At 42.4% G+C, this 72,089-nt stretch overlaps 3 protein-coding genes across 4 annotated transcripts; 2 read left to right on the top strand and 1 right to left on the bottom strand.

Annotated features, from left to right (window-relative positions):
• Window positions 1-11,736: 11,736 nt before the first annotated feature.
• Window positions 11,737-21,299, top strand: tmtops3a (teleost multiple tissue opsin 3a; the record flags this gene model as incomplete). Its single annotated transcript, XM_080840902.1, has 4 exons — window positions 11,737-12,115; window positions 13,941-14,269; window positions 17,525-17,758; window positions 21,093-21,299. 4 exons carry the CDS (start codon window positions 11,737-11,739, stop codon window positions 21,297-21,299), a joined length of 1,149 nt encoding a protein of 382 aa, XP_080697028.1.
• An 11,177-nt stretch (window positions 21,300-32,476) lies between these two features.
• cd40lg (CD40 ligand) lies at window positions 32,477-34,536 on the top strand (the record flags this gene model as incomplete). Its single annotated transcript, XM_080841282.1, is given in 5 exon segments — window positions 32,477-32,653; window positions 33,466-33,706; window positions 33,709-33,750; window positions 33,851-33,928; window positions 34,127-34,536. Coding segments are annotated over 5 exon segments (948 nt in total).
• A 10,668-nt stretch (window positions 34,537-45,204) lies between these two features.
• On the bottom strand, window positions 45,205-64,528 carry arhgef6 (Rac/Cdc42 guanine nucleotide exchange factor (GEF) 6). 2 transcript variants are annotated; one of them, XM_080841333.1, is made up of 19 exons: window positions 64,412-64,528; window positions 63,909-64,122; window positions 63,307-63,377; window positions 63,094-63,188; window positions 62,708-62,803; window positions 61,425-61,547; window positions 58,448-58,586; window positions 58,236-58,295; window positions 57,047-57,193; window positions 55,614-55,700; window positions 54,143-54,224; window positions 53,498-53,613; window positions 53,119-53,304; window positions 51,208-51,228; window positions 49,088-49,175; window positions 48,805-48,891; window positions 48,574-48,673; window positions 48,343-48,397; window positions 45,205-48,092 (listed from the first exon to the last, which is right to left on the bottom strand). In XM_080841333.1, the coding sequence occupies exons 2-19, from the start codon at window positions 64,117-64,119 to the stop codon at window positions 47,970-47,972; spliced, it is 1,887 nt and encodes a 628-aa protein (XP_080697459.1). In that variant the 5' UTR covers window positions 64,120-64,122; window positions 64,412-64,528; the 3' UTR covers window positions 45,205-47,969. The 2 variants fall into 2 exon arrangements, with proteins under 2 accessions (XP_080697459.1, XP_080697460.1); XM_080841334.1 differs by lacking the exon at window positions 51,208-51,228.
• Between the last annotated feature and the right edge of the window lie 7,561 nt (window positions 64,529-72,089).

Raw genomic sequence — 72,089 nt, 5'->3', positions numbered from 1 at the left:
ACAGGTGGCGCTATAGGTGATATCAGTCAGGCATATGTACAGGCATATGTACAGCGTCCACCCTAAGACATTTTCTCTGGATCAAACAATGTTCGCAAGAGTTATAAGAGACTTTGTGTTTTGTGGCAAGCACTGGCAAGTTGGCAAAGTTTGAGGGTCTGCCACGCCCACACCTTCCGACTAATGAGAAAATCTTCTATATCTTTTAGTCGCCCATGGCTGAAGAGTAACCTGACCACATTTCAAGGCGTTACCATTAAATTTGTCGAAGAAGTTCGATCAGATGCGAGGTGTGCAAACACCGTCAAAACGCATCTTCCACTCAAAATGGCCGACTTCCTGTGGACCTGCCACCATGGCGTTGAGAGACTTTTTGGTGCGTCCAAGCATGATGAAGACGTGTACCGAATTCTGTCAAGCTACGCCAAAATAACCCCAATGGACAGGTTTTTTTGCAATGTTCTAGGGGGCGCTACAGAGCCATTTTGCTCCATCCATGGACAAAAACTCTACCGAAGATGGACGGTTACAGGCTTGATGTCCCTGGCAAATTTGCTTATTTTTCGAGCACTTTGACAATTATGCGATTGAGTTATAAGAGACTTTGTGTTTTGTGGCAAGCACTAACAAGTTGGCAAAGTTTGAGGGTCTGCCACGCCCACACCTTCCGACTAATGAGAAAATCCAATATAACTTTTAGTCGCCCATGGCTGAAGAGTAGCCGGACCACATTTCAAGGCGTTACCATTAAAGCTGTCGGAGGAGTTTGATCAGATGCGAGGTGTGCAAATGCCGTCAAAACGCATCTTCCACTCAAAATGGCCGACTTCCTGTGGACCTGCCATCATCTTTTTGGTGCGTCCAAGCATGATGAAGACGTGTACCGAATTCGGTCAAGCTACGCCAAAATAACCCCAATGCACAGGGGTTTTTGCAATGTTCTAGGGGGCGCTACAGAGCCATTTTGCTTCATCCATGGACAAAAACTCTACCGAAGATGGACGGTTACATGCTTGATGTCCCTGGACAATTTGGTAATTTTCTGAGCACTCTGACATATATTCGATTAAAACACCTCATTTTTTTTTTATTTGTATCTAGGTGGCGCTATACATGTAATGACTGGTTATGGTATGGGTTGACATGGCCCCTTAACACAAACATACAAGAACAATTTGGCCCTCCAAGGCCCTACGGTTCTCGGGATATTCGAAGAAAACTGTGTCGCGCCACCTACAGGCCAGTTGGTGTTTAATCAAATAAATCAATGTATTGCATGCCCCCCCGTGAACGGAATTCCACGAAACTTAACGTGCAGTCAGAAGGTGTCATAATGATTCCACACCTCCGATTTCGTGCAGTTCTGACCTTGTCAACTTACAATTAAAATGTTTTACAACACTCCATTTTTGCTTTTTCATTTGTAACTAGGTGACGCTATACATGAAATAAGTGGTAATGAAATGGTTGACGTGGCCTCTTAAGACCAACATACAAAAAAAATGTGGTCCTCCTAAGCCCTACGGTTTTCGACTTATTCACAGAAAACTGCCCCACCCTCTCTAAAACGGGTCCAGTCCGACGGGGGTGCAACGGATCAAAACGAACTCAATGGTTCCACGCACGCTCATCTAGGGGGGCTACATGCCCACCAAATTTCGTGCACCTTCAGTGTCTCGGGAATCGTTATATCTAAGGCTTCATATGCAAATTCATTCAATATCTTTTATATAATATTCATCGCCCGTCATAATCATTGGTCTCAAGCAGGAAAGTGGTCCCTACAAAATGGCAGCCACGATTTTTCGTGTGGCCTCACTTTGAAACTGTCAGAAACCATGGGATGCGTTATCCAGTTTCTTTTTGAGATCAGTGGTACAGATCAGTGATGTAAAGAAGTCTGTAAGGAGGAAATGGCTCTTTGAAGTGGAAAATCACAGATGGCATTATTCTCCTGTTAATTAATTCATTTGGTGGGACTGGGTGTTGTTTTATGGTGCCCTGTTGGGCTGGTGTTGTGTTGATCTTCCCAGCCCCCTGCAGAGACTCTTATCTCAGATCTCTGTTCCTGTTTGTCTCTGTGTAAATTGCTGAGGTCAAACTAGGAACAGGACAATGAGGATAAGAGGGTCAAACTTAATGTAATATTAGAAAGTGATTTCTGCATGATATTTGGACTCATTTTAATGGTCTCAATCTGAGTGGGAAAATGGTCTCAGTTCTACAGCTGTATATATTAAGGAAAACATAGGTAACAGAGACTTGATCCTTTTGGCCTCTGTGAGAGGGCGAAGATGCCCCTGAATAGAGGGGGAGGGAATTCCCTCCATTTGGTTGTTAATGTGTGAATCTCATCTTGAGAAACATCCTGTTAAGGGGGGTTATCATTAGGTTTAGATGCAGGACGAAAATGGGTATTTAAGGGTAAGACAGACAAAGCTCTTGGAGTCTTCTGTCTTCAGATCTCCCTCACATCCGTGTGAGTAGGCTAGTCATTTCGCAGCAGCCAGGTATGTTCATGTTTCTGGAAGTGTTTTTATGTTTCATGTAGTATTGCAGACTTAGTATCCTTAAATGTAGATATGTTCCTTGGTAGTTAGACTGGTTTATTCACTTAGGATTGTTTTATAACTATTAATGGTAACTTGCTTCTTGTTAAAATAAACTTGGTAAATTCTGACCTACGCTGTCTTCTTCTGAAATCATTAACTGATGTTATGATATAGTGTCCCGCTAATACTAACTAGGGTTAAGTTGCAGACACCAGCATCAAGCTGGGTGTTCCTGGCTATAATCACCTGAGCTAAGACATGCCATAGTGAACTGTTAATGTATAATATAGAGATAGGTAGGTGATCAGCCTCTGTACTGCGTGTGCGTGTTTTAAACTAGGAACGGGCAGCAGTCTGGCGTTCTGTCCCTGAATCACGTGACGCCATCAAGCTGAAAATATACCTTTAGCAGCATTATGAGACCTCTGTGGTTAGCTCAGACTAGATGCATATTATGACGGTGGATTTGTCCACAAGGGAATCGGCCGGCCGAGGCAAGTCCTTCAATGACGCTATTACTGTGTGGAACACGGTTATTAGAAAGTAAGAGAAGGAATTCAAATACAGATGATGAGTGCATAGGGTTGGAGACCAGCTCACGATTTAATATAAATATATACAGTTTAAGAGAGGAACTTAGACTGGGTTCCCAAAAAAGTAGAGTCAGATCTCAGAGATAATGGAGTCAGATTAAATACGAGCATTAAATGTGAGGTTTAATGAATATTACTTTTCCAGCAAAACGCCGACAGCACCGTCCACTCAAAGCCTTCCAGATTAATACACGCATTTCAGACGGCCTTTCCCTCTTTGGTTAGGTATATAAAATTAACGTCTTACAATGGTGAGCCCGAGGTGATTACGTCATCAAAAGGCAACGTGGCCGGCGTGCTATACGTCCAATCCCATCTGAGTGACGTTTTCTCCGCGCAGTTCGAAATCCCGTGTGACATGAGTTTTTCGATTCTTGTTCTCGGCCTACAGCTGTGGTGGTGAGTATACAATTTTTGTTCTTTATTGTATGAAATTGAGGGCAAGTTACTGCATTCATACATATATACACATTGTAGAATGGGTCGACATACCCACTGATATATACCGGAGATCGTAGAAATCCGGTGGGGGAAAACTTAGTGGAAACATGACATTTCAGGGACATGAACATATTGACGGAGAAGTCAGAAAGTTAAAACAACTAAATGACACATTCCGTCGCCTGAGCTCAGAAAGCATTACTTTAACATCGAGTAATGACCCGGAATTAGTATGGTTTGCAATAGAAGGTTGCGAGTTCCGAGACGTTCATGCGTTAATTTACGGATGGGCTGAAGTGTGTGTGCTTTCATTCACATGGACTAATCAATTTAATTATCTGTTTTTAAACTCAGCGAAGTGGTTAGAAAGGCACTTGAGTTTGTTATCTAATGGGTGAAATATAGCATTAATAGTAATACAACATGTGGGGTGTTTATCTCATTAATGGTAAAGCTACGGTATAAAACCAGGAAACGCCCCCTTGTCCGTGCAAAACTACATGTGTGCATCGTATGTGCCGGGCTGGTGAAACAGAGGCAGGCTTGCTATGAGTGTCTATGAGACAGCTGGGTTACTGCTGCCTGGTTTCTCTTTTTAGGCTACATACTAACCTACAGGCTGAGGGTACTTCCAAGTATCTTGGTTGGTTAGAAGCAGCACACAGATAAGGCTAAGACAGTCGTGAGGGAGGGTAGCAACATGTACTTGAGATGAAATTAAAATAAACAGCAAATTATTAAAACAAAGGAAATGACCAGAAGGTTCACCTTGTGAAAAGGAATAGTGAGATTAGTAAATGGGAAATATTTGTCAATCGACAGCGAATGTTCAAACAGCATGATCCAACCCATACATTTAATTCAAAAGTAAGGGTCCATATAGACTACAGCGGCGGGAGCCTGATGAGCAGTTAGAAGAAAAAAGAAAGTCAAGAAGAGGGGAAGAAGGAAAGAGGAGTGAACAAGAGTGGCTCTGGATAAAGAGCTAAAGAGGGAGCGAGGTAGAGAGACTGAGGGTGAGAGAAAGTAGATTGAGAGGGATAGAGAGAAAGACGGAGAGAAGAGGTTCCTTGGATTTGGCTTAGCCAGGTGTCAGTGAAGCACAAGTGCAAGCCAATTTAAAGACCAATGGAAGTCAATGGGAGAAATGTATGTTTTTAAGTAGAATACATGGGAATAAGATAGTTTTGGGAAAAAACATACATGACGGGATAGGAAGTGTTATCTGGGCACATGCTGTTTGATCATTGCGCGTTCTGTCTGATAAAATTAGGCCATTGAATACTGCAGCATTAGGCTGGTTGGTTATTAAGTAAGATGGAAATAGATCGGCTAAATTAACAAAAGTCTTAGACAATCATGTCCAAGAGTGAAAGAAAGCATACACACAACAAGAGAGCCCTCCTAACCTCCATTGTCGCTACGATTTCGCTTTACGCGTAAGCGCGTGAATGGGAGAAGGTGCGTAATTTAGAGAATACATGTTTTGTGGTCTTTTTGCATAGGTAAAAATCACCAGTCAACTAAAGCGATGACCAATGCAGTCAGCAAATTTGCGCAGGATAGTGGTTGAGAACAGCAATAGAGCTCATTGTTTGTTTGTAGGCCATGGGGGTGCATAACAAGCACACGCTGCTGCATGGCCGAATGATGGGCGTCACTGCTAAGAGATCGGTTAGGTAATTAATAGACGTGATAGAGGTCTAGAAATGCAATTCAGGCGCGCAAATCTTCCGTATTCGTTGTAAATGTACGCACTCATATAATCAAAATTCCGAATGAACACGAGCAACGGAACAACAGGGTTGATATAATATTACTACTGATTAAAATGTGCGTTTGATGGCCAGCAACGACCTCAGAGGTACATAGCTGATGCGACTCATGACTTGTCTGTGATTCTGTGAATCAAGACATACCAGGTTGCATCTGATTGCGCACGCCTGAATGACCAGAGAGTCCCGTGGGAGAACCTAGAGATGGATTTCATTGGTCCGCTAGAGTGCCAAGGGGGGTATCGCTATTGTTTCGTGATCATTGATACATTTTGATACATTTTTCATTGATACATTTTTAAAAAATAGTAGAAGGACTTCCTACTCGTAACAATAAAGCGCAAACAGTGGCACGGACGTTAGCGAACCATATTATCCCTCTCTTGGGCGCACCAATTTAAATAAAATCTGTTTAGGTAACCCACTTCACAGGGCAGGTGATGAATGACATGTGTAAAACTTTAAACATTGTGCAGAATTTCCATATCCATGCAGACCTCAAAACTCTGGAATGGTTGAACACAAAAACCAAGCCATCATGGAAAGAAATGGTAAAATATATTGCTCACATAACAACAACTGGTCTGATTCACTGTCTACGGTTATAACCATTGCTGAGGGCAATGGTATTAAAACCCACAGGCATTAGTCCATATGAGCTAATGACAGGGTGGTCATTGATGTACCATTGAGCCCAAACTCTGAAGTCAAATTTGGAGGCGGAGATATGGTGATTGGGGATGTGTGTGTGTGTGTGTGTGTGAAAGAAAGGGCCTGGGCTTCCCAGGTGTCACAAACCATATCGAATCAAAGCAGACTGGAACAGCTGCTTGGCTGTGACCATTGAAGGGAAGCTATAAAGGTACCATATGTTACGATGTGAAAGTTTAAAAATCAGTCAGTCAATAACTGTTTTGTGTTGTGTTGTGTCCAGGTCAGTCACCACCATATCATGGGCACCGACGTCAGGAAAGAGTCGGGCCAACAGCCATAAGTTCCAGTGCGGGAGATGGGTATGGAAATATTCTAAGGGGCCATCCACACGTCATATACAAATTCTATTTTAGCAGATATTAACATGGCCTCCCGGATTAGCACCGGAACCAAATTGTAATAAACGGATTTGCTGTAAATCAGGATCCACCCATCTCCATAGATTAAATATCACTGGACATATGTTTCTTTTAGACTTTAATATACCACAGTCGGGTAACAACTAAAAAGCATTCTGGTTCTGACGTAAGCGTCATGAACATAATTTATTTGCAAGAGAAAAATGGTCTAGATCCTAAAAAGTGTCTCAGCACTAAGGAACTAGTACTGCCCGCGTACTGTCGCATACACATAGTACCACATAATGTCATACATATAGGATACACAAACATAACCTTTGATCTTTCTACTCCAACAGGGGAACGCAATATAAATCTTGTCATGGTACATAACATTTCCAGTGTAATGTCAGGATATGTAGAACTCCATAGGAATGTGGATGATGAGCATATGCACAGCTACAGGAATGCTTTGATGATTTTGTTTCTGATTATAAAAGCAGACGTGCTGTTATATTCAAAGCGGTTAAATATGAGGCGCAGGCGCTTCTAATCGCTAGACACTTAAGAGTCAATCAGACCTGTAATACCGAATGTGCCTTAGCCTTCAGAACATATACACAGGACTTGTTCACCACTGCCAGGCAAGAAGTATCACAAAGTATCTGTGCCTGCGCAAGTCACCTAAACATGCTTAAGGGATCATTGGCATCCTGGATCTGCATAGGTGGTTTGCGTCTGAACAAATCAAAAATATCCAGTATTCAAAAATGGGAACATTAAAGATGTATACAGAAAATGAATGTACGGCTGCATAGGGTTCTTGGCTGCCTTTCCTTTAAGTCACCCTAAAATAAGTCTTTCTAAATTCTACCACCATACGTTTAATAGGCGTAGTGGTAGAAAATCGGGTATTGAAACGAGATCACACAATAGAATAGATGACAGTGAGAAGGACTGAGACCTTGTTTTCCACTCTGACTTATTGCCATGAGATATCATGTATGTTGTATGTACCTGTATTACTTTGCAACCTTTCTCCTTTAATGGTACTTAATGCATGTACAGTCACTCCATGGATATGCTGATGCCATCCAGGTGTCACGCACACAAGAATGTATCCTCCGTGAAATGAACTCCTTTCCCTATGGAGGTCTGACCTGCCCAACAAACCACACTGGTGTCTGGAGGTAACCGAGGACTCCATGGGGCAGTTCAACTTTCTAAAAAGAGTTCCACTGGACATGAATGTTTCTCCCTAGGGGGGAAGACACCTTTTGTGAGGAAGGTATGCAGGCTCTTACTAACACCATGAGTCTGGTGCAACAGGTCAGACAACAGACCAAATACCTCCTGAAACCTGGATCAGGGGTGGTACTCAAACGCTTCATTCATGCCCTGAAAAGGGACACAAAGACATTTTCATTCTCAGACAATTACATACATCAGCAACAACAAGTGAGAATTGGAAGAGCCATCCTGCCACAGGCAAAACTGCCCGAATGACTCCTATGGGGTCATGTTCATATTTGACCCCAATGGGGTCAAGGGGGGTCTGTAAGGAGGAAATGGCTCTTTGAAGTGGAAAATCACAGATGGCATTATTCTCCTGTTAATTAATTCATTTGGTGGGACTGGGTGTTGTTTTATGGTGCCCTGTTGGGCTGGTGTTGTGTTGATCTTCCCAGCCCCCTGCAGAGACTCTTATCTCAGATCTCTGTTCCTGTTTGTCTCTGTGTAAATTGCTGAGGTCAAACTAGGAACAGGACAATGAGGATAAGAGGGTCAAACTTAATGTAATATTAGAAAGTGATTTCTGCATGATATTTGGACTCATTTTAATGGTCTCAATCTGAGTGGGAAAATGGTCTCAGTTCTACAGCTGTATATATTAAGGAAAACATAGGTAACAGAGACTTGATCCTTTTGGCCTCTGTGAGAGGGCGAAGATGCCCCTGAATAGAGGGGGAGGGAATTCCCTCCATTTGGTTGTTAATGTGTGAATCTCATCTTGAGAAACATCCTGTTAAGGGGGGTTATCATTAGGTTTAGATGCAGGACGAAAATGGGTATTTAAGGGTAAGACAGACAAAGCTCTTGGAGTCTTCTGTCTTCAGATCTCCCTCACATCCGTGTGAGTAGGCTAGTCATTTCGCAGCAGCCAGGTATGTTCATGTTTCTGGAAGTGTTTTTATGTTTCATGTAGTATTGCAGACTTAGTATCCTTAAATGTAGATATGTTCCTTGGTAGTTAGACTGGTTTATTCACTTAGGATTGTTTTATAACTATTAATGGTAACTTGCTTCTTGTTAAAATAAACTTGGTAAATTCTGACCTACGCTGTCTTCTTCTGAAATCATTAACTGATGTTATGATATAGTGTCCCGCTAATACTAACTAGGGTTAAGTTGCAGACACCAGCATCAAGCTGGGTGTTCCTGGCTATAATCACCTGAGCTAAGACATGCCATAGTGAACTGTTAATGTATAATATAGAGATAGGTAGGTGATCAGCCTCTGTACTGCGTGTGCGTGTTTTAAACTAGGAACGGGCAGCAGTCTGGCGTTCTGTCCCTGAATCACGTGACGCCATCAAGCTGAAAATATACCTTTAGCAGCATTATGAGACCTCTGTGGTTAGCTCAGACTAGATGCATATTATGACGGTGGATTTGTCCACAAGGGAATCGGCCGGCCGAGGCAAGTCCTTCAATGACGCTATTACTGTGTGGAACACGGTTATTAGAAAGTAAGAGAAGGAATTCAAATACAGATGATGAGTGCATAGGGTTGGAGACCAGCTCACGATTTAATATAAATATATACAGTTTAAGAGAGGAACTTAGACTGGGTTCCCAAAAAAGTAGAGTCAGATCTCAGAGATAATGGAGTCAGATTAAATACGAGCATTAAATGTGAGGTTTAATGAATATTACTTTTCCAGCAAAACGCCGACAGCACCGTCCACTCAAAGCCTTCCAGATTAATACACGCATTTCAGACGGCCTTTCCCTCTTTGGTTAGGTATATAAAATTAACGTCTTACAAGTAGAGGTAGTACAGTAGCATAGTAGAGGTAGTACAGAACAGTGATTTCAGCTAACGATTTTTATCACATGCTGGTGTGTTCCAGTATGTCCCAGATTTTTGCCAGAACTTGCAACCAGACAATGACGGAGGGTAAACTGATATTGCTTCTGGCACCAATACATGGGGTTAAACGATTCTTTCCAAAAAAAACACTTACAATAAGTATGTTCATCTGATTTAGCCAGAAGCTTTTTTTTGGCTTGATCCCACTGGCAGACCAGCAACACAGACATCCACCCCAACTGGCACTTGGCACCAGATTGGGAACATTATTAATATGGTCCAGGAGGTTATGCCAACCTCCTGTGATGGAAACTGACACCTTCAGCTTGAAAGAGACATCTGACAGCAGGCAAGGCAAATCAAAACATATTACACCATGTTGTATCACCTTCTATGAGGAAATGTGAAAAGTGAGGTAATGAGTGCTCTTGTTAATGAGGAAAACGCCACATCCTGTTGCGTCTGGTCAAAACTCACTCCCCCACCAGCTATTTAATCTAGAACTGCAGATGGACTGCAGTCATAACACCATGCTGGCATGTGGGTTATTGTTGTATTTGTACTCATTTTAGTCTCTTCCCATCTGTCGCTTTCAAGCCCATAGGTTTATGAGGAAAAGTACGTAAAAAAGTGGGGTCTAGTGACAAAAAATTATACTGACAGGACAACAAGGCATTTTAGTCACATTAGTCAAGTCAAGTTTTATTTCTAGCACATTTAAAACAACAGGAGGTGAGGCAAGGTCCTTTCCAGCGGAGGCAGATGGATTAACAGTAGAAGGATATATGAGTAAAACTAATGTGTAAGGGAAGAAAGTTGTAAATGAAATAGAAAATACAAATTTAGGAGAAAAAATAAAACCATCAAAAGATTAAAATGCACTAAGAGGATGTTAAAAACATAATAAAAGGTGTGGGCTTGGGGACACTGAGTGGGGGACTGAGGGGAGTTGTTGTTTTGGACGGCCTAAGTGACCTGGTGGCAGAATATGGAATTAGCAGATCAGTGATGCTGTGGAGCTAATCCATTGAGGGCTTTAAAAACAAATTACATTACCTTGGACACCAATGAATGTAGGGAAGAAAGAAATCAGGTGAAAAACCCTCTACAGTCCAAAGCCTTTTAGATTTTTCTAAGTTGTCTTACATGCCTTGATGTTTTTGTACATTTCCCTTAACTAAAAACAAATGGAATATCTGATTACATATTCTAGAAGACCTCAGCAATAATATAATTTAAGTAAAAGGAATGCAGTAAAAAAAGGTTTAATTTAAATCAAATGAAAACATACCCTAGAAAAAAAGAAAAAATCCTGGCCGAGGGATATGGACTTACGACAGTTAAGGTTCAAAGAAAATAATCTGTGCTCTAAAAATATGTTTTTGTGACAATTCCTTCTTTAAAGTGTCCATGCACACAGTAGAATATGATTAGAATACATTTTAAAATAGAATGGTTCGAAATACAATTCCCAGTGTACTGTTTTGAAGCTTTTATTTTCCCTCTTGCTCCAAGTCAGACCAGTAGACAGTGTAGAAATGAGACTGACATAGACATGTACATGAGCTGGTTGACAGGCACAAGTTTCAGAGAGGATAGAATAAGAATTTTGACACAAAACAGGTTGTGAAAAAACATCACATGTTTTGGTGACCGTGGCCTCGAACAATGAACACATGGACAGTGATGTGCTTACAGTCACAGCAGCAAACTATTCTGTCACTAATACAATGATAAAGATATATTTAGAAAGAAAGAAAGCTAACCACTGCAAAGTAGTAGATAGCCACTAATTAGGTGTATGAATATTATAGTACAAAACACCATCACCATGAATCACCATCAACACCTCATTAAAATGTTGTGACATTCACTGCAGGCACGTGAAATAATATGAATATTAAAATTAATATTGTATTGCCTATTAGTAAAGCTTTGTGAAATAATATGAAATAATATGAATATTAAAATTCATATTTAATTGCCTATTAGTAAAATAAGCAATGGGAATGCACTTTTTGATGCTGAGTCCTTCAAGGGTGACTCATTTACAAGACAGTCGCTCCACTGCCAGTGGCCACATCCTGAGGTCATATCATTGGACACAGAGCGCCGAATATGAAGGGGTGTCAGTGAGCCGATAGACATTGTGTTGTCTGAGTGAGACACAACAATCCCGTCTCCCTGTCACTGTGCTAACGCTTCTCCCAGTAACACGCTGAAGCAGCTATGTTAGTCCACATTTGGAGTGTGAATTTGAGCATTTCAGAGAGTTTCAGTTTAAACCAAAGCTTTAATGATAGCACAGAGGATCCTCTGTTCCCACAAGACGCAACTGGTCTGAGTAGGACCGGCCACACAATAGTAGCAATATTCCTCGGAATTATCCTATTTTTCGGATTCTTCAACAATCTTCTGGTTCTGTTGGTATTCGCAAAGTTTCGCTCTCTCTGGACACCCATCAACATCATCCTGCTGAACATCAGCGTCAGTGACATACTTGTGTGCATTTTTGGCACGCCATTCAGTTTTGCTGCAAATGTGTACGGGAGGTGGCTCATCGGGGACCATGGTTGCCAGTGGTATGGTTTTGCCAATTCGCTTTTCGGTGAGTTTAGTTTTCAGTTTAATAGTGAGGGCATTTGCCTCCTATATTTTAGACTGTGTATACACAAATAGCTTTTAGTTAGTTTTTTCAAGTTTTGGCTGCTCAATTGATGCGTTTTGACAGAAACAAGTAACAGGTGTTTGCGATCGGTGATTTTCGATCTAGATGGTGGCATTTTGATAACACTACATCTTACAGAAAAACCCTTATCCACACTATTTTCGTTTTTATCCATGCATGGTTGTTGCCGTAACTGTTACTTTAACGTTACCCCTTCAAAAAAGGCATGCTTCAATTGTCCTCGCCGATGTTGAAACTGTCCCCAACACTGGGACCGTTGTAACAAAGGCTCTCACTGCATTTGTATGAAAACTACATAAAAATGTAGGCATATCCATGTGCTTGAAGTAGAAATATAGAGACGAATGAAGTATGTTGCATACATGTTGAAATGAAATGTGAAACGATAAAAAGTAGACTAAAGTACAACAAGACAAGACAAAAAGTACAACTGTAACTGAATTTTACAGGCGAGACAAACCTAAGGATAACCAACACACTTCCAAAACAGCCTTTACATAGGGAATTTCAGTTTTTGCTGATGTGCGAGCACACCCCTGTGTGTGTGTGTGTGTGTGTGTGTGTGTGTGTGAGAGAGAGAGAGAGCGCGCGCGAGAGAGAGAGAGAGAGAGAGAGAGAGAGAGAGAGAGAGAGAGGAAATGCAACTCATGTTTATAATTATGGGGAAGCCTACATCCAGGCACTCACTGCCACTGTTAAATTGACCTGTGACATTGTGTGTTTGCACCAACATGCTTTGAGGTAACCCCAGCTATGGGGAGCGGTGTGGCACTGCAGGTCCCTTTGAATGGAAGCTGCTGGTGCTGACAGGGGCCACAGGGGCCACGGCTGCTCACATAGTGCAGTCTAGGCTGGCAACGTTTCGTGAGGGAGCGAGGTGGGAGTGCCTGAACATCATCGTTATGCCATCAGGCCATTTTCCTGTCAGTCAAGCATGTAGGAGTTGGGCTGTGATTGCAGGAAAATACAGCTACCTTTGTTTGCAGCCAAGGTGAATCAGGGCAAAATTGATTGCGCTACAGATCTGTCCTTCTTTGTCTGAAGCCATTTTAATTGAATGGCATATTTAATTAACCACATAACCTGCCGATACTTCAGCTGGTGAAAAAAAAAATCAAGACATATTTATCTTTCATCTCCTCCCCTGACAAAGAAAAAAGAGTTCAAGGTTTACATGGCCACCTTATTGACATGTCGTATCCTATTCAGAGCCTCGCCATTGGTTGGGGATGCTGATACATCCAGACCCAGGGACGTTTCACTAAGACACTAACACAATCATACTATTACACACTGTTTTGCCATTAGTGATGGACACAACAACATGACACAAATCATCGTCAATTTAATATTTTTTTTTTGTGATTGACCATTTTTATTTGCTTTTAAACATTTGTCACAGGTCAAAAGCATAAACATGGTATAAATCATCAAATTGCGATTGTTTTTGTTTGCACTGAATTTCAGAAACGCTGTGCTGCTCCATTTTAGATGGTAAAATGGATTCACCCTTTGGTGACCTGAATGACCTTCAGAAGATTACACAGGATCCCCCACAGATCCTCTCCTCTCCTGTGTTCAATTATGTCATATATGCCAAGGCCGAGTTGTATGCCTCTTAATTAAAGTGCAAAGTGTGATTGCTTTTTTCACATCTCCTTAAAGTTGTACAAAGTTCATGTTTTAACCACTCTAAGCATCTCTTTGATCTTTCTGCTCCCCTCTCTCTTAACGTGTCCCCCAGGCATCGTGTCCTTGATGTCCCTGTCCATCTTGTCTTACGAGCGCTACACTACTCTGCTGTGCGCTACCAAGGCTGACCTGTCGAACTTCCGTAAAGCCTGGCTGTGGGTGGCTGGCTCCTGGCTGTACTCGCTGATGTGGACGCTGCCTCCCCTCCTGGGCTGGAGCCGCTACGGGCCGGAGGGTCCTGGCACCTCCTGCTCCGTGGAGTGGCAGCGGCGCTCGGCGGGCAGTGTGTCGTACGTGGTGTGCCTCTTCGTCTTCTGCCTGCTGCTGCCCCTGCTGCTCATGCTGCTGTGCTACAGCAGGATCCTTCTGTTCATCAGGGAGGTGAGTGTGGACAGCTGTGGTCGTGTGAGTGTGGTCTCCGCCGGGGTCAGTTTGGCTTCACACCTCTCCTCTGGAGAGCCTCTTCACCTCCTGCACATTCATGATGGAGCAGTGACGTTCATCAACACTCAACATCATATCACTATGCATGAAATATTTATGTTTTAACTTTAAGACTGAATGGGTGATATGTGAAAGTACATGCTACTGATCAATTTTATTTCATCTTAATCAATTCCTGACAGACAGTCAGGATGTGTAGGTTGTGTTGGACAGGAGGTCTGGGTCAGAGTTGACCTTTCTCTTATGCACACCAAAAACATCGCATACGCTTTGACTTCTAAGAAAAGCACTGCTTTTGCCCACATAAAGAGGCTTTAAAAAGCTCCTTTTTGCAAAGGCCTTCAGGCTACAGCTGATTAGCTCTAATCCTGAAGTGCACAATTGGCAAGCTCCTCGCGGTGCAAACAGATTACAGAGACATTCACTGATGTTGATCCTCGGCTGTAGTGAGTGCAGACCATGGAAATGTGATACTGAGAGGGAATCATTAAACTTGAGCTTCGCTACTGCCAGAGTTTTTGCAATGTGCTGTGCCTCAGTAATAGTAATATGCAGGTTCTATTGCTGCCTCTATACATCACCATGATCTTTGCCTTCCCCCTTTCTTGTGTCACCCAGGAAATGAATAAAACCACCGCTAAATCACTTCTCACTGTGATAGACAGGCTCCAGTTAGCGTCTCATCTCATACCAGAAGCTGGGTGGCTTTACAAAGACTGTAAGAAATCCCTGCCTCGAGATCTATTTTTATGCGCCACTATTGATTCGCTCCCCCGAGGAATGGCAAAAACACAACTCTGGGGGAGTCGAGACGGTCGTGGTTCAGGAGGTCACAAAACCTGCCTGTGTGAGTCATTCATGCTCGCAGGGCATTACATAAACAGCTGAGCCGAGTGCCAGGATATGTAATTAGGGTTTCCGACGGCTGGCGGAGAGCTCATCACTAACACCATTCCACATATGAATCAGCTCGCAGGAGTATTTTTAGTGTCTGGAGCCGGCCCCCGGTTACTATTGGCGATCACCCGTTATGTAACCAGCTCATTTTCTCCAGCGTTTGCTTGGATGGCTGAGAGGGAGCCGTTGCTTGGGCAGATGAATGAAGAGAGAATGGATGGAAAGCTGCTTCAGTGATCTTTCAGATGGCTTCTCCAGCATCTCTTTAAGAAGAAGCATATCTTTAGCTTATCATTAGCAACCCTGAAATTAATTTAATCAGGAAGGATTTTTTTTTTTTAAAGATGACCTGTTGAGAAGCTGGGTGGATGACTAAAGGTGCCTATCAGCCTCCCACTCTCTACATGATGAATATACATGACACATTTCAGTGATCTTTCAGATGGCACTCTGACTTACTGAATGTCAGAGTTAGAGCCCCCAACCAAATCTTGGATATGACTAGAATAGTGAAAATGAAATGAAAATGTCTTTTTCTCAATCAGAGGTGTTATAGTGTCATCGTCACCATAGTCACACAGTGATAGTTCTATTGCTATTCTATCATGTGTTTGAGTAGCCTGAAATAAATTCCATTCGGTAGAGATAGATATTTTGTGATTTATATTAAGCAATGTATGATGAGTTGGCTTATGTTATATAAACTTGAACTTCCCAATGACAGCATAAATGGTAAAATAGTGAAAAACAGTAAATAGTAAAAGAGTGGAAAACAGTAAATAGTAATAGAGTGAAAAACAGTTACTAGTAAAAGGGTGAAAAACAGTGACTAGTAAAAGAGTGAAAAACTAGTAAAAGAGTGAAAAACAGTATCTAGTAAATCAGTAGCCTTTTGGTCAGTCAGTGCACAGAGTGTATGTTCTGACTTGGCTCCTAAAAGTTTTCATTACACGGGTGAGAGAGTGTCAGTTAATGCTGTGACCATGGAAACGACCTGGATGTCTCTCTGCCAGGGCTTATGGAGTGTGTAAAAGGCGGGGGTGATTAAAGGGGTGCCGTAGACAGGACCATCGTAACGGTCATTACACACAACTGGAGGTGTTAAATGTACATCCTTTAAATTGACGTCAGGGAAGTGTGTGGTGTTGTCTTTGAGGAGCCCAGGGGAGCATGAAACCAGCGCTCAGAGATTGGATGCCTGCTGGGCCTCTGATGACGTACAGGCCCAGAGACGCGGAGCGCTAACTCAGTCTACCCACAGCTTAAGGCCCTTGCATGCTTCTAAAGGGAGCATGAATTGCTAGGTGCTTACGCGTTGCGTTGGAGGTGTTGCCAAGCAATTCACACCCAGAACAATAGGCTTGCATAAAATGGCGCAAGTCTAGAAAAAGGGGCCGACGCACGCAAGACGTGAAAAGTCGTGCAAGGGGCACGCAAGGGGCTTGCGCGGCCTCTTGCGCTTGCGCTTACGCTTACGTAACCGAGCATAAATCAGGCTTTAGACACGATCCGTGATCCTGAGGATGTTGTCTGTAGGGATTCAAAAGATACCTCAGGCTCTGGAATTCTTATTCCCAAACTACTGTATCAGCTTGTATCAAGTTGTATCAAAATGAAATGGCAGTTCTTCGCTCCTAAAGGATTTCCATTACACGGGTGAGAGAGTGTCAGTTAATGCTGTGACCATGGAAACGTTCTGAATGTCTCTCTGCCACACTACACACAATGATTGGGTGCTTTTACTAGGCCTGGACGTGAACACACATACACCCCACCTGCGCTAGCCTAGATGACGCGTGTGGACTATGCGTCTAAAGCCAATAGCCAAGACGAAGCGCGGAGTGCTTACTCTGAATCTTGACACAAGCCATTGGACCAAAACTTGACACATGACTATTTGCCTTTTTGTATGCGACTGGGAAGAAATCGATTAGGTCACGGATTACACAGCCACTGCCTTAGGAGTGCAACCTCTGGCTTTTCATTTGTCTGGCCCGACGTGTTTTTTTTATTGGCTGAGATAAAATGGTTGTTTACTTCTTTTTAACACTGAGTATGTATCTTTAGTGTATTCATAACATTTCAGAGCAATGGACAGAACACGTTGTTAACCAATTAAGAATGTACAGGCTTCTGTGAACTGAATAGACAAAATGGCACAAGGCACTGCCTAATGCACCCCTCAGACTGATAACAACACTTTCACTTGCATTGCATTGATGCTTTGACATAAATCTGGACTTGTATCCTCTTGCATCCCCCTGCATGTCATGTTTCTTTGCCTGCCTTTCCCAGATGAGTCGGGTGAACTTCCAATCGGCTCAGCGGCGGCAGAACCACATCCTGGTGATGGTCTTCACCATGGTGTCCTGCTACCTGCTGTGCTGGATGCCCTACGGCCTGGTCGCCCTGGTGGCCACCTTCGGAGAGACTGGTCTGGTCACGCCGGTGGTGAGCGTGGTGCCGGCCGTCCTGGCTAAGAGCAGCACCGTCTTCAACCCCATCATCTATATGCTCTTCAATTACCAGGTTGGCCCGGTAATGTGCTTGTTTGACGTGTGTGTGTGTGTTTTCTGTGTGTGTGCATATGTTGTACTCCCAAGAAAAAAAAACTGAACTGAGGTGAGGGAGTGATTGAAAATACAGTGACTCACTTTGAGTAGATCATGCACTCACAGACTAAAACTAAATATCCGGGCCAACCTGGTCCAAAGCCATTCAGATCAGTCCTTGCTAGAGTTATTATTAGTGCTGTCTTTGCACAGGACGCATCGTCTTCATTAGTACTCTCATGCTATTATAGTAGTCCTCTAGTACAGTTTATAAAAGGAATACGAGTGTATGACATATAACATAATACAAAAATAATATAATAGTACTCTAATAGCCTGTGTTTAGTACGCAGTTTTTTCATAGTTGTATTTTTTTTAAAGCACTTCCATGTTCCCAAATTACTTCTGAAACCTCTTGGTTTGGACTTAAGAGCTTGTCCAGCATCTCATTCAGAAGAAGCATATCTTTACCATATCATTAGCATCCCTGAAATGTATTTAATCAGGGGAAAAAAACTATTAAAAGATGACCTGTTGAAAAGCTGTGTGGATGACTAAAGGTGCCTATTAGCCTCCCACTCTCTACATGATGAATGTACATGACGCACATGATATACAGGATGCATATGGCGGGTAATGGCCTTACTTCTTTGACTACTCTACATGACAGCCCCCCTGTACACATCTCCATCACAATGGACACCCTTCTGAAATAGCCAAGTGTTAATCAAGGCATGGCAAGCTGGATGGAGCCATGTGACTAGCGCTGCATGGTGTCTTGTCTGATGGAGCTAAAGATCATTACCATTGTCCTGTGACACGGCAGCATAACCCGCCATGGCAAATGAGGCATCATCAGCAGCATAGAAGGATGATCAGAAGACACTGAGAAGAATAGAAATGGTGATGGTGCTGGGGATTGATTGTAGACTCGTACTGTCAGACAGCAGGGTTCATTTGAGGCGACTGTAATAAATGTGCTATGAAAAGTCCGGCTGCCTGATGTAAATTATGTATTTAGTTTGAGGGCCATGGACTTTTTATTTTAATTTATTTTCGCATTAGATTTGAAACCCAAGTTCAGAGGTTAAACTCTGGCTTTGAGCAAATACGGTACTGGAAGAACACGGCCACTGTGATGCCTTGAGTGATTCTTGAAGAACATCTTTGACAAATGCAAATGTGTCCATCTTTAAAATGCTCAGAGAAAATAGAACATCTCCCAAATGAATCTTTGGCTCACATTGGACTTTTTAATATTTTAATGTTGTAACCTGCCTAGGGGCTACGGATGAAAATTAGCATTCTTGTTAACTGTGATGTGTTTAAATTTTGTATTTTATACTGATGTTCATTCATGGGCTCTGTCCCTATCAAATAAACCAATAATGAATAATTAACTAATTCATGAAAACAGTTCAGAGCTTAGAAGGATCCTTCAGAGTGTTAAAAGTAAAAGATGTTGCCCTACTAGTTATAAGACCTTAAGACCCCATCAACAAAACCTTGATTATGATACTGTTGGCAGAACTTGTAAGGATTCACGAAAAAGATGGTGATCCTAGTGGTCCCTGTGTTTCTCTCAGTGCTACAGGTGCTTTGTGGCCTTTGTGAATTTATTGAATTTAATTATTTGTATTTATTTTTTCAAGACAGGGACAGTGCACAATCGAACATTAATCCTGTCCAGCAAGAGAAAATGCATTATGCCAGGTTCTAGCAGATTGCTATTTTCCCCTTGTAGTCCCTGGGCAGGTTGATGGAATGGTACATAAATAGGGTGACCAGACGTCCTCTTTTTCCCGGACATGTCCTCTTTTTGAGACCTATAAAAAGCGTCCGGCAGGGATTCCTAAATTGTCCGAGATTTTGCCTCGTCGAACGAGTCTGTATATTGCAGTTACCGCGGCGACCGATAGTTAAGGAGTTAAGGGAACACACCAGCGGCCAGTGACTGGTTATAGCTCTAGTAAGATGGCCTACCATATGATATATATACCGTCGGAATGGCCAACCTATCTCGGTCATGGTGGCCATTATTTTGTAGAAAGGAAATAGTCAGTAGCAATCTATAACACAATTATATGCTTATCCTACATAAACTATGGAAACTATTTAAAAAAAAACGATTCAATTAAATGAATAATTTCTTATTTTCATTGGTATTGTTGTCATATACAGATATGCAATGATTTGTGGGTAATATTTTGATGTCCAATGTCAAGTCTCTATTTGATCATGTGACTAGACGATCTAATGATGCAAAATCTAAACGTCAAGACCTAGAGGCAAAGTACACAGGCAAGCACCTTTCAAACATAAAGGTGGTGATGCATGATATGCGTTTTCAATGGAAAGGATAGCCAGCCTCTCCTGCTCCATGCGGCCAGGTAGGTAGGTCTTACTGAGTTTCAATTTGGAAAAAGATCACTCGGCTGTTACCACTGTCACATATGTCAGAAACAATAGCAGAGCAGTGCACTGCACACCTTACCGAAGGTGGATTTTAGGGAATGATATTCACAACCTGCATCTTGGCAAATTGGGAGACTACGGACTGCTAGGCAATCTGCTCCAAAACAGGCCCTGAATGATAGGTCGCCGCCGAGCACCTGTTTCATTGTATATGTGTTTTTCAGATGTTAGTAAAGCTGCTGTGCCGCCGCAACAAATCGTGCTTTTCTTAAGTGTTTTTAAAGAACCTTTCAGCACTTTGACCGTTTGTTTACGTTAGTGTGTCAGAGTGCTATTGTTGATAGCTTTCTTTTTCACATGTCTACTTTCCCAATACAATAGCCTTAGTAACTAATTCGACTGTAGAATCCAACACATTTCTGGTAATTGGCCTATGTATTGGTAGATACATTAATATTAATACATTAATATTAATGAGAGGGAGGCCAGCTATTAGAGTTTGTTGTTGCTTTATCTTTAGCAAAAGGAGAGATGACACAATGGATTATACATAATTAGGAAAGTTTAACTTTTATATAGGCTATATATATATATATACGCCTAATGGTGTGTGTGTGCGCGTGCCTCTTAACTAGTAAATAGCGCGCACTAGGGCCCTTGATAATAGCATGCCCCCCCCCCCCCCCGACCGTCACCGCTGAAGTGTCCTCTTTTTCACCAACTCAAATCTGGTCACCCTAACATAAAGACATAATAATAACAAGTAAAATTACAAAACAAGGTAAAATTACAAAACAAGTGAAGTGTGGTGCTGAGATCCCCATGTTTCTCTCAGTTCTACAGGTGCTTTGTGGCGTTTGTGAAGTGTGGTGCTGAGATCCCCATGTTTCTCTCAGTTCTACAGGTGCTTTGTGGCCTTTGTGAAGTGTGATGCTGAGCCACAGCCCAGCTACTCCTTCAACCCACGAAAGAGCAGCAGGAAAGAGCCAGGGCTAGGCTCCTCCCCCAGGCACAGGAAGTCCCTCAGCCTGCGTCACCCCAGCAGGAGGCCACTGCGCAGAGAGACACGCACTCTGTCTCTGGTGGTGCACTACACCCCCTGACCACCAGGGGGGAATGGACTCGGACAGACAGGTGAACCAGCTGGAATGACTGGAGCTCCACTGCAGGACTGAAAAGACTGAATGGAGGAAGCTGAATGTAAAAATTGTATTTGTTTATGTGTTGATACTTTTGCTCTCCAGTGTTATCTGCCATTCCTAAACAAAACAAATGTGCTGTGATATTTCTTAGATTTTTTCAATAGTGTATTTTGTAACGTATGCTCTTCCTCTGCAAGTTCTCCCATATGTGTCTTACCACTACAGTGATAAAATGAACAAGACTGAATTTGGGTTTGTGTATAGAGCAAAGTGCAGGACTTAACTGTTCTTTCCCTGCCTGTCACTTCCCTTGCTTTGTGGAAAATGATTGTACAGTGTTTTACCGTTTTCTTCTCCTGACGTAGCAACCTGTCAGTGCCTGTAGTCACTTTTCGAAGGGAGCCACTCTTCTTTGAGTGCCCACGCTAGTACCACACGGTAGGGTAGGCCAACCGATGCTGGACCCATTTCAATAATTTTTGGCCCTAGTACAAATTTGGACCCTAAATAGACCTGGGTTGAAAAAGCTTCCCTTTAATAGGCTATTAGTGAAAAAAGCTGATTAACTGAGAATGACTGTTTTTCAAATGTTGTCTTTATTCAGGAAATAAAGAGGAAATATAAATTCAAATTCATTTAAAGGTTTTAATGTTTTAATAACGAGTTATCATCTCATACTGCACTGCAGGAGCATTCTTTTTAGATCGTTAAGATTAACGATCTAAAAATTGAGTGTCAGTCGTGTAGATGAAATAATCAATCAAAAATAAAACCAAGCTCATCAAGGACCGACTGAAGTTTTGCCTGTATGGGAGTTGGCGTGCGGGCTAATCTTATCTATAAATTGCTATGTAACATTACATTGACTGGACCAATAGGATATCCACAAACACAGTGTCTGCTGTTACTGGGTTGCTGGGATTGTTGCTGCAAGTTCCTTCTGGCCAACATCCAGCAGATGGGTCCCCCCTAATGTGCCGTGGTTCTTTTTGAGGCCAGGAGAAAAGGTAGAAAAGACCTTGGGTCATGACAAATCTCCAAATAATTTGATTAGTCTTACAATCTGAATAGTCGAAGCGAAGGTTACAGAAACATCAGCTAACAGCTAGCTAGCTGAGAAAAATCCAGTGAACGAAATATAGTCTGGTTAAGATTTCAAAAATTGTATTGTTATGAGTGGTAGAAGTACTGAAATGTGTGACATATCCTTAAACACTCTGAATGCATTTGGTGACATATCCTTAAACACTCTGAATGCATTTGAGTGTGATGAAAAGACAGGAAAGGCTTTTTTCTGGCATACTTTCCAAACAGTCTGTTGGCATGGAGGTGACATGTTGTGGTGGATTTGGAGACATGGTGACCCCTAAACGCTAACAAACCATGAACTTCTGAAACTGAGGTCTTTGGAGATTTTAAAACTTAATTCTGAATATCCTCCTCACGGTGGCTGCTGCCAAAATAGCGTTGTGTCCTCTTCCAAGATGGCTTATGATAGTTTGAATCTCTTAAAGTTCTTCATGATTTACTGTTGATCTGGGCATTTTAAGTTGAGCAGCTATTTTCTTGTATACATTCCCTGACTTGTGCAAGTCAATACACTTTTGCCTTATTACAATGGAATGCTCTTGAATCTTTCCCATGTGATGATGGACGACTAAGGTACTGGGTCATGTGTCACATTGTTTAAAAAAAATATTTTTTAGATTCATATTGTTAAGATAATAGCTGATAAAACTAGAATGCGTTTTGTGAACGAACTGCGAGAGTGTGCTTGCTCTGTTGCGGCCATGACCGAGAGAACAAGTGCCTTGGAATTGGGGCAGGTGTCAGCTCTCCAGCTCTCCCTGCTGGATGAGCATGCACAAATGAGTATGCACAAATGAGTATGCATGAGTGAGTATGCATGAGTGAGTATGCATGAGTGAGTATGCACGAGTGAGTAAACATGAGTGAGTATGCATGAGTGAGTAAACATGAGTGAGTATGCACGAGTGAGTATGCATGAGTGAGTATGCATGAGTGAGTATGCATGAGTGAGTAAACATGAGTGAGTATGCACGAGTGAGTAAACATGAGTGAGTATGCATGAGTGAGTATGCATGAGTGAGTACGCATGAGTGAGTACGCATGAGTGAGTACGCATGAGTGAGTAAACATGAGTGAGTAAACATGAGTGAGTATGCATGAGTAAGTATGCATGAGTGAGTATGCACGAGTGAGTATGCATGAGTGAGTATGCACGAGTGAGTAAACATGAGTGAGTATGCATGAGTGAGTAGAGCCCTGGTATGGAAGGTGTCTCTTAATATTCCTAGTTATACAGTTGAATGGAGAGGGACAGAGAGAGAAGAGGAACCGTGCGCAGGTGTCAGTGAGAGTTGTCAGTGAATCACAGGTGCAAGCCAGTTTAATGAGCCTATTATGATGTCATAATGCCTCAAAGTTCTGCCATGCAAGTCTATGGAGAAAAAAGGTGATGGAAAAAGAGGAATAAAAAAGGAGTGGCAAGGAGTACCGCCACGAAAAGTCATAGCAGCTTGCACCAGATCGGGCCGGACGTTTTGCGTCTCTATCTCAATCGGGCGAGGAGTAGTTAGCTGCAAGAAAAACTACTAGAATAAAAAAAATAGTAAGAAACGAAGAACAATAGTGTGCTTCCCTTCGGGCAAGCACACTAATAATTTAAGTCATCTTTAGCAGGGTGCCAATAATTAGTGTGCTTGCCCGAAGGGAAGCACAGTATTGTTCTTCATAAGTTTTCTTTATTTATTTATTCTCCCCGTTTTTCTTGCAGCTAACTACGCCTCGCCCGTTCGAGGTACAGACGCCGTTCAAACACCGAAACGTCCGGCCCGATCCGGTGCAACCTGCTATGTCTTTTCGTGGCGATACGCCTTGCCACTCCTTTTTTATTCCTCTTTTTCCATCACCTTTTTCCCCCATAGACTTGCATGGCAGAACTCTGTGCCATTATGACATCATAATAGGGTAATTAAACTGGCTTGCACCTGTGCTTCACTGACACCTGCGCCAAGGTCTCAAGGCTCCTCTTCTCTCTCTGTCCCTCTCCATTCAACTGTATAACTAGGAATATTAAGAGACACCTTCCATACCAGGGCTCTACTCACTCATGCATACTCACTCATGTTTACTCACTCGTGCATACTCACTCATGCATACTCACTCGTGCATACTCACTCATGCATACTCACTCATGCATACTCACTCATGCATACTCACTCATGTTTACTCACTCATGCATACTCACTCATGTTTACTCACTCATGCATACTCACTCGTGCATACTCACTCATGCATACTCACTCATGCATACTCATTTGTGCATACTCATCCAGCAGGGAGAGTGTGTGTGGTAGGCGCGCACGGCTGACACCTGCCCCAATTCCAAGGAACTTGTTCTCTCTGTCATGGCCGCAACAGAGCAAGCACACTCTCGCAGTTCGTTCACGAAACGCATTCTAGTTCTGTTGGTCAATGAGTTTTTATATATTTTTTTGGCTCTACTCTAAAGTTGTAAAATGCCAGTATTGCCCCACTGGTTCTAAACATCTCTGTAAAATGCATAGAAGACACAGACCCACTACATACCCTACTGTTGCTTTTTACCACTAGGTGTCAGTATTACGTTAACCTAGAAACCTACCTCAGCTGAAGGTGGTTCTAGCGTGAATGTTCTCTCCTTTGTACGTCCCTTTGGATAAAACATCAGCTAAATGACCAAATGTAACGTAATGTAAATTTAAATTGAGTCTATACCTTGCTGCTACAAATTTCATTAAACAGAATCCTAGTTCCTCCATCTGTCTCTTTCATTAATTGATTCACTATGTGCAGTGGAATTTGCTGTTTGAGGAAGTTTAGATAATGCACTATATGTAATGCCCTATATATAATGCCCTTTATGTAATGCACTATATGTAATGCCCTATGTATAACGCACTATATGTAATGCACTAGAACCAAGAACTATGAAAATATTTCACCTGTACCTGCCTCTCTCCGCTGGCCCTGCTGTCTCCTCCTGTCTCCTCCTGAGAAGCGGACATCCTTTCCACCTTTAAGTCTAGAGTACTAAAAACGCTCTTTTTGAGTGCATCCTATAGTTAGGAATAATGCATCAAGATCCGGCACCCGTTGCAACATACTTCCCTTGAACCATCTCGGGCAACCTCTCCTTTTACCTCTTCCTCTCTCTCAAAATCAAGATACTGATTTAGTGGCCATATTACTTGTTGTTTTCTTTGGGTGTCTAAGTTGAGCAGGGTTTTTATCCCTATTTCTACCCTTTCCATAACCTGGGTTCGTACTCCCGAGGGGGTCACCGACCCCCCATCCCCCATCCCTTATCCTGGATAACCTGTGGTATGCCATGCTATGATGAAACTGATGTTTAGATCATTGACAGTCGCCAGATAACTTTGGCAGACATAATTGGCAATCATTCTTTGCGTGTATGACTGATATTCTGTTTACTAATCTGTCTCCACTCTCTCCCATACAGCAGGACTTTTCCCTGCAAATGCTGACTAACATCGTTAGTCATCGCCCCAACCTATAATTTCAGACACACTGTTGGAAAGTCCCATCAAATGTCTCAGAAAAATTATGGCTCAGCCACAGTATTATTCCAGTGCAGTACAGTGCCACAGCAGTGACGGTTTCCCCATTAAATAAGACAACTCCACTATACTCTGCCTCCTGCTTGTAGGTCCCAGAGTGAGCTGTCCTGTAGGCCTACTCAGTCACCCTTTCCTCCTGGAAACCCCCACCACTTCGGTTCCAACCAAAATATACAAGGTCATCAGTATTCTCATCATCAACCATTTACATAATCATAAAACATGGTTTGCAATTACCTGTACATGGATCCCGTGTTATAGTTATAATAACATGATACAATCTATGCTCTTGTCATATGTTCATGTACTGCACAACTATTGAGCCAGCCTTATTATCCTGGCGACATCCCCCACCCAAGAGCTTACCTGCGGGTCAACTTGGCTAAAATCGCTACTGCAATTCCCATTCAGTTTGACCCTACACGCCACTCATACCCAGAAAGTGCGAAGACCAACAAGAGACAGGACACAGCACACAGCACGCTTGGCAAACTCCACAAGGATGAGTAATAAATGACACTGTGCTGTTATCGTAGTGTTGTTGTGGTATTCTTACTGGGTTTTGACATGGAGGGAAAACTTAACATGTGAGACAAGAATGTGTTTGCATGTATGACGATGGAGAATAGTTAGCTGCGACCTCTGTCACACTTGCATATAAGGTAACTGAGCTCTGTTCACTCACGTTGTCTCTTTTCTTCCCTTCCTACTCTAGATTATCTCCACTGTGGGGTGCTGCTGTAGTCTTTCCCCCTGCTCTACCAGCAGAAACCCTCTGCTTACAGCTGCCCATACCCACCAAACTCCTATGCACAAACCCGAAGGCCATCATTGACAGTCTTCCGCTTCACTGCTCTGCTTATACTTATAACAGTAACCTTATGAGGATACTGTATACATTTTCATTTGGTCATTTAACAGACGCTTTTATCCAAAGCAACGTACAAGGGAAGTATACCCACTAAACTGTTCTACAACCCATAATATAAATACCGGCCCTCAATTTTATCCAGTATTTATCATGTACATACCCCTTCTTTTATGTTTCATGGAATCTTGTATGTATCATGAATATATGCCTCATGCATGTCCCTAGTTCAGCCCCGGATTTGGCCCCTTCCCCGCTCAAGGACCTCAGAGATGGAAACAGACAAAGGTAGAGGCTTTTCCTCAGACATGGGGGTTTTACCCCAAAGTAGAGATCTGCCATAGTTGTAGTGGAGGAAGTGAGATATGAGCAAGGTGAACCTCCCTCGGAAATATTTAAACACGCCTTGTTGCGTCATAGTTTTGCATTTTAGAAACAAACTCCAACAAAAATGCCTCACTAATTTGAAAGATTTGATTGCATATAGAAAAAAAAACAGTTGCTTGAAAGTTTTAAAGTTGTTGAATCTTTGGTCACACTTTATTTGGATGGGCTCTTAACTGTCTAAGGTCTATATCCCTCGTACGGGATATTTTTATTTTTTTGTCAAAAAAAATGTAAAGCTCCGCGAGTTTTCGTCTTAGAGACATAAAAAGAACAACCACAGAAACATTGAACCCTTTTCTTTTATAATATATACAGTTCAAAATTTTAAAATAAATAAGCACTTTGTCAGGGGAATAGAACTGATGTGTTGCACTTTCTAGTATCTGAGTGGGGTTTCTGCTGCTAAGGACCCACCCATTAGCAAATGACAGCTATTCATATGATAAGGAGATGGTGATTCAGTGATCTCCATTGGGTCATGATGTGGCAAGATTCACTCCAGGGGGTTTGGGCCACAAAGACATTCTAGGGCCATTAGGATATAGCCTTTGTCTTTGCGAGAGGTGTCACAGGTTTGTTCACACCAACTCATCAATATGCATTTGTAGGGGCACAGATTTAGGAATGGTACAGGACACTCTGAAATTATAAATATGTGGTAGTGAAACAAGACATACTTTCTGAATGCTAAACTAACATGTGTTTAGCCAACACCTATGTTTACAAGGCTCAGAAATAAAAAGTCTTGTGAATAAATCTTTACAATGTGTTTATGTACAAAGTCTGAGCACCTCTGAAACAAGGATTTTCCAAGGGTATGTTTACATCTGATTTAAATTAAAAAAATTTTATTACATTCCTTTTACTTACATGATATTATTGCTGAGGTCGTCTAGAATAGAATCATATATTCCATTTGTGCATCAATGTTTTAAGTTAAGCAAAATGTACAAAAACATCAAGGCATGTCAGACAACTTAGAAAAGTCTAAAAGGCCTTGGACCTTAGAGTGTTAAAGACAGTCGACAGATGCTCAGATTGTAAACAAATAAGCTGTTGAAACTCTGTGAACTACAATTTATGGTTAAGGTTAGGGGTCGGTTTTGGTAAAGGTGATGTTCAGTGACCTATTACAAAAGACAGATCTTGCATTTCAACAACCCATCTGTAAAGTCCCTGTAGGCAGACTATCCAAATGAAGTGTTAGTGAATCTTTTGATGGGACTATATGGATGAGCCATGGCTGACTAGGAGGTGGGTTGAGGGAAGGTTACATGATGCTGAAGCTAAATCTGTTTTTTGAACAGTTAGCTTGTTAACATGTAAAAGCTACATGGACATGGGAAAACTATAAATCTCTGTGAGACAGGGATGACACCTATAAGGTTACAGCCAATGTCGCAATCTTTCGTAATTAACATTGGCAGGGATGGTTATGATGAAAAACTAGGGAGTCGAAAACTTTCCTAACACAGTAAGCAAGCAAGGAGCTGATTATTACTAACTAGTCCAACAGAAAGAAGGACAGCTCGGCATCTCACTTGCATCCGTTTGTCTTTCAGCTCATGCCAAAGAGTAAAAGCCTTAAGAATTTTCTCTTCCTTGCTTCCTCCAACATCTTCCTCTGTTTTTTCGTCGCCAGCTCAAGGCTTCATCCATTACAAATGGATTGATAAAGCATCTTTGATGTATTACAAAATATAAAGAGAATACTGTGTTAGCTTCTAATAGCTAGCAGAAGGGTCTAGTTGTGTCAGGTGGTGCCATAAAGCATTATGAAGTTCTTGCAAGAGGTCTCATGTCCTGTCTCCCAAAGTTACAAAATAGTGCAATACCAGGCGTGCTGTGGCAGTGGCAAAGACGCCATTCTCTGTATTACAAGTCAGTGTATTACCAGTTGATTTTAAAGTTGTGATTTTAAGGTAAAATTGTTACATAATGTTGCTTTAATTTCTTTTCTTAATTCATCATCTTGATTTTTTTTTTATGTAGTCTCAGAGCTGTATTGGCCATTCTACCGAATTGATGCAAAGTCATGTCGGATATATTTTGAATTTTTTTATGGTTTATTCCCAAAACTTTGTCCGTATGTATATTGTACCATATCTAAAGTACACATATCTAGTAAAAGAACAGTCAAGTTTTATATTGTCTTTTCAGAATGTGTTGGAATGTTTTTCCTCTTCCAAAAATTGTCACTACCGAAACATCACATTTACTATAGCAAAAAAGTATTATTATTGACCTGTTCAGATTGTGTTTCCTTCCCTTCTCTGAAGAGTATTTTTACAAATATTTCTTGAAGGTTTTCACAATGAAATCCATAGAAATTATTTTTTTACCAAATTTTCAAGTTCAATTTATCTGTTTCGGTAGTGACTGCACTGTTTCGGTAGTGACTGCACTGTTGGATGGATGTTCATTTCTCTCCCAAAATCATCCAAAAGGTGCTCTGGTCCGCCCTTTAGTCCACACAACACATTTATTTAAAAATTATGGGATTGAACTACTTACCATTTCATTTTGTCACTACCGAAATCATCTGGTCACTACCATATGTTTCGGTAGTGACTGTTTCGGTAGTGACAATTCTAGCTAACTTTAAGCATAAATAAAGAATTCTAGCAAGCACACGGCTTGCAAACAAATATTTGAAGAGGTGAACACACATACAAACATAAGATTTTCCATGAAACCCCAAAAGGTTTACTTAATTGAAGAAAACATGCGTTTCGGTAGTGACAATTCTTAAGGTTACACGTCGATTTTCAGACTTTGGAACACATTTATATAAAAACTATGGGATTTAGCTACTTACCATTCAGCCATGAGGGACAGAGATGCAGTGTCACTGCATGGTCAAAAATGCAGAGTCGTGGCTAAAACACAGGCTCAGCCAATGGACTAAAACTCTTGTGTTTCGGTAGTGACATGAAAACTAGGGACATGATTTTTTGAGTATAGTAAATTGATTTAAAAATTAAACCCACAATAAATCTAAATATTCCAAGTTCTGTTTCAACCCAATCATAAAGATCTTTGAAATTAAATCATTGAAAAAAATCTAAAAAAATTGAAAAGTGTTATTTAAAGGCATTGAAATTTAGATGTCAGGGTTGGGGACAGCTACTTCCCAATAGAAAGTACCCTATAAATGATGATTTTGTATATATTTAGCTTATCACTATCTCATGTAATGCATTGGGTTTATATAGACCATAACATTTTCTAATTAAATATCTATGCCTAAATACCTAATTGTTTTGTAAATAGTTTTTATTGTTGAGGGACTGCATATTACACGAATTCGGTAGAATGGCCCGTATACAACATGTTTTAATTATAGATGTTTGACTTAAATCAATTATAATATATTAAATTATGTTTCACTGCAAATTAGTTTCACTGAGTAGTTAAAACCTTATACCTGAAACAGAAGTGATCACAGTTCACAGTTCAGTTCATCCTGTCCAGCAGGGGCACAAGATGTTGGCTATTAGATGTAAGGCTGTTAGATGCTGCCAGGGTGTGCATATGTCGACATTCCTTTTCTCTGAAATTCTTTTTTTTTTTTTTGCAAAAATGTTCTCGGAAATTCTTGGTTTGACCGTGGCTTGCTTTAACTTCATGGTGAGAGATTTAATCTGCTACCACATGCATACAATATGTGACATTTTAGAAATGTAAAAACCAGCAAGATGTGTTGAATAAGTATATAGTTTTAAAGCTATCTTAGTGAAGCCAGTGCCAGGCCCTCTCTCTCCCTCTCTTTCACACACACACACACGCACACGCACACGCACACGCACACGCACACGCACACGCACACGCACACGCACACGCACACGCACACGCACACACGCACACACGCACACACACACACACACACACACACACACACACGCACACTCACACTCACACTCACACACTCACTCGCACATGCACTCGCACACGCACACGCACACACCGACACACACTCAAACCGACACACACACACACATACACACACACAGTTTATTCTCTCAGTATGTATTCAGCAATATCTTGTAGATCACAAAAGCACACATTAACACAGGATGTAATGCAATCAACATAGACAGCAGGAAACGGGGCCCAAGCATACTGCTATTGACTCATCTCTCAGTGTTTATTCATAAGGCCCTGGCTGGGTCGAGTCAATGGCACCCTGAATGAATGTGTCCATAAGGGTAGCTGGTTCATGAAGATAATTTACGTGCAGAACTTCAAAGTCACACTGAAATACTGTACTTAAGTTGATTGTGAAAGTGTGTCTATGCAAGATGACAGAACAGGAACTCAGTTTCTCACACTTTTACAGTTATATCTTACCTCTCAACAAACAGTTTCAGAATGGCCAGCCTTCTATAAACAGTTTACCACTTCCCTACGCTCTTCTGATCTCAGGGCGTTTGAATCAGCCATGTTCATGTTGTGCACACACTATTACCTACAAGCATTTTCTTGGAACACGTTTTGAGTTCTGAAAAGAAAAGGGTTTTTTTTAAGTTGGTGTCTATTTGGCTTTCCAAGGAATTGCTTTGAAAGTTGAAGCCCTTGAGATGTTGAAAGCGCCTGTGAAAGCTGAGTGCTTGTGTTTTCTTTAAAGAGCTGGTGAAAAACACTCCTATGGCGATGGAACAGAACTGAGAGTGATTATGTGATTATTGGTGACCAGTGGCATCTTCTTTCCCAATGAAAGAATTTATCTGATAACAATTTATATATAGAAAATTCTGACATAGAAAATATGTTCTTGCAGGTTACAGTTCACATTTCAACAGTTAAAGTGAATGGTACAAATTTCGAATCATTTATTAAAATAATAATAATAATAATAATAATAATAATTTCCAGTGTAAATTGACATAAACATAAACAACAATAAAAAGCTGTATGAATGTGGCACATTTCCTGTGAGGGCATGAACTTCTTAATAAAGAATTGAATAGAATAAAATTCATTAATAAATTACCAAAGAGAATGACCTCTGTAGGGACACTCCCCCAACTCATGAAAATGCATGCATGTACACAACACTGACACACACAATCTCACACTCACACACACCCTCACACTCACCCTGTACTTATGATAAAAAAGGAAATGCTTTCAGACTGTCGCATACTCTTGAGACGAGGCGAGCTGTCACTACTGCATGGGGGAGCCTAGCTAGCACATCTAGTTTCATCTCTGTCTTCACCTGCTCGTTCACTGGCATCATGATTAACACCTACCACACAAGTCTCCCTCCGCCACCAGTGCCTCCTCGGATGGTCCACGGCAGGCCTGAGCCCCGGCAGCACACAGGCTTGCTCTGGTTCTTGTCTGTGGTGCTGGTGCTTCACATGATGCTCACATTTGGGGGATTTGTCTACCTTTTTGACAAGGGCGACCAGGTAGGTTGGCTCCATTCCCTTCTGTCAGTCAACACTGATGACGTTTAGGTAACGCACACATGAACCATTTGAAGTAGCATGTTAATGGATACAAATATAAGTAATCAGAGAGGGTTATGTTAGAAATAAAATACTTTGCATTGTTGATTATGGTAATGAGCTTGTTTATTTAACTGTTGGATTTCTAGTATTTTTTATCAGGAAAGTTAAGATTTATATATATATATTGACAATGATTTGAAATAATGCAAAATAAATTAATTGATTTGACTCCTTGGAAGCTTTCTGACATTCAACCGTGTACCAGCATGCGGCTGTGACCCAATAATCTGGCGCCTTTGTGGTTCAAACAAGAACCTTAAAGAGCATAAGACAGCAGTGGAAATACATTATAACGTTGAAGCTTTGAAGAATTGCCATTACATTCAAAGAAAAAAACTGGTAGCACTGCAGGCGTTTAACCACTAAAGAAACATAATTTAGTAAAGAAAAAGACATGCCAGCGCACACTCCCAATTTGAATTGAATGGCCTGAGTTCGCATGTAGCTTCTTTCTTGTTCTGAAGTATGAAGAAAAAATTAAAATGTTATAGAATTACACCTAAGTCTATGTGAGAGCTGCATGGAAGTTGTCACTAAATAGGGCACTACTTGAATAAAATTGAGTTAAATGTTCTGTGTCTGAGGCTTATTGGAATACAATTACATATTAATGTCATACATATGTATGTATAACATATGTGTACAATTACATATTAATTATATACACATGTATGTATAACTGTGTGAATTAAATACATATTGAATTACAGGCCAGTCACTGGGAAGGGGAATTCCATGAAAAGTACCTTGATGACTTCCTCATCCTTAAAAGACTACAGAGATGTGATGACGATGACTTAGATGACCAGTCACTGCTCGACTGCAAACAGCTTCTCGACAAATTCAAACAAATTATAGCAAAGGCAAGTCAACCATGGATTAACGTGGTTAACATATCGATAATAGTCCCATTTTCATGTAGAGATAACTTGATCGTTTTAAAATTTAAAATTTAAAATTGTGTTCTTTTCAGGCTTCGCAAACAGAAGGCAGAGGTATGTATACCTTTATTGGAGTTATTCCTTGCTGCATATTTTAGGTCTGATTGTTAGACCTTAAAGAGCTGACAGCAATGTTTTTTATTTATTTTTAAAGTTGCCATGTTGACTGGGGAACATTACCGTGGAGCTCTGGCACACATGGAAGTGAAGACGAGTTCGAAGCCATGCACAGGTAGGAGAACTCTCTCCAATGTCCATCCACGTGGTATCTACCACAGTAGGCAGACTAACAAAGACATGAACCATATCCTTCACACATAAACAGTCACCTCAGTTCAAACAATAAATGTTCGGCTAAATGTTCGACAATCATTGATTGACTGCTGGATGTGTTGAAGGTGTCACAGAACTATGTCTCATGTCTCAACAGCAACAGACAATCAGGCCTGCGCTTTAGAGTGGAACGCTGACCACTCAACTAAGGCCAATGTGGACACAAGAGGCGACAGCAGACTCTCCATCAAGCACTCGGGGTACTACTACGTCTACTCGCAGGTCACCTTCTCCGTCAAGAACTCCAGAGCAGCGCCGGCGAACACCATCAGACATGTCAAGTGGAAGGATTCGGTCAGTCTGCGGGGCAATAGACTGGAACCTGAGGAGAGTGATGAGGTCTTACTCAGAGCCTACTGTCCGTCCAACCTATCATCCCAATGCACGGCCTCCACAGGAGGAGTGTTCAGGCTGGAGAAGGACGAACAGCTGTACGTGCAGGTGACTAACCTGAGCTGGGTGAACTACGACTGGAATGCCACATTCTTTGGATTATACAAACTTTAAAAAAATGGACCTTAATCTGGAGCTTCAACTGCACTACAAACTGCACTACAATTTGAGTCCTTTGAAAAGAAAAACTTAATTGTTAGAATATGTACTTTCATTGAACAAATGGTTTAAACATTTGTTAATTTATTGCACTTTTTCGTTGAGGGCTTGAATATTTATTTCTTCGGCAAAGCTTATAATTCTTGTGCAGTGCTATATTTTAAAGTGTTCACTTTCATATTCTATTTCTATTTAGTCATGAATTAAATATATTTTTGGAACATATTTTGCCTGTTCAGTATCATTTATGCTTAGCAGAGAGCACAGACAGTAGTTATGTCTAGAAGTCATCCTGAATTTAAGTATAAAAAGAAAGGTCACTTAAAAAAAAAAATTGTTATGAGGCTTTGAGGGCTAGTTAACTTGATAGAAGGAGGTGAGTGGGACGTGGGAAGTGAAATTTAAAGTGTGTTCTCCACTTCATCGTCATCTCCATCCTCCATGAGGCCAACCAATCCACCACCCTCACCGCCAACACAGTTTCCATTTAAACTCATTTAAAGATTCAAAAAACAACAGAGGAATCTTTGGTTCTCAAGTTTTGGAGTTGTGCATCTAAGTATGAAACAAATCATCCTATTCAATTGTTCCTCATTTTTTTAGATAAAGTGTATCTGCAGAGACTTTGTTGACTTCCATCACATATAGTCATGGTCAGACCACATATTGGCACCATCTGGGTGGGCAAAACTTGACCTATACTAAGTTGTTTGAAGGACTAATATAAGTCTTTTAATATATGATAACCCTTGCACTAAGCAGCTTTTCATATTTTTGGACTAAATAACCGTTTTCACTGATCAGCGCTTTATCAAAATTTCCCCAAATTGTGCATTTTGTGATTTTGGTACACATACAGCCGCGGAAAAAATTAAGAGACCACTTCAAAATTATCAGTTTCTCTGGTTTTACTATTTATTGGTATGTGTTAAAGTAAAATGTACATTTTTGTTTTATTCTATAACCTACTGGCAACATTCCTACCAAATTTCAAATAAAAATATTGTCATTTAGATCATTTATTTGCAGAAAAATGACAATTGGTCAAAATAGCAAAAAAGATGCAGTGTCTTCAGATCTCGAATAATGCAAAGAAAACAAGCTCATATTCATTTTTAAACTACACAATACTAATGCTTTAACTTAGGAAGAGTTCAGAAATCAATATTTGGTGGAATAACCTTGATTTAAAATCACAACTTTCATGTGTCTTGGCATGCTCTCCACCAGTCTTTCACATTGCCGTTGGGTGACTTTATGCTACTCCTGGTGCAAGAATTCAAGCAGCTCGGCTTCTTTTCATGGCTTGTGACCATCCATCTTCCTCTTGATCACATTTCAGAGTTTTTTTTATGGGATTCAGGTCTCGAAATTGGGCTGGCCATGACAGGGTCCTGATCTGGTGATACTCCATCCACACCTTTACTGGCCTGGCTGTGTGGCATGGAGCATTGCCCTGCTGGAAAAAACACTTCTCAGAGTTGGGGAACATTGTCAGAGCAAAAGGAAGCAAGTTTTTCTTCCGGGACAACGTTGTACTTTGCCTGGCTGAGGTTTGTAAAAGACCATAAGGATTGAACTAAAGCGGACTGGAGGGTCTCCTAGTTTGTCTTCTCTGATGAGTCCAATTTCACAGTAGGTGCAAGACTCTGTGGCTTGTAGGCCTCTCCAGGTCTCCGTCTAACCATCAGACGACCATGTGTTGGGCAAAGCTGAAAATTGGACTCATCAGAGAAGACGAACTAGGAGACCCTCCAGTCCGCTTTGGTTCAATCCTTATGGTCTTTTACAAACCTCAGCCAGGCAAAGTACAACGTTGTCCCGGAAGAAAAACTTGCTTCCTTTTGCTCTGACAATGTTCCCCAACTCTGAGAAGTGTTTTTTCCAGCAGGGCAATGCTCCATGCCACACAGCCAGGCCAGTAAAGGTGTGGATGGAGTATCACCAGATCAGGGCCCTGTCATGGCCTGCCCAATTTCGAGACCTGAATCCCATAAAAAAACCTCTGAAATGTGATCAAGAGGAAGATGGATGGTCACAAGCCATGAAAAGAAGCCGAGCTGCTTGAATTCTTGCGCCAGGAGTAGCATAAAGTCACCCAATGGCAATGTGAAAGACTGGTGGAGAGCATGCCAAGACACATGAAAGTTGTGATTTTAAATCAAGGTTATTCCACCAAATATTGATTTCTGAACTCTTCCTAAGTTAAAGCATTAGTATTGTGTAGTTTAAAAATGAATATGAGCTTGTTTTCTTTGCATTATTCGAGATCTGAAGACACTGCATCTTTTTTGCTATTTTGACCAATTGTCATTTTTCTGCAAATAAATGATCTAAATGACAATATTTTTATTTGAAATTTGGTAGGAATGTTGCCAGTAGGTTATAGAATAAAACACAAATGTACATTTTACTTTAACACATACCAATAAATAGTAAAACCAGAGAAACTGATAATTTTGAAGTGGTCTCTTAATTTTTTCCGCGGCTGTATAGCCAAAGACAGTCTGAAAAGATTTTAGATATCAAGATGGCCGCAGGTGCAAGAGTTTTCAGATCAATTATCTTATTTTTATTAGATATAATATGATGTTGATGATCTTGTTAGTTAAATTTAGTCATCATACATAGTTTTTGGAAGTTTATACATACTTGTGAACTTCGAGCCAGAAAGGCCAGCCATGACATACTATGATGACTGCCAGAGACAGGTAGCATCGGCCTCTGCAATTGTGTTTGCTGAGCTGGTCCTTTACATCGAAGAGACCAGGCAAGATGAGGAAACAGCACCAGTCTTCAAGTTAGCTGAACAAATGGAACAGCTAGGAGTGGAAATTGATAACAGAAAACACTCTACCCGGCTGAAGGAAAGGCTTCTTGCTGAGTTCCCTGATATGCAAGCTTATACAAAGGGAGGATGAATCCTGATGGCATTTGAAGATGATTTTGGAATTGCTCTTGCTGTGAACAGGACAACCCCAAAGATGTTATGCACATTGCACGTGCTGCACAAATTGTACGTCATCCCATATTTGGTGAGGCCAAATTCTTTAATTGATTCTAGGGATGCACCGATCCGCTTTTTTCACCTCCGATACGATACCGATATCTGAGGTTTAGTATCGGCCGATACCGATCCGATACCGATATTTTAAAAAACAGCCCGAAACTATGGTAACTGTGTGTATGTGTGTGACCACATGTGCGAGAGGGAGAGATGAGGAGGGCATGACATGAGATCTTGGTGCTTTTTTTGCTCATTTGCTACTTAACATCATGTCTAGTCATCACTATCAATTCATAACATAGGCTAAAAATAATCACAAATAATGTACGTTCTAACTAGCGCTAGTGTTCATATTAGTTAGCAATCATATACCCGCTAGCGTCAACTTTTACGTTACAGTAGAGGCTCAGCATATGCTGGTTCTAGTCTGTTAAAAGACCCACGATTACCAAAGCAGTATTCTTGATCTCCCTTTAATGTGCATTCATCAATTTTGATTACATGACGATGCATGTGATCCTACATATGTGTGTGTGTCTGCAATGAGAATGGGGAGTAATTAGCACTGCACTGAATTACTTTAACATGAGTTATTGCTACACGATAACAATTACACAACTAATATTACTCGATACATAATTGTGGACATTACACAAGGCAACATGAATCTCATTCATAGCTCATCTAGTCGAAATCTTAACAGGATGAACCCATCTTTATTACAGCGAATCAACATCAGGACATAACTAAATCTCCGCTTAGCATGCTAATCGCTACTAATAGCAACGTGCACTCATAATACACTACCTATACATAAACATAAAATATACAGTGGTGGCCAAAATTGTTAGAACACCCTACAAATCTGAATAAATGTGCATTTTTTTCGCCTCCAAAACATAATTTCAACTCATAATGTTCATGAAACATGCACATGGTTGCTCTGAGCACAAACAAATAACAGATGAAGTGAGTCTTTCTGTTTTTATCCACTTTTAACTTTAATATTTGGTATGTCCACCTTTTGCAGCAATTACAGCAGCACATCTCTCTGGCATAGTGTCAATATATTTCCTTAGAACTTCAACACTAATTGTATCCCACGCCTTCTGCAACTCAAGCCAAAGGCTTTCCTTTGAATGTATGGATCTGTCCAGTTTATTGTCCAACTCGCCCCAAATTTGCTCGATGGGGTTGAGGTCCGGACTTTGAGGTGGCCAGGCCATCATTTTCAGTGATCCAGCAGATTCCTTTTGTCGCAGGTAGTTCCGGCATAGGTGAGAAGAGTGTTTAGGGTCATTGTCCTCTTGGAAAATAAATCCAGGCCCAATAAGACGACTCCCAGATGGTACTCCGTGCCTCACCAGAATGTTGTGGTACACTTTTTTATCCATGATGCCATCAATTTTCACCAGGTCACCTGTTCCTGAGGCTGAAATGGCACCCCACACCATAACACTACCCCCTCCGTGTTTAACTGTGGGCAAGAGACACTCATTTTTATACCTCTCCCCCACCCTCCGTCGAACATACACTCTACGCTTGTTGCCAAACTGTTCAAACTTGGACTCATCAGTCCACAACACTTTAGACCAATCTTCCTTAGTCCATTTCTTGTGATCTTTTGCAAATTTCAGGCGATTCACTCTATTTTTCTCTCTCAGCAATGGTTTCTTTGCTGCTATCCTGCCAACAAGTCCTTTTTCTCCAAGTTTCCGTCGCACAGTTCTTGAAGACACTGTTGCACCATCATTCATTGTGGTGTTGATCTCATCACGAAGTTCTCGTGAGGTCTTTCTTCGGTCCTTAAGACTGAGAATTTTCAGATGCTTCACTTGTCTGTCAGAAAGTTTATTTTTTCTACCTCTCCCCTTTCGGTTCTGGTGTGATTTGGTGGCATCATGGCGGTCTATAGTGTACTTGATGGTGCTTGGACTGCATCTCAAGTCCTTGGCTATGCGGCGGTAACTCCAGCCAGCATCAAAAAGGGCCTTAATTCGAGCCCGTTGCTCACTTGTTAGCTCCTTCCTTACCTTAGCCATGTTCAAAGAACAACATGTGTAACAAGACAACTTCTAGAGGCTTTGAATTTATACCAATTGGTGGTGTGGCCTATGTGACAAAACCCTGGTGTTACCAATCACTTAATGAGCAGGATAGGCCTTGTACATTCAAAATAATTACACAGCTGTGTCCTAAGACTCTTTCATCACCAGCAATTCAACCGGGATCACACCTGACAATGATTATACAAGTAATTTGGCTGCTTCTGTGAAGGAACATGATTGTGTGATATTGACAGTGAAATAGGCCTAGCTTGTTTTTTGTAAGGAAAATGACCTTAATCTACTTAAAATGGCTCTATTATATGGTTTATAGAGCATAAAGATCATTTTGTAGATATTTCATTTGTTTGATGGGTATTTTAATCGTCAATTCAACAAAAACATCTGAGATCTCTTAAATATGCTGAGTGTTCTAACAATTTTGGCCACCACTGTATATATATACAGTACTGTGCAAAAGTTTTAGGCAGGTGTGAAAAAATGCTGTAAACTAAGAATGCTTTCAAAAATGGAAGTGTTAACAGTTTATTTTCATCAATTCTTCATTAATTAACAAAATGCAGTGAAGGAACAGAAGAAAATTCTAAATTAAATAAAAAATTTGGTGTGACCACCCTTTGCCTTCAAAATAGCATCAATTTTCCAGATACACTTGCGCACAGTTTTTGAAGGAACTCGGCTGGTAAATTGTTCCAAACATCTTGGAGAACTAACCACAGATCTTCTGTGGATGTAGGCTTCCTAAAATCCTTCTGTCTCTTCATGTAAACCCAGACAGACTCGATGATGTAGAGATCAGGGCTCTGTGGGGGTCATACCATCACTTGCAGGACTTTCTGTTCTTCTTTAAGCTGAAGATAGTTGTTAATGACATTGGCTGTATGTTAAGGGTTATGTTCCTGCTGCAGAATACATTTGGTGCCAATCATACGCCTCCCTGATGGTATTGCATGATGGATTAGTATCTGCCTGTATTTCTCAGCATTGAAGACTCCATTCATCCTGACCAAATTTCCAACTCCACTTGCAGAAATGCAGCCCCAAACTGGAAAGGAACCTCTACCATACTTCACTGTTGCCTGCAGACTCTCATTATTGTACCTCTCTCCAGCCCTTCGGCGAACAAACTGTCTTCTTCTACAGCCAAATATTTCTAATTTTGACTCATCAGTCCAGAGCACCTTCTGCCATGTTTCTGCACCCCAGTTTCTATGTTTTCGTGCTTAGTTCAGTCACTTGGCCTTGTTTCCTTGTCGGGGTAGAGCTTTTTGGCTGCAACTCTTCCATGAAGACCACTTCTGGCCAGACTTCCCCGGACAGTAAATGTCTGTACCTGGGTACCACTGGTTTCTGCCAGTTCTGAGCTGATGCCACTGCTTGAAATCTTCCGATTTCGGAGGTATATAAGCTTGATGGGTTTTTCATCAGCTGCATTAAGTTTCCTTGGCTGACCACTGCGTCTACGATCCTCAATGTCTTCTTCAAAAGAGCTTGAACTGCACATTTTGAAACCCCTGTCTGCTTTGAAGTCTTTGTCTGGGAGAGACCCTGCTGATCCAGTATAACTACGTTGTGTCTTGTTGCTGTGCTCAGTCTTACCATGTAAATGGATACAAAATAAACATTTATTGTTTACATTTTTCAAAGCATTCTTAGTTCATAGCATTTTTTCACACCTGCCTAAAACTTTTGCACAGTACTGTATATACTGTATATATATATTTTTTTTGTCACGATACCCGATCTAGAAATGTCTTCAATATCGGTACCGATACCGATACAAATATCGGATCGGTACATCCCTAATTGATTCCCTAAAAGATGCCAAGAGAACTCTGTTGCACAGCTATTACTGACCCTTGTGCATATGCTGTTAGAGGGACCTAGCATAAAAAATCAGATGGCAGAGATGACATCACCCACAGCACTGGCAATTGCTCAGAGTATTAAATTCAACAGTGTCAAGCACAGACGGGGACCAGGCACAGGATTTGTCAGACACAGTACTACACAGAAGATACCAGTTCCTTTATATGTACGGGCTGATGCTGCATGCCCACACACAAAAAAAGGAACTGACTTCTACTGTCAACTCAGATGGGGAACAAAAGTGGTATGCCCTCCACAGTTGCAGTCAGGTGTTCATTGACCATATTCCGAATTACTAACTTTTAAGCAGTCATGATGATCGTATCAGAAAAGCTGCAACCAGCAAACTTGACCAGAGGATACTTGCTATCACGAGTAGAGAACTTGTTGCTGTTTAGGGGCATTACAATAGGTGCTACCATGGATACACGCGTGGAGAGTCTGTTGCAAGTTCTGAAAAAATGCAGAAACACAGTATGAGGCAGCAGAAACATGCCCATGAGGAACTGCTTGTGTATATCAGGAATCATCTCTTTTCCAATCCAGAGATAATACCCGTGACAGATCTGACGTCAAGACTAGTGTCGTCAATGGACTATCTTGGATTCAGCCAGGTCAAAAACTTGACCAAGAAACATCTTCGTCGCAAGTTGGAGACTGAGCTGGCAGGGTCCATTCACATCTTATCTGACTACAAGGGAGGGTTATGTGAGAATATTCTATTAAGAGTAAGAAGAAATGTAACAATTCATTTAATTAGTTTGAGGGTTTTGAGTCACACACACAATGATGTAAAATGAGTGAGAAGGGGAGGGTCATTAGACTAAGATAAGAAGCTTTCTGATTGGTTGGAGTCAGATTAGGAGTGGGCATTTGATTGGGTTAGGGTTTCAGCCAGTCATGGCTTGAGTGGGAGTGTCATGGTATGTTTTAAATATGTGCCGCGGAATTCATTTGTTCAGAAATACTACCGGTTTGTCTTTCTCTAATTGTGCTGTAAGACGTGCAATTAAAACCGTGCTGAAACCAGCATCTGCAATCCGACTTCTGTTCATTGGGACCGCGTGTGTGTTCAGTAGGACACGACAGTTACTTCTGTACTGCCTAACTATAAGTGAGCTTGCCAAAGCCACATACTCCTTGAAAATGGAGCTGCAACATGCCAGGGCCATGAAAGCTGGAAGTGGTTTCTCTGATGCCCTGCTTGGCATGCATGCCTTCACTGGTTGTGACACCGTCAGTGCCTTTGCAGGCTGTGAAGCTACTGAAAAGTCTGACAAGGCCTACCAAGAGGCCTTCAGTGAGCTTGGACGTTCTTGGGATGTGTCTGATGAGCTTTTTGAGAAGCTGCAATAGATCACATGCTATATGTATGTGTATTCCACCTGCACAACAGATGTGAACACCATTTGTCACCAAGTCTTCTGTGCTAGACGTGGTGAAGCAGAGTCCAGTCAACTCCCACCGTGTGAGGATTGCCTCTTCATGCATGCCATGTGCGCCAAATATCAGGCTGCAATATTGAGGTGGTCTCTGAAGACACAACCCTCCGTGCCGGATCCCAAGGAGAGTGGGTGCACCACAGACGATGATGGGAAGCCAATGGCCTGAAGTGCGCAGATATGTTCAAACTGCAAACCTGCTCTTATCAACCCATTGAGGACGAACCCACTGTCGAGTTAACGGACTCAGATAATGGTGACGGTGACGGTGACCGAGTCCCAGGTTGAGGGTGTGGGCCTAATATTTATATTCCCGATATGTAGGCCTACAGTTGTAATTCTAATTTCTCCAACAGACAATGTTAAATAGCACTACTAATCAAGCCATCAGTATTATTGTTATTGCATAGAACATGCCAATTGATGTTAAGAGAGCATAGTGTACAAGTGTAGCATCATCCAGACATATGCCCTTTCAGACCACTAATTAAACAGTTGTACATGTTATGTGTAAGTACTGGTAATAATAAAAAAATAATAAAAAATAACTATTTTACATGCCACAATATTGTTTGCCTGTATTATGTGTGATTTCATAATAATAATTGTGATTATATAAAAACTGAGGGACTACTATTTAGTTAAATTTAACCTTTTATTGTATTTGAAGAAAAAAACACTAAATATTATTTGAAACTGCAAATTTCGCAAAAGTAGGCTTAATATCCTTATAAAATTGATAATGTGAACTGTTCCAGTACATAGGAGGCCATTCAAATAATGCATTGGTGGTTTAATTTCAATGAAGACGAGATAATAGTATAATGGTACAGTTATACATGATGCCTGGAGAATTTGTCTCTCTGTTCAAGAGGTGAAAATCACTAATAAGCTGCCACTCTGAAAAGGTTATCACATCAAAACATAATCTAGGGATGGATAACAATTAAAAAATAGCAACTAGAATTTGCCCACCCAGATGGTACCGATATGTTAAATTTCAGTTTTGAGCCCATGGACTAATACAACCTCTCTGTGCATGGCAGGATTGACTGCACTGTTGGCATTGCATTGTCAGCAAACATACAGTGCAAAAGCTCATGCCCTTGCTGGCTTCGGGCTCATGCCCTTGCTGGGTTTCTGCTAGGTCTAGAGATCTGTGCAGCGTTGCAGTGATGTGGTGAGTGGTTACCCATAGCAGGACCCCCAAAAGTAGAATACCCTGGAACCACATTCAAAATAGTATTTTGGTTACAATACCTGGAAATGCCAAATGACTCATAATGTGTTGACATGCATGAGGCTCATCCATTTTGAACAACAAGGCTTGTAAACACAGACATGCTAGTACCTCTTAAAGGCATTAAGGTGGGAGTATGTTTCAATTAAGTGTGCTTTGATCAATGTCGGAGAACTTCAACACTGATAAATATTCAAAAGCTTTAATTAAGATTATTAATTTGTCATTATTACAGATGATAATCTTTGAAGTCCTACATTGTACTCCCCACACGCTGTAACACATTTTTTGTTGTCCGTCATAGTAAACATATCTAATTTAACATTGTTTAGCAGCCTTCACAGGTATTTGCTGCCCTACTGAGGGGCCTACACTGATCCAGGACCAGGTTTCCACCAGCCTTCCAGCCTAAAAGGTGGAAAGAGTGACAGTGTTTGTGCAACGCAACGCCTCGCTGGGCTCCGAGGCACGTTTGCTAACAGGAAGTGTGTTCACCACTCACACATTCCACACTGTCACAGGCTCCTCACACAAAGACATGGTGAGTCAGACCCTTGCATATCTAAGAACCCAGAGATGGAGCTCATCTCAGGAGAACTTTCCACGAGGCCTAGTGGGTTTCATCTTCCATCTTCCATCTTTATCTATACTGCACAAGTCTCATTCAAATGTGGAGAAAGGCCGTCATCAGGCTTCCAGTTTCCTAGGAGGGAGGAAAGGTTTTAGAAGAAAAAAAAGGATTGTATCTTAGCAACCTGCACACTGTATTTACTTTTGTGCTTTTCAAAATGTAGCACTTGACGTTCCACATTGCTGGATGGTTCTCCTTGATGACAGAAAGCCTTTTAATGTAGAAGATAAATGTACGGTATACAGATGACACAATTATGATATGACGGTGGAGAATCATTTTTCAGTTGAACTTTTATTAAAACAAAACCCTCACTGAAGTAAAGCTAAAAACAATGTCACCATACATAAAACAATAATTGCATAGAACTTATAGCAAATAATACACTCACTTAGGTCTGCAGACATGGGCACTTCAAAAAGAAGATGTGAATCTACATCCTAAAAATCGACATACTTTGAAATGATAGTTAAGGCTATCGGAAGCAAAGACAGCATGCAGAAATGAGTATAGGACCTAACCAACTCAACAGAGCTCATTATGAGTATTTGGACATGTGATTGAACACAGAGCGTTATTGCTCAGAGTACGCAGTGCTCAGGTTATGAAGACTGCTGATCTACGATGTAGAAGGCCAAAGCCGCCACATGCTTAGCAGTACCAGTAGTCTTGTATTGCTTTTGATAAGACTGAACTGTTCATGGAGCAGATTTTAGGAGCCTCCACACTAAGTGCTTTTCCTCTTCTCAAGCTTGGTCATACACATTCCACCAGAGCAATCAGCCATTTGATTGCTTTGATATTTAACAGTGGATCAGTACCGGCCACTGCCTTTACATGAAGTCTATATATACACACAGGGGATACTTTCATTGGTTTGTCATTGCTGCAGTGGCATCTCACCAACTTACACCACATAGAGAGACCCTTCATCCATGTTTGTCAAGCACAGCTGGATGGGGAGTACACTACTGTTCAAAACTTAGGAATCACATATTTTGCCTGTACACACTAAGAAAGTTACAGAAATTTGTGGTTCATATATGTACAGAAAGTCATGCAAGTTGTAAAATTCAAACAGGTTTTCAATATAAAAGTTAAGCTTGCTACTCTGTCTGAAAGGCCACATGATACATATAAGAAGAGGACTGTCTAGTAAGCAATGCACAAATTACCAGGTGGATGGCATCTTCAGATGAGTGATTGACTGAATGATAACACACTTTAACATAACAATACCACATTAGGACTATTTTCTAACTTTTGCCGTCTTAATTATAGCATTGAAGTACACAGTGAAGTGACCATCTTTATAAACAAACGATGAGACGGGTGGTTCCAAAAGATGAACAGTAGTGTACGCAAACATTTCCTTATTTAGGGTAAAAGCCACCTGCTCTTGAGAACATGGACGTTTCTCCATTTCACAGCGATATCGGGAGAAGCAGTGCAACCACGACAGGAATCTCAAAAACAGGAAGGGAAAGAAACGAAGAAAGAAAGGAATCCTTGTTAAGGTGTAAACTGGTGCAGTTTTCCAGTACCATACACACCATTTCCAACAAACAGAATTCATTTAATGAAAAATAAATATGCCTTTTAAAAATCTTACTAGAGGCTAGAAATGCTTGTTTGTATACTCATTTTCAGTAAGAAAGTATTTAGCTACTGCCATAATATCTATCTTTTCCATGTATATATGATATACATACATATATTTATATATATATATAATTTATTTTATTAGATCTATAAGCCTGAACAGTATAAGATTCCTATATCAATATTTTTATGAGCTTAATATTATCCCTGATGGTTTTGGACTACATGCTCACTCATGTGAGATTATCTATTCACTGATGTATACCATAGAAATACTGTACATCCATAATTGCCCTCATCCATGACACCCCATTTAGGACCCTCTGCTAATATCTCAGGGGAAACTACATTTCCCATGTAGCTAGTTTTTTTGTTTCTGCTGATAGGTTTAACCTATCCACACTCACTCAAAACACTTTGATTCTCTCTCAATTTCAAGACGGCCACAGTCATCTTATGTCAATAATGTGCAATAACAAACAAACAAATATAAAAAAAGAAAAAAAAAAGAAAAAAAGCCAACCCCCCCCAATAGTTCATCTTTCCCATCTGGGGTTCTTTCACATGAGACCAACACACACACACCAACAAATCAACGACACACAACACACACACACACACACACACACACACCCTATAATGTTGTACAAACCAAAGGTAACAGGCAGAAGTGGACAGCAAGAACACTGTATGGCTGAAGTATCTTTGTCCATCTCCTGGCTAAAAAATCCCCATGCATGAAGATCTAGGATGGCTTTTTGTTTTCCTGTAGTATAAGCTCTATATGAAGCCCTCCACTGCAGGCGATTCACAGTGCACACAACTTGCATGTCATGCTTGCAAATTAGCTGGTTTGTTATTTCAGTGTTGCCATGTCCAGCAAAGTACCGCAAAGGGAGGGTTCAAGCGAGGGGCATGAAGAAATGAGATAGTCCAGTGCAGAACACAAAGAATCCACTGAGGAACCCCGACTGGAGTCCTACTAGAACCTTCCTGTGAGAACCGCTCCACTCCAGACCTGTTTTGCTTTTCTCTTAGGCCACCATGTGTCTCTCCATCTTGGGACCTTTCCCAGTTCTTCTGGGACTTGCATTGTTTTCAATCCAAGTCTTCCCAACTGTTCTCAACAGGACTTGAGTACAGATTGCCAGGCGAACGAAAGAGGGTTAGGAAAGATTCTGGCTTAAAGAGCCGTTGATAAATACGCTTAACCGATGTCCTGTTAGAAATGTGCGTTCTTTTCCTCAGACCCAAACCATTCATTCCTCTGGCAGTGTGTCACTGGTCCGAGGAGAGTCATAGAAGAAATGCTCAGACACACCCAAACTCGTACACAGACACACTCTCTCTCAGTGTCTCTCCGGAACACACACACGCACTGTCACAATCTCTCACACACACTCTCACACTCTCACACACACACACACACACCCACACACACACACACACACACACACACACACACACACACACACACACACACACAAGCTGGCTGAATTTGTTAAAATGCTGATGGCGCGTGTCACATCCTTTAGTGGCTGCAGTCATCCCAGGTGCAGTCGTTCTTCTGCTTGGCCAGCTTGCGGACCGTCCGCTCCAACTCCCTCCGCAACTTCTGCTCCTCCTCCAGGTGGTGCTTCATCAACTTACTCTCCTGCGGCAGGACCACCAGAAGAGTTTTACTATTTCACAGTGGTTTCACACAGCAGTGAATTTAATGTGAGCTGTTGGTGAATTTAATGTGAGCTGTTGGTGAATTTAATGTGAGCGGTTGGTGAATTTAATGTGAGCGGTTGGTGAATTTAATGTGAGCTGTTGGTGAATTTAATGTGAGCGGTTGGTGAATTTTTATGTCTGTTGTTTTTACAGGGCTAAATGAAAAAAAGGAGGACACAGCTCATTACCTTTTTCAGTTCATGGACCTCATCCTTCAGTGCATACACAGCATCGACAAGGCTTCTGTGAAGGACAGGACGAGGGGGTTTAGTGTCAAACAGAACACACCGTCTCTACAAGCCCTCTGAATCTCACATTCAGAACTTTCTGGGTTTTTGCGTCTAAATGAGGATGACAATGAATGACACCAAAGATCAGGGCAATTCTAGGGCCAGAGATGATAGCCATTTGATCCTTACTTCTCCTCAATCACCGTCTGTCCATTGCTCTTCATCTCCTCCACGATTATCTTCTCCTCCTCTGGCAAAAGGACCTGTGGGATACTCTCTTTCCGTACAGCTACACACACAGAGACACACACAGAGACACACACATTACTTGAGTGTGTATTTGTACTTAGACAGGTCATTAGATGTAATACGATGTCATTAGGTGTAAAAACAGATAGGGTCTGTCACATGTTTGTGTACCTGTGATGACCTGGTGGACACTGGCCCCTGTGCAGTACGCCTCAATCACCTTCAGGATCTGAGCATCCTCCTCTAAAGCTGCTGTACCTACACACACACACACACACACACACACACACACACACACACACACACAAAATCAGAGACACTCACAGATGTAACACCTGCCTGAGCTCCAGCAACAGCAAAGCCTCCTGTGACTGACTCATAGCAGGACTCTGAAGACTCCATGACACATTGGGGGCGTTTCAAGAAGCAAGGGTTTCAGGTGAGCGGTGCTTACTTTTCCGTGAGAACTCATCGTCGGACGGCTTTCTCTCTTTTTTTCTCGGGAGGAATTTCTTGACGGCCCGAGGGCTTTTACTGGAGTCCTGTGGAGGTGGGTGGGGTATCAGCGTCACAAGGAGCAGAAGCTGCATCACACCAAAGCTAAGCTAACACAGCTAACCCCGTTTTTACTATGAGACAGTGCTGCATCAAACCAAAGCTTAGCTATGCTAATACAGCTTTTACTATGAGACTGTGCTACATCAAACCAGAGCTAACACAGCATTTACTATGAGACTGTGCTGCATCAAACCAAAGCTAAGCTAACACAGCGCTAACACAGCTTTTACTTTGAGACTGTGCTGGAACAGAACGTCAACCCTTCCTGTGGCCAACACAGGACAGCCGTGTAGTAATAAACAGTCTACTCTACAGCCAGTCAACCAAAGTCAATAATATATTTATAAACTTGCTTTGATTAATATGGCTAATGTTGCCATATGGAACAGGCATAATGCAAATAGATTGCGGCTAAATTATGCTTTCGATTGCAATATTACAACGCAGTAAGAAAAGCAGAATGTTTAAATTATCCATCTAATCAGCTGTCAACTTTCTTTGAAGAGTCCTATTTGAACTGCATTAAATACAATAGGTAAAGATTTATTTATAGAAGAAATAGTATACAAATACATTCCATATGTTTTCTGAAACCACAATGTTACCACCATTTAAAAAAGGTTCAAATTAAAGGTTTGATGGAATGTAATTGCTATATGAATGATTTCTTTCTATGACCTGCTAAGCCTATTATGTGACATGCTAAGCCTAAGCCTACTTGCATACTAACTGTTTTATGGAATTGTGGATGCAGTGTTTTTGCCTGACAGTGATGAATGACAAGCTGTTCCAATATGTCAATGCCCTTGGCATTACCATGACAACCAAAAGCTGTTCAATGTTATGGTGCATCAACTGAACCAATGATCCACCATACCATGGAGAAAAGAACAGGAGGGCCTCACAAAGGGTTAGTGTAGCCACAGCGATGGGCCCTGCAGAAGCACACACATACAGGAGTTTCCCCTTTCACACACACACACCTACACAAAGACACCTTTACACACACACACACACACACACACACACACACACACACACACACACACACACACACACACACACACACACACTCACACCAAGACAGACAAACACACGGACACCTACACACACACACTCACACACCTACACCTACACACTCACACACCTACACACACACACACACACAGACACACTGACACCTAAACAGACACGCACACAGACACAGAGACTCAGGGTCACAAACTGTCTGTGATGCAGTCAAACTGGCCCTTCTGACTCACCTTATCCTCAGTGGCCATGTTATAGAAGTTTGCAGGTAGACAAACACACACACACACACACACACACACACACACACACACACACACCCCGACACCAAGACAGACAAACACACGGACACCTACTCACACTCACACACACACCTACACAAACACACACACACACACACACACACTCACACACACACGTACGCACACGCACACCGAGATAAAACAGCACCTACAGTTTCACTGGAACTTTGCCCTTTAGGCTTGTCCTTTACTTTTGAGAGGAAAGTAGAAACCCACACAAACACACACACACACACACACACACACACACACACACAGATGCAAACCACACCAAACCAAAATGGCTTCCCTTCAGAAAGGGCGGCAACCCAAACATGAAAATCAATCTCCACTACCGCTGCACAGGGGCTCAGGATGGGTGGAGGGGGTTGGAAAGAGACCTTCTGTTTAACTGCACTGAAGTGGGGAGGGGGGAGGGGGGGGGGGGGGTGGCGGGGGGGCAGGCTGCGATTGACATCTGTGGTGTTCTGTTTCGAGCTGTGACAAGCAGGAGGGGGGGGGTGGGGGGGGGGGGGTAGGGGGGGAGCGAAGGAGCCGAGCAAACAGGAAACAAGCGCCTCAAACCTGAGGGGGGAGGGGGGGTTTGGAGGGGTAAGCAGGCATGCAACAACAGCGAGCACAAAACCACACAGACACACACCGACTCCCACATAGGACAACAATACACTCGAAGATCTACCCTTACCTTCAGGATATAAGACATCCTCTATAGAGGCCGGAGAGGAGAGAAAGGCAGAGAGAGAGAGAGAGAAAGAGAGAGAGAGAGAGAGAGGGAAAACATGGGTGTATGAGAAAAATGGGATAAGAGAGACATGGTGGTGTGAACAGTGCATTCCGAGGTGAACCTAAAACCCTCAACATCATGGCTGATTTTCGGGTGTTAAAGCTAGACAAAGAAGAAAGAGAGTGAGTGCGAAAGAGAGAGAGAGAGAGAGAGAGAGAGAGAGAGAGAGAGAGAGAGAACAAGAGAGAGAGTAAGTGAGAGAGAGAGAGAACAAGAGAGAGAGTGAGAGTGAACAAGAGAGAAGGAGAGATAAACAAAGACAGACAGGAGAGACCCATGCAATTTCCTCCAGGTAGCTATGACCTCGAACTCACTCTATCCAGATGCACATTTTACACTGCTTAAAACTGCCAGTGTGTATGAAAGAGGTCATGTAGGGCTCGGAGGTCTTCTGAAGATGCTATTGGAGGTTGTAAGGTCATACAGACGTAGTGTTTATGTCAGTGCGGTGCAACTCTTGTAGGGTGGTCTGACCCATATCTGAGCCCCATTCATACATCTCTCTTGAACCAGTAAAGGACAAAGTACCATTTTGCCACTGGCGCCCAACTTGAAACTCCTGTATTTGCTTCACTGAAAGCACCTGAGCAATTGAGTCAGAGTGACAGTGTCTGACAGAAGGGTATGCTCCTATGAGGATAGGAAGGGATCTATACACATCACCCTGCACACCATAGCTGACCACAGTAGCCGGAGGTGAAATATACACCCACTACCCAACACCCATCACATTCAAAGACTGATACATTAAACACATTTTTATGTCTTATGTCTTATTATTTCCACAAAACCCTTACTTGTCTTTTAAAAGACACAAGAATGAAAAGCTTAATGTAAGTGGGACATGTATGACAATGCACGAAAACAATGTTCTTAAAGCAACAGTAAGGAGTTTTTTGTCTGATTAGCAAGCTAACTGAAAAAAGTCTGTTGGCTTTTAGCTAAAGACCAACAATAGCCCAGATGGCAATGATAAAAGCTAGCTAGCTTGGTAACTGATGAACTTTGTCGATATTTGGCAACCTTGTTTAGTAAAAGTTGTTCTTACATATTTGGGTGGTTCTGGACCACAACCTACAGAGTGAATTGCCCAGGCAGCTAGTGTGAAGAACAGGTGTGTTGGCAATGGCCTTATTAAAAGTACTTTGAAGGTGTGATGGAAACTAGTTACCTACAAAATAAACATACCTTCAAAAAACTGCATAACGAGCCTTAAAATTCTTCAGTTTCATACAAACTGAAAAAACTCAAACCTGAAACCGCTTCACAGGGAAAGTGTTGCGTTTTTATATCTTGCAACACACACAGAATTGAAACCACTCACAAGTACACACACTTAGCACGCTACCCCCTGCTCACAAACAGCTACTTATAAGCATGCAAAGGACAGGGGCCTGATCTGATGCTAAATGACACTAGCTCCCTGGCTCAACCCACAGCAGATGGCTTCCTGATCTGGGGCAACAGACCAGCAGTTCAACCACAGAAGAGCCACAGTAATAACAAATGCATGTCAAGGGTCAACAATAAAAAACACACTCGGTGGAAAATGCGGTACGGTAAATGCCCGATCAGACAGTCTGTAGCTCAACCTTAGTGCCTTGCTCGCTCGCTCTACTTTTCCCGCTCACAGCTCTGACTCAAAGCTGGTGGTCCTAAACCCACTCCCACACTCAACAGATGACTGACCACGGCATTTCCCCACCTGACAACTTCCTGTGTTTCTGTCTGTGCCCATATGTGTGTATGTGTGTGTGTGTGTGTGTGTGTGTGTGTGTGTGTGTGTGTGTGTGTAAATGAAGCACATCATACCTCTTTGTAGCCCAGGGCAGCAGAGGGTTTGAGCGGGGGCGCGGGCCTCAGGCAGCTGAGGGACCAGGGCTTGGGGACTTTAGGGGGCTCGAGGAGCCCTCGGCTGGCTACGGGGGCGCTGAAGCTCTGCAGGTGGCTCTGGTGCGTTGGGGTGCCAACCATACTCAATGGCTTACCCTCCACAGGCTAGAGGCAGAAACAGAGGCACGGAGCCAGGGTTGAGTCGGGGGATTACTCAAAGGTTAATTCCTGCGAATGTTTAACGAAACCGCCATAGCGCTTATGTAGCAGGTAACGGTTTGACAGTGCCGCCGTGCTCCATATTGGCTCTGATGTGGTGCTTTTCAATGACTCAGTGTTTCCTACTGAGGTCTGCTACCTTGAGAATAGTGCCCACCGGGCTTCCTCCTTTGGTGAAGACGTGCAGGTGTTCCAGCCAGTCCTGCAGCTCCTGCGGGCTACTGCAGAACACGGTAGTGCTGTCCGTTACTCCCCCTATAGGACAAGCAGCACCACGGTCAATAATATAGGAGTTCCATCACTTGTTGATCTAACTCCTGGACTACACAACCCACAAACCCCAGCGACAACGACTATAGGTAAGCTTACTGGGACTAAGAAAGCCGGGTATACAACAGAAATACTGTAATGTAGGTGTATAGAGGTAAAATTGAACTTCAAGACATCAAAAGGAGATGGTTTCAAGCCTAAATCAGTTTTGGATTTGTTATGCCCCCTATAGGATATAATCAGGCATCGGTGACTGGAATGACATGAGCCTCATTTTCCGCCTATTGCCTGTGTATCCTGCTACCGCTGAAAGGAGCACAAAAAGATTCCCATTGCCAAGTGCTTCTCTGTTCAATCACTGAATACTAAAGGCTACTCAAGACTGTTATGCAAAACCACCGGCTCAGAGGTCACATTTACGGCAATTATGGAGCATTCAGAGTCTGTGGTTGATAAATGAAGCAACTGGTGAAGTGATGAAATCATCCCTGGTGAGGGTTTGAAAATGACAGACCTGTGATCTCAAAGGCGAAGAGGCCGTTCTCAGCATCCTCTGCCTGCTTGGTTACCGTCGTGCCTGACAACGGCAGTTTTGCCTGTGGTTAAATTGGAGGCCAAAGTCAAAAAGTCAAAGTAGCTTTATTGTCAATAACTTAATATGTCAAGACATACAAAGGAATCGATAGGACGTTTCCCACTCTTCCATGGTGAAACATATAAAGGTGCACAGGCACAACAGATAAGACAAGACATTTCCTAAAACTAAGTAAACATAACAAACTGCCATAAGAAAATGTCATGTATATCCATGACCAAGGTTATGATGTGCAGTTTATATATGAACAAGTGGTATGACTACAACGTTCTTCTGTAGACAGCTCTGCATAAGATGAGCACAAATTGCTCAAGTAAAAAAAAAAATTAAATCACAACAACATTCTAAAAATCCATGTTTCGGTGACACGTTTCCTGTGAAATATCTGGTAAGGTGTAAAAGCAATTTCATGAAATATCTCCTGCTGTAAGGTTCATTTTCACCACCGCACTATGTGACAACAACACTGACGGCTTCCAATACCAAGAGGCCCTGACATGTGGAAACCATGGTAACTGTGAGAAGAACCTCATTTTGGCCAGATTGGAGCTCCCAGCATGCCTTGCACTCTAATCTGGGCTGGAGCACAGCCAATCAGCCAGCAGATTTCTCAGGGCTGCCATTCTGTCTACTCTTCGTTCCCATCCTTCTTCAAATCTCAGTTCAAACCATGAATTGGTTAACAAAGCCTCTTTATCAACCGACTCATTGACTTATTGACTGACTCATCTTTTATCTAATTCAATTCAATTCAATTCAATTTTATTTGTATAGCGCCATAACAATACAATTGCCTCTCGGCGCTTAACAGAGCCCAGAGCCTGAACCCCCTTAGTGCATGCACAACGGCAACAGGGGCAAGAAAAAACTCCCTGTTAGGCAGGAAGAAACCTTGAGCAGAACCACGGCACATAAGGGGGGACCCATCTGCTTGAGGTCGGCCGGGTGGAGACAGGAAGGTGGGACGGGGGGAAGGGGGGGAGGGGAAGGGTAGTGTGGCAGAAGGGGAAAGGAAGCAACAGGGGCAATACACAGCCAGCATTTGGTCACTGGACATAATGCTTTCACTCCTAACGTTGTGCTAATTTTTAGCATTGCATGAACTATCACTCCTGTAGCATCGGTGCAAAATGTCCACGTTTAATATGAATTCCTTCATCGCCGGTGAAAGTACACACAGTCAGACCCTGGTATGAATATTGGGGTGCAATTCTGTGTACACAAGTTGTTATTATGACTGAGTTGTCGCAGGTGTATATGGTAGGTACTGCTCACATGAACATGAAGGAAGCTTTTCGTCGTACTGATGACGAACAAGGTGGGTGGCAGATGGAGCCAGGGTGTGTGTGTGTGTGTGTGTGCGCGTGTGTGTGTGTGTGTGGAAGCTCACCTGGTAGATGAAGCCGCTCATGCGGGGGCTGGCAGACAGTATGACCAACACGTTTGGGAAGAGCATGAAGTAGCGGTCCTCTCTGTCCTGCATGACCCAAGGCACAGAAGCCGTCACACTTGAGAAACAGCACGCACAACTCATCTCAAAACAGCACCGATACACTGATCATGAGAAAAATCAAGACATGTGTGGGAACACAGAGAGAGGTGTTAATACACCCACACACACACACACACACGTTTACCACACACAGACACACACACACTCACATACAACAAAGGTCAATGCACTCTTGTATGATGGCTGTGTAAAAGGCAGGACCACTTTACTTGATGAAATATCCTACCTTTACTTTTGTGTTTGTTTTTTTAAAAGGAACCCCAGTGATAACTATTGGGTTGGGCAAAGAGAGAAAAAGAGAGGGAACACATTTGAATGGAGACTGTGGGTAAACGATGGGTTGACTCAAAAACGATGGGTTGACAGATGTAATTCTACAATATTGATTGGTTAAGATGAGTTACCAGACAGGAACTGGCTAATACCAAGACCTCTATTTTGAGCAAAAACCCAACGATTACCTGTGTTTGCGAAGTGTAACATACATCCTTTATCAGTTATTTACGTTTACGAGATTTACTACTACAGATTACACCTATCACAAGTGTAATTCAGTCGCTATTAATGTTGAACAGCAGCGTTAAACGTGACACCACATTAAAAGTTAGGCAAATGACGTTGTAGCTGGTATTAGCCAATCAAATACATGGGGGTTTTCCGTTCCTGCCTGCTAACTAATCTTAACCAATCAATATTTTAGAATTACATCTGTCAACCCATCGTTTTTGAGTCAACCCATCGTTTACCAACAGAGACTTCACAGACTAATTCCAGTCAAATGCAGTCAAATGTACTGCATGTGATACCCCTAGCTCAGGCCACAACTATAAGTGGGTGGGGTTTCCAATCTATATTTGGATGTCAGTAGGCTTCAGCCTGGTACCTGATGTACCTGACAGTCACTTTTCCCATTATCTGCTGGGGGCCTTGATCATCCTCTTTCTTTCAGTATGACAACAAAATAATAGGACGTATCGTTGTATCAAACTCCATGCAGTAATGTAATAGCAATATAAATCAATTAAGCGGATTGACTACAATCCTGTCAAGTAAGTCAGTGCACACATACAGTAGCTGTTTGTTTCCATGTTAGAACCTGAAACTGAAGTCTCACTTTCAGTGCCAGATGCCCACAACTGCTGAGTGTGTGAAAGTTAAAAGACACCAGAATGAGCACGATGAAACAACCACATGTTTGTGAAACCTTTTGTGGTCAGGTAACAATGTTGCCTCCTGTCCCTCTCTCCCAGAGATCTGAGGTGGGCGTGTGTGAGGTGTGTGGGTGGGTTGTTTGCATAATCCGTTCGTACCTCGCTGGTTCCGCTCTGCACCTGCACCTGGGACATGTAGGACACCTGGCCCAGGGTCTTCATGCCGTCGCCGTCCCAGCCCCGCACCGGTTCCGACAGGATCTGCAGCTCCAGGTTCTTGCGCTTACGCAGGTCCTGACACTGCGTCTGTGGGCCACAGTGCAGACGTTAGAACGAGTGAGGTGTGATTTTTTACACAATCAGAAATGCAAACGCGTGAATTCCAGGGACAATTTGCAGAGAATTGCAGTACTACAACCCCAATTAAATCTTTGAATGTGTAAAATGAGTTGCCCGTGCTCAACTATTTACTTGGCTGGATTTGGAAGTTATACAAAGCATACTCCATAAACCTTTAAGGTTTACAACACACGCCTAGAGATCACAACAAATAACATTATGGTCAAATGTCTAGTGTCATTCAACTGTCATTTTTTTAATGTTTTCATTCAGTGGAATTTCACTGCCATTTAATTTAGAGCTTCGTTGACCACATCCTAATTTAAGGCTAGGATGACCCATAAGTGTCAAAAGAAGAGGGTTCCCCTTCTTGACAGGAAAGTGTTACAACAATGCAACCGTGTTTCTGTTAAGTGGCAGAGAAAATAAACTTAGGTAAGCAAAGCCACCTGGAAAAAGAACCCTCCCAAACAAACTTTCAATCAAGTGATTCACTCCACCTTCTGCCTGACATACAATTCCAACTGATGTTCAAGGAAATGTGCTCTTCTGACAAAACGAAAGACAGTCCACACACGCACTCTTTTCCATCTCAGATGGCACCGAAACAATCTAAGCATCGGATGATTAAGGTTTTGGAATGTCTCATTTTTTTTCCATGACATCAAAGTATCTCCCAGGCAATTCATACTATCAGTTTAACCTCTGTACTCACTATAGATGAGAAGCAGTAACAGTCATACAATTGCGGAAATCTTTGTTTAAAAAATATATACAGTTACTGGTCAGATATAAGAAATGCAAAAGGTGCAGGAGTGGTACATTTTAAAGGGCCTCAACTATGGTTGTCCTTAAAGTCACAAAGCGCGTTGCACCTTTAGTTGATCATTCAGAAGGACAGAACACAGAGAACCCAGAGAATAATTAAACACTGCTGTCTGAAGAGGAGCCATGGAACACAGATCTGTAGGAGATTAGTAAAGGTGTCTGAACAGTGAACTATACGCACCACAAGGTTCTTGAAGGCAGCATTTGCTTTCAGGATGTCGTTGTAATCAGGATGGGCTTCCTGAAGAACAAAAGACCATCACCAATTCAGAGAAATCACAACAGGGTGCCATTTTTAAACAATAACAACTTGATTTTATGACGCTGATAGATATGGGTATAGATATCTCAGATTTTATAGTATAGTGTACTCCACCACCTGGCCAGTCATACCTCCACATGTCTCTCCAGCTCCTGCAGCAGGGTGGGGTACTTGTCCAGCCTCATGAAGGGCTTACTGAGGCTGGTGGTCAGGGTCAGGATCCCTGGGCTGCTGGCCCCCTGGCTCTCCATGAACTTGTCCAGCTCCTCACTGTCAACAAGGTGACCAGCAGATAAAGGCAAACTCACATAATGCAACACAGTGTGGCCACATTCAATCATACCCTTGAATTCTACGTTCGTGTGATAGGCTGCAGAGAATGTCCTTTTGGAGAAAAAAATTGTGAATCAAGCTGCATCAGCAAGGTCTCAAAAGCCAACAAAAATACGCATTGATGTTCATAACTGGCCAGCGGATTGTAAATTCATGTTCGTTAGTCTGTAAATAGATGTAACAGCATGATATTTATTTATTTAACTCCATAAATGTGAGATTCACTGCCATATGATTTTAAAGGGGATTTTATGGGTCAAAGGGTATGCAAGGGGAAGGACCAGGAGGAAGCATTCATTTGACCTTCTACTACCTTACTGTATAGAATTGTATATGTATTGATTGGAAGGTGTTGTGTATGAGCATTCACATTTAACAAATTAAAAAAAATCAAACTGAACATTACTCATTATGCTGCATAGCTGGGAAAAGAACAGCTCATGGGAACTGTGTCATTACTGTGCCAGCTCTTTAAGAACTAGTAGTTACACTGCCAGAAAGATAAAAACTCCCCTCGGATAGACACATCTCAGTAAAGGTCAAATCATTTCCTAGAGGGTGTTACAGCTCCACTATGTATCAAAAAATATTATTACTTCATACTTCACACTGATCATTTCATACCACACTTCTTACTTAATTTAAGTAATTTAAGTTAAGGGTAGGGATTACCCTGTGTACTTTTTCTAAAGCCAAGAGCACACTTGGGTGGTGGCATCAACTATGACTATTAGCTGAAAAAAAAATGTAAGGGGAAAAAGATGATTGCTTCATAACTATTAAGGAATATTCAGCTCTGAATCATTTGGGTTAAATCACCACCATATTTCAGCAGCTGTTATAAAAGTAAACATGAAAGTCATCTGAAATCATTAGCCAACAAATGATTTGACAGACACATCTTGCATCGTCACGTACTGAAGTGAGCTAATGAAACTGGCAAGCAGTGGAGATATATTATTTGTGTGTGTGTGTGTGTGTGTGTGTGTGTGTGTGTGTGTGTGTGTGTGTGTGTATGTGTGTGTGTGTGTATGTATGTATGTGTGTGTGTGTGTATGTATGTATGTGTGTGTGTGTGTATGTATGTATGTATGTGTGTGTGTGTATGTGTGTGTATGTGTGTGTGTGCAGTGGAGATATATTATTTGTGCTTTAGTGTTAGACTTCTGCACAGAAGGTTGACGAGTGGGAGTTGCAAATGAGCAAGCATAAAAATCACAAGTGCATCTTCCTTGCCTTGATCAGCCTTAACCACAGCTATAGATATCCTGTTAACTCAGTAGCTGCATCCTGTGTTTGTGTGTGTGTGTGTGCGTGAATGCGTGTTTGTGTGTGTGTGAATGCGTGTTTGTGTGTGTGTGTGTGTGTGCGCATGTGTGTGTGTGTGTGTTTGTGCATGTGTGTGTGTATGTGTGCATGGGTGTGTGTATGTGTGTATGCGTATGTGTGTGTGTGTGTGTGTGTGTGTGTGTGTGTGTGTGTTTGTGCATGTGTGTGTGTATGTGTGCATGGGTGTGTGTATGTGTGTGCGTGTGTATGCGTATGTGTCTGTGTGTGTGTGTGTGTATGTGTGCATGGGTGTGTGTATGTGTGTGTGTGTGTATGCGTATGTGTCTGTGTGTGTGTGTGTGTCTGTTTGTGTGTGTGTGTGTGTGTGTGTATGCATGTTTTTATGCGTGTGTGGGTGCTTATCTGCGCGTCTTTTCACTCCTTTCCCTTTCGGTGGGCTGTGCATATTTACATGCAGACGGGTGGGTAAGGAGGAAGAAGAGCCAGCTCCATTATGATGGAACAATGGGCCCCATAGAGGACACGTGGCCCCGGCTCACATGGCAACCGCTGCAGAGGAGAGGGCATGCTTGTGACGAGTGCCAGTGAGATTTACAGTGAAGTAAGTATGTGGGGAGAGAGTGACCCACTTCAGCACTTCATTGGAAAGACACAGAGGGTGGTGTTGGCTTCACACTGGTGCCCATCTATCACTCAGAGGAGAAGGGAGTGTAGGCGGCGGGGAGTTTCTCCACACCTGGGTTTCGACGGTGACTGAGGTGACTGAGGTGACAGAGAAATGTTGGGCAAGAGCTCCCGTGGTGTAGTCTAGAGCAGGGCTGCACACTTCCACTGGTGCTGCAAAGTGAGAAATCCTGACATCTAGTGGACAAAGTGGATTTTATTCAACTCTCAAATATGGCACTACATTATGCAAAGAAAAGTTCTTTAATGGGTATTTTGTTTGTCTATTTTATGTTGGAACTGGAAGACTGGTTCTGCATCATAAGAGCCAATCAGATGTCTCGCACCACCTAAATGTTCTGCTTGTCTCCACCGTTACTATCGTCATAGCCACGCAGTGAAATTTGACACATGTGCATTAAGCAATCAAGCTGAAAAATTAAATCTTTCAAAGCATTATTTTAGTGACTATTTTAATGTTGTTTTTGCCGTTTATGTCAGATTTAAACGGTAATTCCAGCTATGTGCTTTTGAGGTCTGTTTGAGCATTCTGTGTGGACCTTCAAGTCACACAAAACAGCTGCCTGGGGTCGCAGCCGAAATGAATGCAAAGTGGCGGCACAATAAGGACCTTGTCATTGGGTACCACTACTGGGATCGTCCCTGTGCTTGTGTGACGGACCTGGCTGAGTGAGTGCTGGCTTGAGTGAGCACTGAACTGCGATCAGTGAGCACGCACACGGCGGAGGGGTGGCTGGAGCAGTACTGACCTGTGATCAGTGAGCACGCACGCGGCGGAGGGGTGGCTGGAGCAGTACTGACCTGTGATCAGTGAGCACGCACACGGCGGAGGGGTGGCTGGAGCAGTACGACAGGTACAGCATGCGGATCTGGCACAGCAGGTTGAGATAGCAGGCGCCCAACCGCTGCTGGCCCTCTGGAACCCTGGGAAGGGAGAAGGTCAAAACCAAAGGTGGAGAGAGAGAGAGAAAGAGAGAGAGAGAGAGAGAGAGATCGAGAGAAAGAGAGAGATGAGAGGGAGAGAGAGAGAGGCAGAGAGAGGGAGAGAGAGAGGGAAAGAGAGGGAGAGAGAGAGAGGGAAAGAGAGGGAGAGAGAGAGGGAAAGAGAGGGTGGAGAGGAAGTCACTTTTTTTACCATTCACCAACCTCTACCAGGGGAGAGGATAGATACAGAGATTTTCACCAGGTCAACAGGTAACATGATATTACCTCACACAAATATGTATCTTTGCAAAAAAGCAGGATCTGCAAGTTAAAGGAGCAATGACCGCTGGGTTTTATTTTGTACTGGTGTACAAAACAAATTCACCAGAACGAGAGAAGAGGCAACTTGCTGCAAACACTTTCCCCCCGCTCTTCTTTAACAGCAGTTATGATATGATTCACTCAGAGGACGTTCTGCCTAATAGTTCTTTTCAAACTGGTCGATCAATTTTAGGATCAGGCCAGCTTTGAATACTCAAAGTGGAGTTTCTAAATGTGATTTTTTGTTTCTTTAGAATAGTTCTAGATAATGAAATGTGGCAAGGGGAGAGGATAGATACAGAGATTTTCACCTGGCCAACAGGTAACATGATATTACCTCACACAAATCTGTGTGTTTGAACAACATGTGCATCCTGTATATTCGCTCGTTAGGTATCTTACACCATCGTATCCTATAACGTGCCGACACATACAAGAGGTTCCCCATCTGCACCTTATGGAAGGCAACTGCTAACTTGCTAATATGGAAAGCAACTGCTAACATGCTAATTCATGGCAAAACATCTGGTGACATAATGCTGTAAATGCTGCCCTCACAGTCTCTCAGGGTTTCAGACCTGCAGCACCTAGTGAGATGAGTTTTTCTCTTTCACATGGCCATATACCCACAAAATGAATTTGAAAAGACAATATTTAAAAACCTGCCTTACATCGCTTTTAGTTTAATCTGACACCTGACCCTCCTTTTGTACCCTGCTGAGACCGCTGGGACTGATTTGGTTTTCTAAACCAAAAATAAATAAATGGTTCAGATATTTGTCTTATTTCATCATAGTGTTGGTGTCTTTGTCAGTGTAAGATGTGAGAGTAAACCATACTTGGCGCACTCTTCCAGAGCCACACAGAGTCCTTGCTGAAAGGTGAGGATGTCCTCCAGGTTGCCGATAAGGGTAGCGCTATCTGCACTGGACAGCCTGGGAAAGGACATCAGAGAGAAGCAAACACTTAAACAGAGGGCCAACACTGAGTTCTGCTGTGTTCCAGTGACACAACTCATAGCACTGTGTTCCAGTGACACAACTCTGAGTGTGTGTAGCAGTGACACAACTCTGAGCGCTGTGTTCTGGTGACACAACTCTTAGCACTGTGTTCCAGTGACACAACTGTGAGTGTGTGTAGCAGTGACACAACTCTGAGCGCTGTGTTCTGGTGACACAACTCTTAGCACTGTGTTCCAGTGACACAACTCTGAGCGCTCCCTCACTTGTCGCTGGCCTGCAGGCTCCTCAGGTAGCAGCTCAGCACCGTCTGCAGCTCCTTCACAAACTCCCGCTCATGCTCCAGGATATCCTGCACCACCTGCAATGGAGAAGGAGGATTTTTCAACTCACACGATAGTGTGGACATCCACTCAGTCTTTTCAATCAGCTCAAACTGATGATTGCGTTTCATGGCCCTGGTGGGGGTTGAAACTCACCACGCTGTAGTAGTTCTTGGTGAGCTGAGGCACGTCAAAGCCCTTGACAGTCTTGGGGGAAACTGGTTTCTCTGGAAAGAGCCAAATACAGAGGAGTAAATGAGCAGTTGGGGCACTCAAAGAAACTATTGTGCTCTGCCAGTCCAGTGCTTCAGCCTAATGCACTGCCCAGAGTGTGGGCGGGGCCATCCAATCAAAGTAACCTCTGTTGTCACAGAAACCTCTCCAAACACAATCCTCATTCAGAGAGCTGAGTTTTTTTGTTTTTTTTTGCAAATCCTTCCTGAGTTATACCGTATACACCTAGAATGTACTTAAACTGCCATTAATTGGAGTTGGAGAAGTACATAATTACAGTATATTACATCACCAAGCGGAACCTTCAGTTGGCAACATTCTGATCACATATCTGTGTGTAATCCTAAAAGAGTTAAGTGATGCTCTTCTCCACAGTATCCTAGGGGTTGTTAGCCCCTTGCTCTACCAGTTAAGCTACTGTGCACAGTCAAAACAAGTGTAAGGATGAAAAGGAAAATACACAATGTCTACTGACCAAATTTAGAGTCGTGAACATTAGGTGTAGTCTAGACATCTCAACTCACCACAGGGTTTGATCTCGCGCACGTAGTTGCTGGGAAACCAGCCAGTCCTGCCGCTGAGGCTGCCCTCCCACCAGCCGCCGTCCTCCTGACGCAAGACGTGGATGAGCTCGCCCTTGTTGAAGGACAGCTCGTCCTCGTTGTTCTGCTTGAAGTTGAAGCGTGCCTTCACCATCACATTTCCGCCGCCACCACTGCCCCCGTTCTCCGCCATCTCCTGCCCAATCACAGAGAGACGACCCCCACTGGTTAATCACCTTGCCCTTTCTAAATTCATAACCACTACGCTTAAAAGGAAATGGGTGCCATCTTGCATCTTTTGGGGACAATTTTTCTTATCCAGCTCAGGAAGAAGGATTGAGACATTGGCATGTTTTAAACTTCCTCTGACAAGAGATCAAGCCTTTTTCAGTTCTTTATAATACCTTTAACTAATTCAACAAGTAGTGCTCAGGTAGTTATGAGGAGACATGAGCTCTAGAGCTCTTCAGAAGGGTGATTCTCACCACTGCTGGCTTTGAATGTCTGCGCAGGGACTTGTTGGACTTGGAGGTGGACAGCGTGTGTGTGGACTGGTACGGGCCGGCTGCTGATACACTAGGCTGTGGACATGACCTCTCTGTGCCTCGATCTGTGGGAAGGAAATAGAAAAAAAAAAAAGAGAACAAAACCTTATCAATTCAGCAGACTGACATTTTCTATTCCCATCAAACCTCGGAGCTCACTCAGGTCGGAGGAGCTGAGTGCAGCCAGAGGAAGGTAACTCAGGGACAGCTGCGTGCTGACGACTGCGAGAGCTGGTTTCCAGTTCAGTGGGATTTTTGACATTACTGCACGGGCCGGTACTTGCCAGATGCCCTCCTGGGGAAAGGCAGCTCCAGATGTCACCAGCTCCTTATTTAACCTCAGCTCCTGCAGCGGACGTAACCACAGTGCTTAAGGTTGATGGCTGACAATGGCAGCATATTGCTTGCGTGAGAGCGCTTGGTTAAGGAGACAGAGGACAGCCTCTCATCCACATCACGCTTTTGTGCATGTAAACTGAGCTATGAGCAAGACTATACTACAATACTGTTCGATAGTCAATGGGAACTATTTGAACACTTTGTGTGATTCATGTTAAATTGACAGGTATAATACAGAGAGAGAGAGAGAGAGAGAGAGAGAGAGAGAGAGAGAGAGAGAGAGAGAGAGAGAGAGAGAGAGAGTGAGAGAGAGGTAATCACGCTTTACCTGACATACAGCTTTTAGGTGCATTACCAGCTTCTAACTGTATCAACAGATTACTTACTTGCAGGCACAAAAACAAGGGGAAATTATATATTTTTAAGACAAGGTGATAATCGCATACACCATTCAATTATGTATAATTTAACGACTAATCAAATATTCAAAAGTCATGACCCGTCCCTACTCAAGACATGCTTTAGTGGCGATGCTCTGCTATGTCAAAGCCTTTCAATCTAATTATATTATTTGACACAAAAAGGCAATCCACCACCTGGCATCATGCCATTTAAGTATTTCTATTACTATGGGTATAAATTATCCTCCCAACCTGACAAACCTTTCAAATTCTGCAGAATTAATTTTTTCAATATTTAATGTCAGGAGTGAGAATGGTACAGATCAAAAGGAAAGCCCTTTGCTGCTGCGCTTTGCATATGGGTTTGTTTAAAATGTCATGTCATGTCATGCAAAATGGAAACATAACAACAGAGCCAGGTAAACAGTCATGGTGCTCCATTATGCATGTAAACCTTACATAGTACTTATAGTATGCCGCTCCATCTTGGCTCCCTGTGGACCTATAATTTAACATGGGTAATATGTGGTCGCTAAAAATGGTATATGGATCAAGTGACTGCCTGGATTTTGTGGCCTGTTTTTCTCTTCTGTGTGTGTGTGTGTGTGTGTGTGTGTGTGTGTGTGTGTGTGTGTCTACAGTCTGCTCAGTGCCCTGACAGAACTCCACTCGGCAGGGGTAGGCGATGCCTCCTGGCCCTCTTTTTCCTGGGTGAGTCAAAGTGAGCCTCATGCCGCCTCACTGCTCCATCACACACCATCAGCGCTCCCGCCTGTATCCTCCCATTTGACACCAGGCCGCCGCTCATCCCACCACACACCCATCCCAGAGAACCAGAGGGCCCTGACAGCACACAGCTCACCCAGCTCTACAAACGGACATGACAAACGACGTCCCACTACGCAATTAAACCTGTCAGCTACATCAGTTTCACCCTCTTGCAGCGACTAAGGCTACAACTTCAAAAGAAAAACATGGACTAGGGAGAAAAAAAATGGTATTAGAAAATGCCAGTTTCAAATCCTAACCTAATACTCCAAATTAAATCTGCACCAGGGGCATCTAATCTGTTCTCACTGTCAGAGAAGGAGCTCCACTCTGACATCTCCGTCTAATCTCATTTCAATTAAGTGGGCGGGCAGTCAAGCTATTTATATATGTTTTGATCACCACTGCACGGAAAGGAGGATTAGCATAATATCTGATCAGAGAACAGGACACTGTCACCATTTCAAAGGCAGCTGTGGTCCAGGGGTGTTCTAGGAGGTTCAGAAACTTCATGGTTATGGATGCGAAACCCAGGCCGTGAGTCACCTAATCTCAAACAGCAAGGGCTCAACTGACAACGAGCCCCAGCTCGTAAACAATCAGGCCATTTTACTAATGGAGCTGAATGGAGCTTTGCAGCAAAACAGTGTAATTCAATTCTTCCTTGAGTCTCTTCATTCAGGCACTGGTGACTCCCAGATCCCACCACAGCCAATGAAGAGTGTGGTGGCTACAGGGTATGTTTTTCTTCTTCTTCTTCTTTTCATGTGAGCAGCAGCTGGCTGCCTGGACAGGCCCTGGTAGGACAAGCCTCCGTGTCGCCTCCAGACGAGCTTGCAGCTGCTTGATTTGTGATCCAGCACACGGTGTTACACTGCGTCAGGACGGAATAAAAATAACACAACAGACTGAGGTGGTTGCTTCTCAGTCAGGAGGGGCGTGTGACCGACATCACAGGATTCAGAGCGGAGTTTCGGCAACTTTATCAGTTGGTGTAGCTGTTTGGCTGTCTCCTCAGGGAATACTGTCAAGTGAAGACTTGCAAGAAGCCACAACATGTGATCTTCGCCTGTGAATGTTTTCCAGAGGCTGTGTCAGAATGATAACGATCCTGGGGCCGTATTCACAAAGAATCTTAGGGCTAAAAGTAGCTCATAAGTGGCGAATTTAGGAGAAACTCCTAAAAATAATGGGCGTGTCAGTCTTAAATGTAGGACTCCTAATTTTTTTTACTAAGAGCAATTCACAAAATATTTTATCCCTAAAAGTAGCACCTAAGTCTAGGACAGCTTAAAACTCCTCATGAGGACTCCTAAGTCACTAAGACCTATTCACAAAAAGTCTTAAAATGGCTGAAGCCAGACGTAACGTGTTGGAGACAATGAACGACTCTGAATTGTTGAGAAGATATCGTTTAAACCGTGAAGGCATCAACATTTTACTAGAATTAGTGCGGGATGCAATCACGTCTCCAATTATCCGAAACAACCCAATCAGTCCGGAAGTTAAATGTTTGATAACATTACGATTTTTGGCTACGGGGAAAATGCAACTTTGCAACGCAGACGACTTCAGAATATCGCAATCATCAGTAAGCCGATTCATTCATCAAACTATCACCGCACTCTGTAGACCACACATTGTACAACAGTTTATCCGGTTCCCTTTGGACAATCGCCTACTTCAAAGGATCAAGGTCAATTTCATGGCGTTTGCAGGAATGCCCGGTGTCGTGGGTGCCATAGATGGAACACACATTAAAATAATTGCTCCATCCAGAGATGAGGACGTCTTTGTAAACCGCAAAAAGGTACATTCAATTAATACACAGATAGTGTTTGATCCAAATGTCACAATCATGGATATTGTTGCGAAGTGGCCTGGATCTACTCACGATTCGCGCATTTTAATGGAGAGCGCGGTCTGCGCCAGCTTTTTGAGCGGCACCATGTACCTGCTTGATGCCACTTGTTGGGTGACAGTGGCCATCCATGCAAGACATGGCTTTTGACACCCTTCCTCAATCCACAACCGGGAGCACAGTTGAACTACAACATGCAAGTATACGCATGAGGCCTATTTTGGTGACACAATACCTGTAGCCGCGACGGCTCTTTTAAAGTCCACTCCGCAATCTCCATCCTACATTGTGACTGGAGCGCATACCACCGCTTCTCGTAGTCATCGACAGAGTGACACACGGCAGGGAATGAAGCATTTATGTTAAGACATATGTCCTCCCATGCCTCACGCATAGTTTGCAGGGTGCTTTAATTATTACTTCTTTGATTTCATGCAATTTCCGTGTTTTTTTCGGCAATTTCTCTTTCTCTTAACGTGCAAAGCGTCATTCTCGTTGGATGCACAAACTTGTCATCATGCGTGTGCATTCTGCTAAGTGCACTGTCCATAACTATTTAATATGACTTCATTTGAAGCCTAGGTTATTCTCTTATTTTCTGTTTATTTAGTGGGATCGTTAGGGGGATGTTAGGACTGAGTTTTTAATGAGAGAGCCTGTCAACAACCAATCACCGTCCTCACCCCTTCTAAACTCGTGCATGAGAAGCGACGTCATCCATAGCTACGGAGTTTTTATCTTAAGCTTAGGAGTTGGTATTATCCTTAGTATGAGTAGGGCTCAGAGCCGTTGTGAATCACTTTTAAGAAATTACTCCTACGTAAAAGGTTTTAGCGCGAGTTAGGAGCACTCCTAGTGGTAAGATAAAAGGCTTTGTGAATACGGCCCCTGATTATGAATAATGTGCAAATATGTGCTACAGTCAATGTTGAGGATGGAACATGTACAGCGATTCACAATGTCTTGCCATTTGAAAGTAACATCACTTCAACGACATCATATACAGTGCCTTGCAAAAGTATTCACCCCCTTGGATGTTTTACCCTTTTATTGCTTTTATAAAGCAATCATGGTCAATATGAGTTGGCTTTTTGGACAAAAAAAAAATCACAAAAAAGCCCTCTTTAATGTCAAAGTGAAAACAGATTTCTACACAGTTATGTAAATTAAATAAAAATATGTAATGAAAATAAGTGATTGCATAAGTATTCACCCCCTTTATATAGACTGACCAGGTCCAGCCAATTGGTGCTAGAAGTCTCACAATTAGTGAAATGGGGATCAGTGTGCAGTGAATGTCTCAAGTGATTGTAGTATAACGACACGTGTGTCTGGAAGGTCCATTCACTGGTCAGTATTCAGTAATCAGTATTCCTGGCTATTTTTAAACCATTAAGACCCAAGATCACTCTAAGCAACTCAGAGAAAAGGTTGTTGAAAAGTATAAGTCAGGGGAAGGATAAAATGGATTGGATGGATTGTGGCACATGTGTAATTCTGCCTAGATCAGGCCGTCCTCACAAACTGAGTGACCGTGCAAGAAGGAGACTAGTAAGAGAGGCCACCAATAGACCTATGACTACTCTGAAGGAGTTTCAAGCTTCAGCAGTTGAGATTGGAGAAACTCTGCATACAAAAACTGTTGCCTGGGTTCTTCACCAATCAAAGCTTTATGGAAGAGAGCCACTGTTGAAAAAAAAAGGATCGACTACAGTTCGCCAAAAGGCATGTGGGAGTCTCCATGGTCAAGTGGAAGAAGGTTCTGTGGTTTGATGAGACCAAAGTGGAGCATCTTTTCAACAGTGGCTCTCTTCCATGAAGCTTTGATTGGTGAAGAACCAAGGCAACAGTGGTTGTATGCAGAATCTCCCAACTTATATTGACCTTGACTGATTTATAAAAGCCATAAAAGGGTAAATCATCCAAGGGGGTGAATACTTATGCAAGGCACTGTAGCATAGACCTTACACTACCCGTCATTACTGGTATTAAACTTTCAGCCGTACACCACACTTTGCCTTGAATCTCATTTCTACACAAAAGCACATAAGCACTCTCTTCACACAGGCTGGGTAATATACCCTGTGCAGGAGGACTCCAGTAAACAAGAACAAAAACAGTCCGGTGTTCATTGTCTTCTTGCAACAAGGACATTTCATCCTAATACTACTAACAGGCACCCACATCGGGCATAGGACCCTCCTTGACTAATGGATATTACTGAGAAAGGCTAAGTGATATTAAATGATTTTGAATGAAATTAAACTAGTTTAAAAGATTAAACTAAATGAAATTGACTCACATGTTTAAGCTTTGGGCTGTACATTCTTTTTTTCACCCAACTGTAACCGCATTTTTCAACCCAGCATACCTTGACAAGTAGCTGCAAGGATTACTAACTGCATGGAATGGCCATTACAGAACTGCCTCCATGAGGCCTGCTAGGTGTTTAGCGGCTCCCGCGACCTTCCTGACAGCCAGAGCCAATCCATCATCACACACCAGTACTAATGGACATCAGCCTTACGCACATGAATCATTTAAACAGACACACCAGGGCTCATCATACTGTGATTTGATAGTGGATACTTACCCTGGGTGGCAATATTTACAGCCAAAAGTGTGGACAGGACTTTGCCAAAATTCTCCCCCGTGTACAGGTCCTGTGGTTCAAAGCCCTAGGGGGAAATAAGAGTAATAAATATGTTGAGCTGCAACAGGAAAAAGATGACAGCTGTTTTGACTATAAAGGACGGGATAACAAAACAGGTCAAAAATCACAAGCTGATCTGGTGTTGATATGCCAGAGACAAAAATCATACTTAGTTTACATGCACCGATGAAATAGGAACCAAAAAAATACTGACAAAAGACCAAACAAACCAGAACAAAGATGGCTGCCTTTAAATGACACTAGTCTCACAATCAGGTTTTTCCAAGTAATGAGTATGATTGGATGAACTGACCCCTTCTGTATACTTGGCTATCCTGTTTCCTCTGGGGAGTAAGGTTTAAATAAAACATCTAAAATATAGAGTTTGGCGAGCCGACCACAGCCAGCACTTCCCCTGGTCCTGTGTGCAATCCACAGTTGTGGATTTGAATTTGGACCTCAGAACGGCACAATGCCACAATGACATATCTGTCAAAACCACATCTGTCAAGGCAAACTACTCTTTGAAGCTTGCCAGTGACTTAATTTAACTGAATGGAGATGAATTCTCATTGACTGGAGAAAGGTGTCGTCTGAAAGTCAAGGAAAACCATTACAGTGCCAGCTATGCTTAGGAGCTGAATGTGAAGTGGAGACATTGCTGTTGCTTGTTGGAGATATTTGTCAAGCAGATACATGACTATGGGCTTGCAGCCATTGCTATGCTGCTTCCTGTTTCTGTTGAAAGTCAGCAGAAGTGAAAGTTGTGTGACTGAGTCTCTTTGTCTGGGCACATGACCCATCTTCACCATGGCCCTGCCACAACTGGGAAAATCAAAAACGGATTCTGCAAAACATGCTTGGGCTAAATTGCCCCCATTTACACCATATCAACTGAATCCGCAGTTGCCAGTTAGCTTCACTGATTCTGAAGGCCCCTCAGGAATCCTGCATCAGTCTGGCTGAAGAATAACAAGCACATGCCTTTCTGGCTACAACTGCTGTCAGATGACAGTCCCTGCAAACAATTAGAGAGGTCACCAAGGGTACAACCTATGGGTTCCCTAGGCTTTACTTCATAAAGAACGTGTATACTGATTTTAAATCCACTGCAGAAAAAATGCTCCAATGTGAAACTGGTGGTCGTCACCTATTTAGCCCAGGGAAAGATCCAGGTGCTTCTCTTTAAAAGGTCTCACCAAGCACGCCTGGCTGAGGTAGCTTTTCCAGCCCTGGTGTGTCTTTTGCCATTGACCACTTCTCGTATAAAACATATGAAAGAACCGTCCTTATGGTCACTTTCTGTTTTTAAAGATGTTTTTGGACTCCTCACTGGTACAGATTAGAGCACAACCACAAATTATGGGGGAGAGATCTGAAAACAGGAGAGAGAGCCCTGCCTCTGCCTCTTTCCGAAACCAACAATCACCACCATATGGGCCTGGTTTTCCTTGTAGTCAGATGGGGATCATGATTCTATTTCTTTTTATACTTACGTTTAAAAACACCACAAAAAGTGAGCTAGGCTTTTCCGTGCTACACATCTGTCCATCTCTAAGCCCTGGCCCATGGAGTCAGGCTGGGAACACCCAAGCA

This window comes from Sprattus sprattus (genome assembly GCF_963457725.1).
Source record: "Sprattus sprattus genome assembly, chromosome: 6".
NCBI lineage: Eukaryota > Metazoa > Chordata > Actinopteri > Clupeiformes > Clupeidae > Sprattus > Sprattus sprattus.
Note: the sequence above shows the minus strand (reverse complement) of the source record. Positions and strands in the feature narration are given on the sequence as shown.

What these genes read in the sequence shown, in the direction of transcription:
- arhgef6 (XM_080841333.1), bottom strand. Translation starts at nt 64,119, where the DNA reads ATGGCGGAGAACGGGGGCAGTGGTGGCGGCGGAAATGTGATGGTGAAG. An exon ending in AGCTGGAGAGACATGTGGAG is followed by an intron (nt 58,296 to 58,447) that starts GTATGACTGGCC and finishes TTTGTTCTTCAG; the next exon opens with GAAGCCCATCCTGATTACAA. An exon ending in CGGTGGGCACTATTCTCAAG is followed by an intron (nt 53,305 to 53,497) that starts GTAGCAGACCTC and finishes TTCTGCCTCTAG; the next exon opens with CCTGTGGAGGGTAAGCCATT.